Consider the following 71381-nt stretch of genomic DNA (forward strand, 5'->3'; position numbering starts at 1 on the left):
CACCATTTGGGGTGTTGCAGTACAATATCAAAAACGTGAAAAAAAGAAATAAACTGCTCTGAAAATATTTGTGTACCTCTATGAGTATGTGTGTAAGTGTTCACGTGTTTAGACAAAAACGTGGGTTTGTAGGTAGTTGTCAGCATTTGTGCTTGTGTGAGTGCACGTGTGCGTCTTGATTGTGCTTAAATGTGCGTGCTTGCTTGTGTACAACACCATAGATATTTCTCTAAGAGTAAACCATTTTGTCAAGGTGGGTGTGACCTCTTCTGGCCTTTTCATGGCTCTGCTTTTTCAGTACTGGGTACAGGTTGGCTGTGGAGAAGGAGGGCTCTGAAAAGGGCCCTAAACAGCTTTAGTGTTTTCTCTAGACAACCTCGGCCACAAGCTGTTGCATTAGAACGAAACCTGCAATAAGCAGTGGCAGAACAGTCTGCCTTTGGGCCGCCTTCCATTCAAGCAGCAGCTGCGAGATCTGGATCTCCACGAGCTGGACGCGCTCTGGGGCGACTGTCTCCTGAAGCCTAAAGCTACATCACCGGCCAGGTGGGCTGACGAGGTTCTTTAGAGGGATTTGGATAGTGTGTTTCTAGATTTGATTCTCAGCAGGTGTCCCAGTGGTGTTTTTAGAGGTGGGGCTAGATTGTGGCTTTGTAAAGGTTTCCAGTGCTTCTCAGGTCACACCTATTAGACAGTGTAATCAGTAAGGTTGCAAAAGACCTACTGTGGGCTTACCAGTGCAATTGGGTGATGGGGGTGTACATCCCTTACATTGCTTACCATTGGTGGGTTTTATTGTCGTTCTCACTTGTTGGCTTCTTATTCAGCAGCGTTCTTTGTACCAACTTGTTCATCTCGTTTGTCTGTCAAATGCAATGCTGTAGGTGATCTGGCCGACATTGCTCCTTGATACAAGTGTGACTATAGGAGATGTCCTCCTTGCTTCTAACCATGGTGTAAGCACCTGCCCACTGTAGGGCTGTTATTTCTCTCATTAAAGGTGTGACTTTTAAATGATATGGGATTCTTTCGCTGTGTAGCCCTGATGAATGCCTGTGACCATGTCTACACTAGAAAATGGATACAAACTTGTTGGCAAGAGTGGATGAGAAGGTCATAGCACCTACAACATTCCATTGTAGGTTGAGCATAGCAGCACAAAGCACTGCTTTTCCAATGTGTTGGTATGTATCTGGGCTTTTAACCACGCCCGCCCATCACTATCACTCGGTCTTGGACTTGCCTTTCAAAAATCCTGTTTTCGTTGGTAACTGCTTTACGTTTGTCCCTCCTTAGGGCTGTTTTGTTACCGCCTTGGCCATCAACCCTGTTACATGGCTAATTGCACTTTTGCTGATAACTTTGACTGTGAGTGAACTTCTTTTTCTTTTTGTCTCTCTCTTTGTGCTCACGGCAGCACTTTGAATCAGCTCACTTATATCAACTGTTTTAATTTTTATTTTCAGTTTGTGGGGCAAGAAAACTCCAGTTAGAAATTAACAACGCCAATAGCTCTACCTTGAGCAAATGTGAAACCCATTGCATTGCAAATGCTTGTATTATTAGTTTTTAATCCTACCTAGGGTACCCGTAAAAAAAAACGTTTTCCCTAAGATATTTTGAAATCAGGACCCCTCTTCTGTCCAGCAAACATAGTTTATTAAGAACTCCCTCACACCGTGAGGTTAAGTCACCCTGGTGGTAGCATCCTACCCTGGTAGGGTGAGGAAGCCTATGATGAAGCATGTCATACTACGTGGGTGAGGCCTCCTCATCCAGAAAATCTGCGTCTGGGATTGAAGCCTAGGGCTATACATTACAGAATAGACTTTGTTTCTGTTTTTTTGCTCTGTACCCTTTAGATGTAGATGTGTTGAGGATGCATGGTGCGCCTTTTTTCTCCCTATCTCTGGCTGTGATAGGACATCTCATTTGTCACTCTCCTGGAGCATAGCCTCTTTTTCCATCTCTCCAACTGACCATCTTCTGTCCTTCCACTTCCACATTGTCTCCCTCGTGTAGCAACTCTGTGTGCCACCCCGCACTGCACTCTATGCCTCCTCAGGCACCATGCTGCTTTCTCAGTTGTGTGCTTGTTCCCTGCCCCCATGCTGCTTCCAGCCCCCTCATCCCCATTGCTTTCCCACACCTGCTACTTAATTGCCCCTGAATTGCTCACTGTCTGTTTTTTAAAAACTTTTTAGGAGGGGTGGTGAGGAGGATCCTTCTCAGATTAGTAATTAAAAAAAATGTTGCCCACGTCACTTTTCATGTCTAATGATGCATGGGCCCGCACATCATCAAGCTTGACTTAGTGTCATCTCAGTGTATTTTTTATTTTGCCCATGTTGCAAGTATCACCAAAATATCATAAAGACAAGACCTATTGGGTTTGCTAATGCTTTACAGGGGTCCAGAACCAGTCTTTGAAGAGATAGCTGTGGAGGAGTAGAAAGGAGTTTAACTTGGACAGTACTATAATAAGGCATTTCTGAGCAACTGCCTAGAGCACCAGAATGACTTAAATCAATGTTTCTGAGGCAGTCATGCTTCCTCTTACATCGCTACCAAAGCATGGAATGACTTGTCCCTACATATAAGAGCCCCTCCTATCCTTCTTAAATTCTGCAAACAGCTGAAGACCTGCATTTCAAGTAGTCCCACTAGGCCCTAGGAGTGGCTAGACTCACATCTGCTCTATGTCTAGAATACCCTCCCGGTAATGCTGCGCTCTACAAATCTGTATAACAGAACATATTTCTGACTGTTCTGCAATCAGAACTTTCGTTTCAGAGTCTAGGGAAGAACTGTGCTCAGCTTTCCATCTGTTGGTGGAAGATTGTGCCTATCTGAGAGAGTCCTCAGCACAGTTTGGAAAAGCGCCCCCCCCCCCCAACATGGTGGGAGCGCGGACCCTTAGGGGTCGCGGACGCCGTGGGCTGGACCCTCCGCACTAGTTGTGCGTGGGCTGGCCAGCTGCTTCCGCCTGCATGCCTCGCGAGGTATGTAGGCAGAAGTAGCGCCTCGGGGAGGTACGTTGGGCCGACGTTGTGGCCATTCCGGTTGGGGCCGCCGCGCGACAGTGGGGGGCTTATAAGCGCCCCTCCCCAGAAGGCTCGACCTTCTTCTTCTCGGCTCAGCGGCCTGAACGGGCATAGTCATTTGTTGACCCACCCACCCTCTCCCTAGTATTAGGCGGAAGAAGAGGTACTAAAGTAACCTGAAGCAACAAAGGGGTCCCCAAGGGTGGGGCCCCGGTATAACAACAGATAGGATCCTGAAGTCCTGGACCAACCTGCAGATGTACACACCAGATTGGGGTAGGGAGCCCAGATCACTGGGGTGGTCACGGGGCTCATGCCCTGGGCCGCCCCGTTACACCCCTTGGCTGATTGGTGTTTGGAGAGGGGGCGGAACCCTGAGCATGTGGGCAAGGAACAGAGGAAGCAGGGGTACCGCCCCCCCCCTAGGGATACAGGTGACGTTCAGTCCCTGTGTGGTCCAAAGGAGGTTGAGGACAGGAAGGGATCCTGTCAAAAATGATTATGGTTACAGATGTAAATGGTACGAATTCATTTGATGTTAATTTTGGATTTGCAGTGAAAAGTTTATTAGAGTGATTTGCATAAAAATGATTAATGTTTTGATTTTAATGAAAGTAAATAAAATAAATACTTCTTCCAACGAAATGATTGTCGGGCTGTGTATGACAAGTGTTGGGGCAAGGGCCTGCTGGCGGCTTCCGAGTCCTATGTTGTACAGCAGGGACTACAGGCTGAACAGAAAGCCTACTTTGAGTGCCACAGAGATGCTGCACGGGGTAGACCGATAACGGTGCATAAAGCTTGGAAGGTATTGACATGGGAGACAGCTACAGGAAGTAGTACAGGTGACTGTGATGACAGTAACTCTTCATAGATTGAGGCAGGAATTCTACAAGGTGTGGGGCTCTAGAACACATGAGCTTTCTGAAGAGTAGGTCAGCAGGTGCATGAGAAGTAGTTTATCAAGCTCAGCTGGGAATGCTGCAGGTGCATGGAGTGGCAGTAAAGCTGCTTAGGGGGATTTGCAAGAGCTTGGCGCTCTCTTTGGCATTACTTCACAAACTTTTTAGGACTGCAGCCCACTTTTTAGAACAATAAACGTTTGAGACCCTCCCCCCCCTTAGCTTTAATGGACATAAGGCTGTATAATGTAACTAAATTATTATGAGGTAGTGCACTGCCATTTACAGACAGCACATCCTCTCTTGAACTGGCTACTAAATTTGCACAGACACACAGTTTTACTGTTAAAACTATGTTGCACAGAAATGATAATGTGTGGAAATCAGGTTTCAGTGATTATCATTTGCGCATCAGCAAGTGTCATGATTTGTTTTGATCCTATTAAAATCTTTGTTTCCTTTGCACCTCAGAATTAAAAAAATGTGCTTCATTTTTGCTTCCCTAGCTTCTGAATGTGTAGTTGATTTGGTGTTTACATTTTGTTGTGAGTTACAAAAAAATGAATACCTACAGCTGTTTGTTCCACCCTCCCTATACCTCAGCAAGATGGTCACATAATTCACTATGAGATGACTTTGTAAACATATGATCTTTGGCTTTGAAGCCCAGCAAATATGAAAAGATAAATACACAATTAAAAAAGCATCTTTATTTATCACTTGGACTTTCACAACCCCCCAAAAATCAGCTTGCAACTCAGTTTTGGAAATACTGGTCTACGGTATTAGATTGTTGAACTTTTTAACCTCACTTTAGCCGGCGTTCTTGTGGTTGCATTGACTTGCCTACTCTTGAATCCTTTCCGTCAGCCAGCACTCAGAGACTTCCAGGTCATGGTTGTTGTGCTTGGCAGAAGGGCATGCAGACATGTAATGACATTTGAGTTCTCTTGACCAAAGTTTTCTGATTGAATCCTTTTACGCCACTGATCATCATAACAGATGCCAATAGGTGTGGATGAGTGGGCTATATTGGGAACCTACTCTAATTGGGGGCAATAGTTTTCACAAGAGATGCACCATTCCTCTGACTGGAGGGAACTATCAACTATTTCTTTGATGCGATGGAAATTCTTCCTTCCAGCAGGGAATATGCTGTTTTTAGGTCGAGCCTGGACTGCGCGCATGCACTGTCTGCAAGGAATGCTGTATTCAGTCTATGGACTTTAACCACGCTCACTATTGCCATTCGTTCTTTGTTGTGCTCATCTTAAATGCTTCTTTTTACATTGGTGCATTTTTCTCAATGTTCCTCCTTTCTGTGCTTAGTTCCCTCCCAGGCGATTTCACTAAGAGAACATGTTGGCCATCACACTACGTTCACGCTTCCTCCTGTTACATCGTGTGATGGCTCCTCCTCCCGTCTGAGCATTGCAGCCTTAGTGTTCTTTTGGTTGTCCATAGTAGTGTGTTCACACCATACTAGTGAAAACATTGCGTTTAGAAAGACACCAAAGGTTTCAGGTTTTGTTTGTTCTTGTGCCCCTGCTTGAGTGCTGTTAGCTGCTTCTCTGGTCCCAGTGGTAATTACTCATTCTAAGTCCTCTAGACAGTGCTGAAACAGCTTCTTTTGTCCCAGTGGTAATTCCGCATTCTTAGTCCCCTAGGAAGTGCTGCTAGCTGCTTCTCTGGTCCTGTTGGTAATTCATCATTCTAAGTCTACTAAACAATGCTGCAAGCTGCATCTCTGGTCCCGTCAGTAATCCCTCATTCTAAGTCCTCAAGGCAGTGCTGCTAGCTGCTTCTCTGGTCCCAGTGGCAATTCCTCATTCTTAGTCCTCTAGGCACTGTTGCAGCTGCTTCTCTGGTCCCAATGATAATTCCTCATTCTAAGTCCTTTAGACAGAGCTGCAGCTGCTTCGGTGGTCCCAGTGGTAATTCCTCATTCTTAGTCCTCTAGAAAAGTGTTGCTAGCTGCTTTTCTGGTCCCAGTGATAATTCCTCATTCCAAGTCCTTTAGACAGAGCTGCAGCTGCTTCTCTGGTCTCAGTGGCAATTCTTCATTCTTAGTCCTCTAGAAAAGTGTTGCTAGCTGCTTCTCTTGTCCAGTCAATAACTCATCCATTCTAAATCCTCTAGGCAGCGCTGCGGCTGTCTCTCTGTTCCCAGTGGTAACTCCAAATTCTTAGCCCCCTAGACAGTGCTGCAGCTGCTTCTCTGGTCCCGTTAGTAACTCCACCATTCTAAGTCCTCTAATCAGTGCTGCACCTGCGTCTCTGGTCGCAGTGGAAAATCCTCATTCTTAGTTCCCTAGACAGTGCTGCAGCTGCTGCTCTGTTCCGGTAGGTAACTCCTTCATTCTAGGTCCTCTAGGCAGTGCTGCAGCTATGTCTCTTTCCCAGTAGAAATTCCCCATTCTTAGTCCTCTAGACAGTACTGCATCTCAATCTCTATTCATACATCCACTACACTCCAAACCAAAACACATAGGTAAAAAAAACACGCTCATTTACAAAATGCCAATATCTCTAACTCTCACAAATGCAAGACCTATTGCATTGCAAATTCTTGTTGTAAGTAATGATGGTCAGCTGAAGTCTGGAGCAATGGAGGAGGCCTTCGTGCTGGCATCTTTGCATTCAGCATTTGACTATGCAACAGGAATTTAACCTCCCCTCCTTATTTTCAGCCTAAATTCATAACATGAAAAAAGGGGGGGGGGGGCTTGGACAGTAGAGCAGAGTATTTCCACTCAATAATTTTTGTGTGGGGCAGCATTCTTTATGAAATGTTGGGGGTTCAAAACGTTTCAGTTATACTTGTTAGTAGGTGAACATTAAGACTTGAGCAGCGACAAATACACTGCGAGAATGAACTGCATTAAATTTCACTTATGATGCATTGCCGGGGTACAACTGGCATGAACTTGTGAATAGTTGTTACCTTTCCCTTCACATACTGTTAAACTAGCTCCTTGCCCTTGGGCATATTCATCCTCCCCGGCTTTTAATTCTAATGTTTCTTGCTGAATGCAACAACTGAATACATTAGAATCTTCTTGTGCTCCCTTATTAAACTGAAGCTTGAAACATTCAGTAGATAAGGACTTGTTATAAATGCAGAACTGCTGTAAGGATATAAGCACATCGATGACTCAAGTGGTAAGGTTGGGATGTCCAAACCTACGATGAAAGTCCTTTTCTAACTCGTCATGTATGTACCAAAGTTTCAAAGATGCACTTTTCTCCTTAAAGCTGCATCCAGTCTAGTTTTCCAGTGGGAGGATATGTCACACACTGCTGAGTAGTGCCATACACTATGCATAACCTTTGATCTATGTAGCTATACTACAACATGCACCAATAAAAGGTGTTGTATTATAGTGATATAATGTAAGATATTAACTTTTCTCTAATAGGATAACAGGTTTGTTATTTACGGCTCTTACTGAGAGTCAGAAGCCTTAATATCCGACTCTAAATTTGGGGTTTTCACTGCTAAGTTCTACAAAATGCGTTTGGCTCGCACTTCCCTGGCCTCCACCTTACAATCACCCCCACCACCCTCGCATGGGTCTCCAGCGGCCCAAGCAAAGCAATGGAATTACAGTCAACAGGGTCACTCACATGCCTTCTCATCTCAGGTCTCCACAGAAACGGAGGGGCCATAAATGATATAAAATTACAGATGTGAAATTCTGAATAATGAGTTGTATTTAGCCTCAGCATACTGGCTGACATACCGGACAAGGAAAACTAAGATAGAGTTGGCAAACTTATGTCACTAAGAACCTTTCAGCGAAATACATCCTAGATATCCACAGGTGGCCATCCATACCATATATGTTTTTTGCATAATACGAAAAACAGTCATGCAAAGGAAGAATATGGCTTTCACTGTGCCCCATTGATTTCCTAAGGCTTGCTTGAGTAATGCAATAAGTGTAATCGTGCAACTTGTGTTCCACACTAGCTTAATGTATAGTAAAATCATTTAAAATAAAAGCCCTGTGATTGATGACTGAGGGGGCACACCAACAATCCCTACCGAGTCTGTGGCAGGGCTGATAATCAAGTTTAGCAGCCACTACTTGGACTCTGTACAGTCTGTTCATCAAATACTACGCAGCTCCCAGTAGCAGGAATTACAGTAACCCGGTCTGCTGAGTATAAGACTACAAACATTGAACGTTCTGACATGGGCAGGTAGACGAGGAAGCACTTTCCTGAGACCCCGTAAAAGTGCAAAGCCGGGGCCAGCCACTTGTGAAACATGGTTCTCCAGGGATAACTTGTTGTCAAAAATGACCCCAAGATTGCAGACGACACCAGAAGGCTAATTTCCTCTTCTGTAGGGAGAGGCCAAAAGTTAGGGGGAAGATACGTTTACATTTTTGTGGCTGAGCAGCACAAGAATTCAGTTTTGTCCCTGTTAATCTTTAGGGAGTTCAGTTTCATCCAGTTAACAATGTCTACCATACATTTCTGAAAGGCCACTACTTCATCATGTTGGCCACCCTTGATAGACAGGATCGCCCTTTATCAGAGAGCTCAGTGGTCTCATATAAACATTGAATAACACAGGACTGAGCCCCGAGGAACTCCCTGCCCCACGTTTTCAAACTCTGAGCAATGAGGGTAGTGCTACTGCCTGACATCTGTCAGTCAAATAGGATTCCAGCCACTTCAGCACTGAGCGCTTCACTCCAATTGAGGCAACTCTGGTTAGAAGGATATTATGACTAACCATGTCAAAGGCAGCCGACAAGTCAAGCATGACTAATACGGTAGGCTGACCATTATCGACCCTCATCTGTTTCTCCTCAATGGCAAAAAGTAAAGCTGATTCTGTGCCATGCCCTGGCCTAAACCTAAATTGTTCATCTTCCAGGAGACAGTAATTCTCCAGGTATTGGGCCAGCTTTCTACTCACATATCGCTCCATTACCTTCACTGGAAATTAACAAAGAGATATCAGCCTATAGTTACTCAATACCGTAGAGTCAGCTGCAGGCTTTTTTAATAGAGGGGTAACAAATGCCTTTTCCACACACATGGTACACCACCACTCTCCAGTGGTTGGTTACAGAGCAGTAGTGCGTGAGGAATAAGTTACGCTTTCATCTGTTTCCACACCCACTGGGCTGGGGATCAAGCGGTTAGCCCGATGAGACTGATCCCAGGAACAAGTGGAAACATTCTTCACTGATAGGTTCAAAGATGCTCCAACAACTAGCCTGAGGGTCTATCATGTCTTTCCCAGGCTCCCAATTGATGCTCTCTCACCAGAGGAGTACGGGGTAGACTGTTCGGGAGATGACATCTTACTGATCTGCTTTACAAAAAGATTGTCACATAGCTCTTGTGATGGAGAGATTTCCTGTTTGTTACAAGATGGGTTTGATAAGTCTCTTAAGCTGTCAGATACCCTCTTAGGATCATTTGCAGCAGTAAGAATGGAATTGGCGTAATACTTAGCTTTGGCTTTAGCAACCTTGATTTTGTAGCCCGCAGAGCATGGCTTTTAGACATTTTTTTAAATCAGTTTAATTGTAGTGACCTCACCATTTCCGCTCGTTTCTTACAGGCTAATTTTGCCACTTTCAAAGAATCACTGTACCAAGGAGCACACGGTTTCTGACGAGATTTAAGCTTGGTCAGTGGGATTTCTTTATCAAGAGTGCCTGCGATATCCTGCTCGTAGGCGGTGTAATTCGATTCCACAGAGATCGTAGGGTCAAAAAGGTTACTAAAATTTAACAGTGGTGCTGAGGTGGGTCTCTTCAATTTGGACCATGCCCTTCCTATCCTAATAGCCATTAAAGCTGTTGTTGGGGGACAAAAACCCTTCACCAGAATAAGAAAGGGAATTAGATCATGGTCTGTCCAGTGGAGGGGTATTTTTTTCCCCACACAAACTAGTCCCTCAGAGGCAAAGATGAGGTCCAGAGTATGACTCGCCTGATGGGTGGTGCAATGCACAAGCTGTTTAAGACCCAGATCTGCACAAGCTCCTTGCAACTCCTTGAAAGAGGGTGAAACACCATTCCCTGCCTATAGGTTGAAATCCTCCAGGATACAGACATTGGAGTGGGACAACACCATATTGGAAAGGACTTCAGTCAGCAAGTGATGCAGAGAGATTGAAGCTCCTGGTGGTCTGTAGCAGAGGACACCTCAGCAGGCACTTCCTTTCATGGTTTGTAGTGAAAAACCCAGTACCTCAGCACCCTCAGGTTCATCAAGTGGCAGCATAGTAAAATTCCAATTGTCCTTATAGATAATACCTACTCCACCTCCCTATTTATTAGTCCGCGGTTTATGAAAGGCTTTAAAACCAGATGGGCATGCCAGACCAAGGTCTGTCAGACTATGGGATGGTCCAGGTCTGTGATAAACAAGACATTCCAGTTGCCATATTACAGCATTAGCTTTATTTCCATGGAGTGCTTAACCAGTGTCCTAGCATTAAGTCTATCGTCTCACAGGTACTATGCTAGGTGCAGAAGAGGAGGGGCCCTGCAGTCCCCTCACCGAAGTGAGTAGAGGAGGGAACAAAACAGATTGTGTGCGGCCTCGCTTACCAATTTCTGGCAGTTGGTCCCTTGTGTAACTGATCCTGGAGGTCCAGCTCATGTCAATGGGCAGAAGTCCCTCAGCCTCTAAGGTGCTACTGGGAGCATGGCTAGTTCTGAATGTGGACAGCCGCAGATGGACTTACCTTCTGCCGGTCTCATCAGCAGTCTACTTAAAGATCCTGTCCGTTTAAGAACTAGACTGGCAATTAAAAAAGGCGGCCAGCACCTGCTCGTTGTATCAGGTGAGTCGGGAAGAGTGCAGCAATCTGGTTAGTTTATTTAAGAAGTCGTCAAAGTCTTAAAATAACTTTAAAAATAGTTTTAAAAAAATAGCTGACCCATTTTTCAGCACCCAGAACTGTGCAAGCTCAATCGCAGCACATCAATAAAGAGCACTGCGCGGTTGCGCCAGAATTCTTAACTATCCTGTTGGTCTAAGAGCAACTAGACCGGCAACTGAAATTGGTGGCTGGAACCTACTCGTTCTAACAGGCGAAACGAAGAGAATGCAGCTATCAGGTAAGCTTATTTAAGAAGTCAAAGTCTTAAAATACCTTTAAAAATAGTAAGACAAATAGCTGACCCGTTTTCCAGCCCCCAGCACTGTGCAAGCTAAACTGCAGCACGTCATTAAAGAGCGCATAGAGAAACATGTGCCAAAAACTCTCCTACTCAAAAGACAGGACACTAACTTTGGATATAAATGGCAAAATCTGTATTCTTGCACACCCTCTAACCCAAGGCTGTAGTTGAGATTGTAAATGAACCTATAAGTTCAGCTTCTGGCACCTATTAATTGGCATCATCTCCTTTTAAGCACAACTTTTCTCCATCGACATCAGTCACAAACTCAACTCCAAATAATGAAACTTTATCATCAGGACCGTCAACATCCCTACTTCTCATAGAAAAGCATCTACATCACATTACAGAAAAACACATTTCAAGGCACCTTCCTGTAGTGGTAACTGGGCTTTTCCTTCTGAGGCATTTATTTCCCATAAGAGAAAGCTCCTTTTCACACTTTGAAACCAAAAGAACCCTTACTCTAATGGTATCTATTCTGTTCCCACTCAAGAATCAGTTTTCCCAAAGAGAAAATTGGATGTTAGGTTACGTATTATACTTGCCCTCAAATCATTTTCCAAGCAGCTCCTTTCCTTGTGTTCTGCACTTTTTTGCTTTTGTGAATTGCCTCTGTCAGTTTCAGTAACCAATTCGGTGCAGCTGTCACATTTTATCAAATAAAGCTACGTAGAAACACAACCATTTGTTCCCCAGGTACACAGCCAGAAGCACGAGTTAATTAAAGCCTTGATTATGTTATAAATCGGTAGGCAACAAAAAACTCAAAATGCTGCACTTCAACTAATCTTTGTCCACAATACTGGCAAACAGCAGTACCATATCTAAGAAGACTTCGCTGGCAGGCAAACTTGAATCATTTGCAAAGCTCTGCTTCACCAGCTAGAAGGAACAGCACCAACCTTAAACAATAGTCCACTACCCCAGTGCACGTAATAGAGTACCTCTCTAAGACCATTTCTGATCATAACCTATTGTTGGTGGGGTTGAGCTGGGAGAGACGTAGGCCCTGCATCCCAAGGTGGAGATTGAGGCCGCAATCATTGGAAGACCCGATCTTAAGGGATACAATGGGGACTACCATTGAAAATTATTTTGATGATAGTATTGATTCAGCGTCATCTCATAAGTGGAGTGGGACGCATTCAAGGGTGTGATTTTGTCCGCTGACAGCCCTCAAACGGCGAAGGCCGGACCATCCAGAATTGCAGACTGAGCTACTCAACACCAAAGAGAAGGTGGCTGAGAGGGTAGAGCGCCTCAGATGGTTTGAATATAAAAATTCAAGAGAGAGAAACCCACTGGATCACTGTTGGCATGGCTGGCGAATTAGCAAAACGGGGTTCAGTGATTGTGGAACTGGATACTGACCAGAGGTATAACATGTATTGATAGGAAGATATTAATAAAAAAATTCTATAAATACTACTCTGACCTTTACAGGAATACTGTTGAGTGCACAGCGAGGGACACAGACATTCCTGGCGCCCGTGACGCTCCCTACCATCTCACCTCATGAAGCAGAGGACTTGGGAAAAGATAAAACATAGATTTGGGTATCTATAAAGAATATGGCCCCAAAACAAAACGCTGAGCACGGATGGTTTCCCAGGGAGTTTTTTTCTGTTTACATGGAGGACTTGGCTTCTAAGCTGGTTGACCGTCAAGGTGGCTAAAGATGCGGGATCGTTACCACCATCAACACAGGAGGCCCTAATTGTGCCTGTACTAAAGCCAGGGAAGCCAGCTAATAAAGGGAAAGCTTACCATCCACTATTGATGCTCAACATAGATTACAAAATACTTAGCAGGGATTCGGCCACTTGACTCCTTCACCACATGCCTACTCTTATCTGCTGGGACCAGACAGGGAGCATACCAGGTCGCAATACCAAACTTAATATTTAGGGGCTACCTACACAACTGGAGGCGAATACTCATGATAAGGAGCAGGCAGCAGTCTTTGTAGTGGATACTGAAAACGCTTTTGATAGCCTGGAATGGGCCCTTGGTTTGCAAATCTAGAGTAAGGGGTGCATGTAGAGGTATAGTTATGGGAACCCAGATGCATTATATTGTGTTGTACTGCAGATGACTGCTTGCGTTTTCTTCAGGATGTGAAGGGAACAATGGCAGGGGGGGAAACGAAATCTCATGGGGCCCTTAGGTTCCGTCTCAGGCTTACGGGGAACTGGCAGAAATCTTGCTTGTTTTCTGCGATGGCCTCGAGGGCTGTGCCAGAGAGTCTGAGGGGGTTTCAGTGGGAACCTCAATGTCTTCCCTACCTGGGAGTCCAGATCTATCATGACCTGGCGGACTTACTGGATGGGAACATGGGGAAGGCCTTGATGGAGCTTCTTTCTAGCATGGAGTTCTGCAAAACGCTCTCCCTTTCGGTAGCGGGACAAGGGGCCCTGTTGAAAATGGTGGCTCCTCTCCAACTGCTATATCTTTTTGTAGTGCTGCCGGTGTGGATCCCACAGTTACAGGATTTTGTGACAGTGACCACACTCCAGAGACTGGTGGCAGAGGGCAGATTAGCTATTCCCGATTTTGTAACCTATTACTTGGTGGGGCCAGCTCCAGTGGCTAGCACAATGGGTAGCAGGTAGTTTATTACCTGGAAGGGAGGTGGGTCCTTTTGTCCCGGACATGCACAGACTAGCTAAAATACTCCTTCAACGTCACAGTGGTGAGGATACTAGAGAGTTTAAAGTGTTGAGTTGTTTCTGGCTCAGAAGCCTGCAGAAGACCAGCGTGAAGATGCCATACTCTTCTGACATTCCAATGAGATTTCTGGCAGAGCTTCTGCCTGGAGGAGATTGGTGGGGTGACGAAGTTAGGAGCCCTTTACAAGGCAGAGACTCTCCTACCGTTTAAGGAGTTCTGGTTGAGGTATGATCTACCCCATACTCACTTCCTCCTTCATGAAGCAGTTATGATGGCCATCCGAAGACACTGGGGGCAGGGGCTGGCTGAACCACCCCAGGTCAAAGACTGACAATACCTGGCTAGCTCTTCGGGAGCCTTCAAAGTGGTTACCTGCTTGTACAGGAGACTATGGGGGACACGCTATCGCCCCTATATGCCCTCAAGACCCACTGGGAAGATGACTTGGGGAACCCTATTCCAGTTGAGGATAGAAAACACATCGTGGAGTGCATACCCAAGGTGTCCAGAAATGCCCGATTTAAACTAATTAATTTCTATGTATTGCACAGAGCGTATCTTACCCCTGAGAGACTCAACCAATTTTTTTGCGATGGAGTGCCAAGTGCCCAAGGTTTAGGGAGTTAGAAGCAGAGTTTATCCACATGTTTTAGAGTTGTTTGTATCTGATTATTGGGAGGCATCACAGGGACATTCGCTGAGGTCACTGAGCGGGATGTAGCATGTGTTCCTAGGCATTGTCTGTTAAGCTGGTTCCTACACACTGCTAAAACAAAAATAACAAGCAAGATCCAGGATCTGGCCTTTATCATAGCAAAGAGGGAAATTACTAGAAATTGGAAGGACCCAAGTGTACCCTAGTTGGCGGTATGGAAGAGGGAGTTGTTACAGTGGGTGAGCTATGAGACCGGGGTAAAACTTCAAGAAGCCAAAAGTGGATAAGGCTCCCTAGATGGGGCACGCATTGTGGAGCCTGGACCCGCCACACCCCTGAAGTAGATATGCTTAGCCCCTAGATGCAGTAACACAAAGTGCACCAGAAATCCAGTGCAAGAGTCGCCACTAAGGGGAAAGAAGAGGTGGAAATCCACAACAGATGGGGCAGGTAGACAAGACCACCTGGGACCACTCCCCCATGTTGCTGCATATCTTTCTTATGAGGTTCGGACCGATCAAGGTACACGAGTGGGAGGGAGGAATTGAACAGGAAAGTATGTTACAATGTTGTTATGTTATGGTAATGATGGAGAATGAAGTGAGTGCCTTGATATGGGTCGGTTGACGTACCGACAATCTCAGATATATTCGAGCCGTTCTTGCACATTTTAATGTGCTATTATCCGTTTTGGAGTACTATGATGGCAATGTTTTTCACTGCACGAAGATCGGGGGCAAGGCTGCAATTGCTGAGGTTTAAGCTGAAACGCCAAAAAAATGTTTAAAATAAAACAGTAGTCCACTGCCCCAGCTGGGTTTGCACTTTACAAATGTCCACATATGTACATGCCATTCTACTTACCTTATTAAAAAACCTCACAATTAAACCAGTGAGACCTTCAGACCCTGCTGTAATGCAGAGAAGAGTGTAGGGAGAGCACATAAACAAGCAAAAAACAGAGTTGTGTACACTGAGGACACGTTCCATGTTCCCACTGAAGTGGATTGAAATACAAGTTTAAAAGACAGAGCAAAAGGCCACAGGGTTATAATTACGGAGGTTATAATCAAGGACCTAAATGTCAAAGCACAGGTATGATAGACCTGGGCTATCTTACAGGGATGTGAACCTGGGACATGCAGAATGCTAGAAGATTAAATCAGGTATTTTAACCGATATCTGTATTTTCCCTTTGGGAGAACTTGACTGTCTTAGCTATGGTGTTGCCATGCTCTTCCTGTCTGGCAAGTCATCTGTGTTGCCTGCCAAGTAACTGGCTGGTAGGGCAACTGCAGTGTGGACAAGCACTGGCAAAGCACATAGGTGTGTTTTCTTTTGGCAGAGGTGTTTGGTGATGGTTGGTCGAATGTGTGTGTTGCCTCCAGCTGGGAGTAGGGCCCCTTATACGTTAGCTGTACCCTCAAATAACAGTGTTAAAAAAGGAGTCAGAAGATGAACTATGCATCAAGTGGTGAACTTAAGTCATACACAGCAAAATACTGCATAGTAGATAATGTTGACAAAGGCCCATTGACAACATTTCGCTGCCTCTTTTAGAAAACCAATGTGTGAATAAAATGGATGCAAGTTCAACACGTTATTATGTAAAACAAATAAACATGCAAGGCTGCGGGCCACCTTCCTAAGAGCGCCAGACCTAAGCAGTGTTAAGGCAGGTTTTTTGGCATCAGATTAAATGATTGGGTGCCACAGCACCGTACTCAATATCTGAACCGAAGGATGATTTCTGCAACGATTTAGGCCAGTGGTTCCCAACCTTTTGACTTCTGTGGACCCCCATTTTATCAATACTGGAGCCCGGGGACCCCCACTGAATCATTATTGGAACACGGGGACCCCCGAGGAGTCATTACTGATAGCTGGGACCTAATATTATTAAATGTTTTAAGCAGCCGCAGACACCCTGAGGAGGCTTCGCGGACCCCCAGGGGGTCCCCGGCCCACAGGTTGGGAACCACTGATTTAGGCCATAACTTGCATAAATGTTCGCATCCCATGTGTCTTTCCCTCTGTCTCCATGGTAAGCTCATTCTCAAGCCGAGTTATAGTGTGGTGAACCGAGACGGATGGGCTAGTCTGCATTAAAAGTCCTCTGACTACTCAAAATTGCTCGAGAAAGTGAGAACACAATGTTACCTATTTAGGTTTTTTTATTTATATAAACCACGTTATTCTCCTCTGTGCAGCACTTTTACGGCTGCTTAAAAATGCAAAAAACGAACATACAAAACTTTGGACTACAACGGCCGAAAATTATTATTACAATTTTTCCCTTCAACATTTTGCTGCTTATGAAAGATAACTATCAGCAGTCGCATGTGTGGACACCACACAACACATTTTTCTCCGTCTAATAGCACACTACAAAACTCTTGAACAGTCTTGCTCATTTTTGAAAGGTTTTGATCAGGGATGACTTGTTCTTCTGCAGAAGGCTCACATCGAACAGAGCATCACCTGTGCGGAATCGGGTGACGAAGAGGTGGCGGCAGGGCAAGAGACTGGAGGTATGGAAAAGACAACTGCAACTGGTCAGCTTATGGTCCAGCAAGTACTTAGAAGTGCCATCTCCAAGAGTGTACCCCTCCTCTGTCCCTTGGATGCTGTAGGATCCCTGGCAGACTACGCCAAGCTCCCTTTCGATGAGTCTAGCTGGTTCAGGGTTACAAACAGATCGGTAGCAAGCGGCCACCTCCTCCCCATTTAAGTTCTCCAAGTCCACCATTGGTGCCTGCATTGCCACCAGGTCCAGGATGCACTGGCCCAGTGTGGGCGAGGGGCTCAAGCCCGAGACCAGCTTCTGTTGGTGTTCTCTGATGAGTGTGTTGGTGCCTTGCTGTGTCTCGGGCCCCCAGCATGGAACCCACATTTTGCGGCACGGGTGCCAGTATTCCTGGAAGTACCTCATCAACTCCCGAGAGAAGGAGACCTGCATCTTTTCCATTGTTTGAGCGTATGCCTCCGGGGAGCTAGAAGAAGCCAAGTCACAGAGGAGAGGCCAGGACTTTTCATCCTGAGCAGATCCAATCTCCTGTATCTTATTCAACAAGGCCCCGAGGACTTCCAAGCGACAGAGATGAACACGGGCACCAGGCAGAAACTCGTGCACCACCCCAGGCTCTGTGACCCTCACACCAACAGACACACACTTCACCGTAGACTTCACCTCTGGTATGCTCTGGATTAATGACAAAAGGGTGAAACGAAGGAGGTCAGGTGTCCCTTTTCGTGCCAAACAGAAGGCGCACTCCCTGCCCCTGTTGTTCGAGTCCACACAGAGGAGTGTGAAGAGAGCAAACTCCTCATTGAAGCCCATCATTCGATCAAATATGAGTGTTTCTGGGAAACGCTGGCAGAGGGACCTCATCAACGAGGTCTGGATGAAGACTGTTTGAATCGTAGCATTATTCTTAACAAAGATGACTTTAACTTTCGAAGCAGGATCACCAGCAAAAAGCCCATCCAGTGCCTTAAGTGTATCCTGTAGATCACGATCACGGGCTTTGCATGATGCGAGGAGACGTCGAATGTCATGGTCCCCCAGGAACTGCTTTGCGCCCTTCTTGGTAGAGCGCCCAGGCCGAGAGTTTCGTCGCACAACTCGAGCATTGCGGCGGACAGCCTGGGAAGCATGGCGCACAGCTAGGGAGGGATTACGAATGGTCAGAGAGGGTTTGCGTAGTGCCTTGGAAGACTGGCGCATAAGACCCTGAGTGGAAAGACGTACGGCCTGTGTGGTACGGCGCATGACCCGGGAGTGATGGTGGACTGCTTGGCCAGAGGGCTCATCTATGGCCTGAGAGGGCTGTTGCACGGACTTGGGGGAGTGATATATAGGATTGGGAGAATTTTGCATAGACTGGCTGGAAAGATGCACAGGCTGGGGTGAGTGGTGCACAGGCTGAGGTGAAAGGTGCACAGGCATAGGAGAATCTTGCAGAGGCTGAGAAAGATAATACATGGCCTGGAGCTCTGCTTTGGAAGGACGTCCAGGTTTGCCAGGCTTACGAATAGCCACAGATAGCTTGCTCAAGGATAGGGAATTGTGAGCTAGCAGTTGACCCTTCTTAAACTGGCGTTTGAACTTATTAGGGCACAGTACATGGTTGTGAACGAACTTGCAGTCCACAATGACCAGACGATCTTTTCTCTGGTTCAATCGGACGGCAATGCTGCTCGGGCAGATCTTCTTTTCTGTACTGCTGAGAGAAGGAAACAAAATGGTATTAACATCTTAAAACTGAGTGCCCATGTGGAGATTCATATCAGCCTGCCACCCCTTCCTTCGCCTTAGGCACAAGCAACGCTAGCAAACAAAATAGAATTGCACCTGTCAGCCTCTTTGGTGTTATGTGAAGCATTAAGGTAATATTTCCCCTCTTTGTTCAACTAATCGTGATAGCATTCCTGACTTCTACACGAACGTAATGTCGTCCTGCAGACTGCCTTTTCTTTAATACTATTGTAAAGTTTGAAGAAGTTACTTTAACACTATTTCTGTAGTATAATGCTAGTTACCAATTCAAATGTTTTGCTTTATTGTGACATCTAGTCTGCATGCAGAACTATTAATAATTCTTGAAAAACCGGAGGCTTTGACAGACGCTAGATCTGTGATTAGAGCCCCAATGAAGTAAAAAGACAATTCTTTTTAATTTGACTCCGCTCCTGTGCAAGAGCTATTGGCTTTGCAAATCAGTTTTAGCCATGTTGTACACTAGCGTGGCTGCTGTTCAGCATGGCTAAAGGTTAGAAGAGTAGAGTGTTGTAGAATGGAGTAGCAAAGAGTGCCGTTTTGGAGTGGCATAATGTGGCGTTGTGCATAATGGCATATAATGGAGTGGCACAGAGTGAACTGGTGTAGACTACATTGGCATAGTGTTGCAGAATATAGTGGCACCGAGTGCAGTGGCATTTAATTTAGCGGCTACCAATGCAGCATCATATCATGCAGTGGCGTAGATTAGAGTGGTGCATATTACAGTAGAGTGCAGTAGTACAGCGTGGAGTACAGTGGCATAGAGTGCAGAGGCGTAGAGTAGCATAGAAGGCTGCAGAGTGAAATGGCATAGAGCTGAGTGATGAAGAGGGCAGTAGCGCAGAGTAGGGTCGAGTGGCATAGAGTACAGTCGCATATAGTGCAGATCATAGTCAAATGGCAAAGACTGCAATAGCATAGAGTTGAGTAGAAGAGTTGTGTAGAGTATAGTGCTGTACAGTGCAGTGAAATAAAATGCAGTGGTGTAGAGTGCAGTGTTGCAGAGTAGAGTATCAAAGAGCAGGGGAAAAGAATACAGTAGAGTGGTGTAGAAAGCAGTGGCACAGAGTGCAGTGACAGTGCAGTTGTGGAGAGTGCAGTGGTTAAGAACAGAGTGGAAGAGTGCAGTGGTACAGAGTGGAGTAGAGTGCAGTTGAGTAGAGTGAAGTGGCAGAGTGGAATGGTGCAGGGCAGACTGCAGTTGCATAGAGTGTAATGGCGCAGAGTAAAGTGGTGTAGACTACAGTGGTGCAGAGTAGATTAGAGTTGCATACAGTGGATTGATGTAGGGGAATAGAGTTGAGTTTTACAGAGTAAAGAGCATTGGCATAAAATGGATTGTCATAGAGTGAAGTGTTGCAGAGTGTCGTAGAGTAGAGCGGTAGAGTGAAGTTGTGCAGAGTAGATTGGTGTGGTCTAGACTTGAGTGGTGTAAAGTGGTGAAAACTGCAGTGGTGTAGAGTGGCGAAGAGTGCATTAGCATAGAGTAAACTGGTACAGGGTTGAGTAGAGTGGCGTAGCATGAAGTGGCAGAGTGGAGTGGTGTAGATTGTAATGGTATTGAGTGTGTCGATTACAGTGGTGTGGAGTGGCATAGACTGGAGAATTCATGGTTGTGGTTGCATACTGCCTTTACAGGCAACACAGTTTCAATTGAGATGACCATTACATTTGAACAGACATACAGTTTTACTAATAAACAGTGCACAGACAAAAATGTTTGGAAATTGCATCACCTAGTATAATGATTTGTTTTGATCATAATAATGAAAATGTCACTTACCCAGTGTACATCTGTTCGTGGCATCAGTCGCTGTCGATTCGCATGTTTTGCATAGCTCGCCATCTGGTGTTGGGTCGGAGTGTTACAAGTTGTTTTTCTTCGAAGAAGTCTTTCGAGTCACGGGACCGAGTGACTCCTCCTTTTGTCTCCATTGCGCATGGGCGTCGACTCCATCTTCGATTGTTTTTCCCCGCAGAGGGTGAGGTAGGAGTTGTATTGTAGTAATAGTGGCCATGCAATGGAGTGACTAAGTATGTACCTATTTAAGGTTAAAATAATATATATACAAATAGTTGAAGGTACCTTCCGAACTGCTACAGGCTCCCGGGGAGGCGGGTGGGCACGTGCGAATCTACAGCGACTGATGCCACAAACAGATGTACACTGGGTAAGTGACATTTTCAGTTCGATGGCATCTGTCGCTGTAGATACGCATGTTTTGCATAGACTAGTAAGCAGTTATCTCCCCAAAGCGGTGGCTCAGCCTGTAGGAGTGGGAGTAGTCTGAAACAATGTTCTTAATACGGCTTGACCTACTGTGGCTTGTTGTGCGGATAACACGTCTACACAGTAGTGCTTGGTGAATGTGTGAGGCGTAGACCATGTGGCTGCCTTACATATTTCTTGCATTGGGATGTTTCCTAGAAAGGCCATGGTAGCACCTTTCTTTCTGGTTGAGTGTGCCCTTGGTGTAATGGGCAGTTGTCGTTTAGCTTTAAGGTAGCAGATTTGGATGCATTTAACTATCCATCTGGCTATACCTTGTTTTGATATTGGGTTTCCTGCATGAGGTTTTTGGAATGCAATAAATAGCTGTTTAGTTTTCCTGATGCTTTTTGTTCTGTCAATGTAATACATTAATGCTCTTTTGACATCTAAAGTATGTAGTGCCCTCTCAGCTACGGAATCTGGCTGTGGGAAGAACACTGGAAGTTCCACTGTTTGATTTAGATGGAACGGTGAAATAACTTTTGGTAGAAATTTAGGATTAGTCCTTAGGACAACCTTATTTTTGTGTAGTTGTATAAAAGGTTCTTGTATTGTAAACGCCTGAATCTCGCTTACTCTTCTTAGAGAGGTAATGGCGATGAGAAATGCAACCTTCCATGTTAGGAACTGTATTTCGCAGGAGTGCATGGGTTCAAAAGGTGGACCCATAAGTCTAGTTAAGACAACATTTAGGTTCCATGAAGGAACAGGTGGTGTTCTTGGTGGAATAATTCTTTTAAGGCCCTCCATGAATGCTTTAATGACTGGTATCCTATATAGGGAAGTTGAATAGGTAGGCTGCAGGTATGCAGATATTGCTGCAAGGTGTATTTTAATGGAAGAGAAAGCTAGGTTAGATTTTTGTAAGTGAAGCAAGTAACCCACTACATGTTTTGGGGTTGCGTGTAATGGTTGGATTTGATTAATATGGCAGTAGCAAACAAACCTCTTCCATTTACTGGCATAGCAGTGCCTGGTGGATGGCCTTCTGGCTTGCTTTATGACTTCCATACATTCTTGGGTAAGTTGTAAGTGTCCAAATTCTAGGATTTCAGGAGCCAGATTGCTAGATTCAGCGATGCTGGATCTGGGTGTCTGATCTTTTGGTTGTGTTGTGTTAACAGATCCGGCCTGTTGGGCAGTTTGATGTGGGGTACTACTGATAGGTCTAGCAGCGTTGTGTACCAGGGTTGCCTTGCCCAAGTTGGTGCTACTAATATGAGTTTGAGTTTGTTTTGACTGAGTTTGTTTACCAGATAAGGAAGGAGAGGGAGAGGAGGAAAAGCGTAGGCAAATATCCCTGACCAGTTCATCCATAGGGCATTGCTGTGGGACTGCCTGTGTGGCTATCTGGATGCGAAGTTTTGGCATTTTGCGTTCTCTTTTGTCGCAAACAAGTCTATTTGAGGTGTTCCCCAGAGCGTGAAGTAAGTGTTCAGAATTTGGGGGTGAATTTCCCATTCGTGGACCTGTTGGTGATCTCGAGAGAGATTGTCTGCGAGTTGATTCTGAATCCCTGGGATAAATTGTGCTATTAGGCTAATTTTGTTGTGAATTGCCCAACGCCATATCTTTTGTGCCAGCAGGCTCAATTGCGTTGAGTGCGTTCCCCCTGGTTTGTTTAGATAATACATTGTTGTCATGTTGTCTGTTTTGACGAGAATGTATTTGTGAACTATTATTGGTTGAAAAGCCTTTAGTGCTTGAAAAACTGCTAGCAGTTCTAGGTGATTTATATGCAGTTTTGTTTGATGTACGTTCCATTGTCCTTGTATGCTGTGTTGATCGAGGTGTGCTCCCCACCCTGTCATGGAAGCATCTGTTGTTATTACGTATTGTGGCACTGGGTCTTGGAAAGGCCGCCCTTTGTTTAAATTTATATTGTTCCACCATAGAAGCGAGAGGTAAGTTTGGCGGTCTATTAACACCAGATCTATAAGGTGACCCTGTGCTTGTGACCACTGTGATGCTAGGCACTGTTGTAAGGGCCTCATGTGCAGTCTTGCGTTTGGGACAATGGCTATGCATGAAGACATCATGCCTAGGAGTTGTAATATCATCTTTGCTTGTATTCTTTGTGTTGGATACATGCGTTGTATGATGTTGTTGAAATTTTGAATTCTTTGTGAACTTGGAGTGGCTACTCCTATTGTTGTGTTTATTATGGCTCCTAGGTATTGTTGTACCTTGCATGGCAGAATGTTGGATTTTGCGAAGTTGACTGTGAACCCTAGTTTGTAGAGGGTTTGTATGATTTGATTTGTGTGGTGTGAGCACGTTATTAACGAATAGGTCTTGATTAGCCAGTCGTCTAGATACGGGAATACATGTATTTGCTGCCTTCTGATGTGTGCAGCGACTACTGCTAGACATTTGGTAAAGACTCTTGGTGCGGTTGTTAAACCGAAAGGCAGTACCTTGAATTGGTAGTGTATTCCTTTGAATACAAACCTTAGTTATTTCCTGTGCGATGGATGTATTGGTATATGGAAATACGCGTCTTTGAGGTCTAATGTTGTCATGTAGTCGTGTAGTTTCAGCAATGGTAACACTTCTTGTGGTGTGACCATGTGAAAGTGGTCTGATTTGATGTATGTGTTTAGTATTCTTAGGTCTAGGATTGGTCTTAGCGTTTTGTCCTTCTTTGGTATTAAGAAGTACAGTGAATAAACTCCTGTGTTTATTTGTGTGTTTGGTACTAACTCGATTGCATTCTTTTGCAATAGTGCTTGAACTTCTATCTCCAGGAGCTCGGAATGATGTTTTGATAAATTTTGTGCTCTCGGTGGTATGTTTGGAGGGAATTGTAGAAATTCTATGCAATAACCATTTTGGATAATTGCTAGAACCCAAGTGTCTGTAGTGATTTCCTCCCATGCTTTGTAATAATGACCTATTCTTCCCCCCACTGGTGTTGTGTGGAGGGGGTGAGTGACATGTGAGTCACTGCTTAGTTGTAGGGGTTTTGGGGCTTTGAAATTTTCCCCTATTCCTAGGGAATTGCCCTCCTCTATATTGGCCCCGAAAGCCTCCCCTGTACTGTCCCTGGTAACTGGATGTTGTTGCCTGTGAGGTACTGGCTTGTGTGGCCGGACCCCGAAACCCCCCTCTAAAGGGTGTTTTGCGGAAGGTGCTGTAATTTCCTCTGCTCTGCGGGGAGTAGAGTGCGCCCATGGCTTTAGCAGTGTCCGTGTCTTTTTTAAGTTTCTCAATCGCCGTGTCCACTTCTGGACCGAACAGTACTTTTTCGTTGAATGGCATATTGAGAACTGCCTGCTGAATCTCTGGTTTAAACCCAGACGTTCGTAGCCATGCATGCCTTCTGATGGTCACAGATGTATTTATTGTTCTTGCAGCTGTGTCTGCTGCATCCATGGAGGAGCGTATCTGGTTGTTTGAAATGTTCTGTCCTTCCTCAACCACTTGCTTTGCCCTCTTTTGTAGGTCTTTGGGTAGATGTTCAATGAGATGTTGCATCTCATCCCAATGGGCTCTGTCATAGCGCGCAAGTAGTGCCTGAGAGTTAGCGATGCGCCACTGGTTTGCAGCTTGTGCTGCGACTCTCTTTCCAGCTGCATCGAACTTGCGGCTTTCCTTATCTGGGGGTGGTGCATCCCCAGATGTGTGGGAGTTGGCCCTTTTCCTAGCTGCTCCTACAACGACAGAATCTGGTGGCAGCTGTGTAGTGATGAAAATAGGGTCTGTAGGAGGCGCTTTATACTTTTCTTCCACCCTTGGTGTGATTGCCCTACTTTTGACCGGCTCCTTAAAGATGTCTTTTGCGTGCCGAAGCATACCAGGGAGCATAGGCAGGCTTTGGTAGGAGCTGTGGGTGGCGGAGAGGGTGTTGAATAGAAAGTCATCCTCGACTTGTTCTGAGTGGAGGCTTACATTGTGGAATTGTGCTGCTCTAGCCACCACCTGAGAATATGCAGTACTGTCTTCTGGTGGTGATGGCTTTGTAGGGTATGCCTCCGGACTGTTATCTGACACAGGGGCGTCGTATAAGTCCCATGCGTCCTGATCCTGGTCACCTTGGCTCATGGTGGTGTGAGCCGGGGAATGTGATGGAGTTTGTGCTGGTGAGACGTGAATTATAGGTGGAGGAGAGGGTGGCGGAGTAACCTTTTTCACCATTTTTGTTTGTGGTGTTTGGTCAGTTTGAAATTCCAGTCTTCTCTTTCTCCTAATAGGGGGAAGGGTGCTTATCTTTCCTGTCCCCTGCTGTATAAAAATACGTTTCTGCGTATGGTCTACATCAGTGGATTGCAGGTCTTCCTCAAACCTATGCTTTCGCATTTGGGAGGTCATTGATTGCTCTTCTGTATAAGAGCCTGAAACTGGGTCGGTTGCAGGTTGTTTTGGCACCGAAACCCTGTCTGCATCTTTTTTCGGCTCCGAGGTGACTTTTTTCTTTTTCGGAGTCGAAACATCTCGGCGTCGATCTTCGTCGGTGCCGCTGTCTCGGCGTCGAGCCGTGTCTACACCGCTATCTCGGTGTCGATGTATGTCTCCAGCACTTTCTCGGTCCCGAGAAGGCTGCGTGCCGGTGTCTCGACCGGAGTCGGACGGTCTCGGCACTGTTTGGGCCTTTTTCGGTGCCGACGGTCGGTCACCGAATTTATGGGTGGAGCCATGGCCTGGTGGCAGTGGCGTCCCCTGGGCCTTGACAATCTTCTTATGAGTGGTTTTCGACGTCTTACTCACGGTTCGTGGATCGTCGAATTCCTCGGAGTCCGATTCGTGTATCGAAAAGGTTTCTTCCTCTTCTTGTATCTCGAACTCTCGGTGGGCTGTCGGCGTGGACGCCATTTGAAGTCTTCTGGCTCGACGGTCTCGTAGTGTTTTTCGGGACCGGAACGCACGACAGGCCTCGCAAGTGTCTTCACTGTGCTCAGGTGACAGGCACAGGTTACAGACCAAGTGTTGGTCTGTATAGGGGTATTTGTTGTGGCATTTGGGACAGAAACGGAACGGGGTCCGTTCCATCGGTGTTCTTCTACACGCGGTCGGGCCGAGCAGGCCCCGACGGGGGATCGAAAACTACCCCGAAGGGCTCCGGAGCTCTTCGATCTTCGATGCGGTATTGATTCTAACTCGGAGCGACAGGAACACGTCCGAACCCGATGGCGGAAAAAAAACAATCGAAGATGGAGTCGACGCCCATGCGCAATGGAGACAAAAGGAGGAGTCACTCGGTCCCGTGACTCGAAAGACTTCTTCGAAGAAAAACAACTTGTAACACTCCGACCCAACACCAGATGGCAAGCTATGCAAAACATGCGTATCTACAGCGACAGATGCCATCGAACAGTATTTGTTTCCAGCACACTGCAGAAATAACAAAAATGTGCTTCATTTGTGTTTCTATTTCTGATATATTCTGAACTACTTACGAGTTCATTTAAATATTGTGTGCTAGAAAACAAAATGTCTATCCTACCTCCACTATCCAGCAAGATTTTCACATAAATCTTCTCACTTTGAAGTGTGAGAAAGTAAAGTAAACAAGTGCCCTTGGATGACAGCGCCTGACATTTGACCTTGGTCTTTGAATGCACAGCAATTGTTACGAGATAAGAACAAGATTTACAGGCCTGTTTACAGACTTGGAAGGATACTGCAAATAACGAGTTGCAAGGGAAGGACCAAGCTCAAGCTGGACAGCCTACAACAAATAAAGCCAGAAAATGGAAAGCAAGAAAGGAAAATGTTACTTACACAGTAATCATCTGTTTGTGGCATGTAGTGCTGTAGATTCACATGCTCTGCATACTTCTGCCATCTAGTGTTTGGTCCTGAAGGTTAAAAGTTATTTTTGTTCGAAAAGTCTTTTGAGTCATGAGGTGTGGTGACTCCTCCTCTTGCTGGTAATGTGCATGGGCATCTACTCCATTGTTAAGATTGTTTTCCTGCAGGCGAGTGAGACTGGAGTGCAGAGTAAGAGAAAAGACAGATGTCAATGCAAACAAATTAAGAATAACCTTGAAGAGAAGACTGCAGCGGCCAAAGGTGTCCGGGGAAGAAGGCGAGCGCATGTAAATATACAGCACTACATGCCGCAAACAGATGCTTACTGGGTGACTAACATTTTTTGTTTAAAGGCATGTGTGGCTGTAGATTCACATGCTCTGAATAGATTGTAAAGAAGTGCCCCCTAAAAGCGGTGGCTAACCTGTGGGTTTTGTAGTAGTCTGAAAAAGTGTATGCAGCACTGCCTGGCCTACATTAGGTTGCTGGCATGCTAAGACATCCACACAATAATGCTTAGTGAAGGTGTGTGGTGTGAGCCATGTAGCTGCCTTACATATGTCAGCTTTGGGAATATTTCCTAAAAATGCAATGGTTGCTCCATTTTTATGAGTGGAGTGCACTCTAGGAGGAATAGGTAATGGTCTTTCGGCTTTAGCATAGCAGGTCTGGATACATTTTACAATCCACCTGGCTGTGCCGGATTTAGATATAGGGTTGCCTTTGTGTGGTGGTAAAAAAAGCAACAAAAAGCCATTTGGTCTTTCTAAAGGTTTTAGTTTTATGAATAGAGAACATAAGCACCCTCTTAACATTTAGAGTATAGAGAGTTCTTTCAGCAACAGAATCTGGTTGTGGAAAGATGACTGGCAATTCAATAGACTGATTAAGGTGGAATTGAGATACACCTTTGGTAGGAGTTCAGGGTTGGAGCAAACAACTTCTTTATCCTTGTGTATTTGGAAAACAAAAAGGGGATCTTGCAAGGTTAAAACCTGGAGCTCTCTAACACACTTAAGTGAAGTGATAGCAACTAAAAACACCACCTTCCACGACAAAAACTGAAGGGGGCATGAATATAAAGTACTCCCATAAGTCTTGTGAGTACAATATTAAGATTCCAAAAGGTACTAAAGGTTTCCTTGAAGGAATCACTTTCTTGAGTGTTTCCATGAAAGCTTTGATGACTGGAATTTTTAAAAGGGAAAGATGATGTATTTTCTGAAGGTACGCAGCTATAGCTGCCAGATGTAATCTTATGGAAGTGTACGCCAAGTTTGCTTTTTGCAAATGAAGAAGGTAGGAAAGAATACCCTGCACTGAGACTGAAATGTTTCCATTTTGCTGCATAACATGCTGTAGAGCATTGCCTTTGGACTGAGGGTGCGGGAAACTGAAGGCGACATTTTGGGCATTTTTTGGTTTTCTTTTGTTGCAAATAGGCCTATGTCTCGGAACCCTTACTTTGGAAAGTAGGTAGAGTTCCCACTCATGGACTTGTCACATTTTGCAGAGGTCAGCAAAACTGTAGTGTGCCCCAGGGAGATGTTCCACAAGTAGATGGATGTTGTGGCGAATGGCCCAAAGCTAGATCGCCTGCGATAGGTGAGACACCTGTAGAGGATGTGTTCCCTATTCTTTCTGCACATAATACATGGTTGTCACATTGTCTGTGCGGATCAGTACAAGTTTGTTGGTCAGGTTAGGTGTGAACGCTTTCAGCGCTAGTTGAACAGCAAGAAATTCTAGGTGATTTGTGTGCATACTGCAGTGTTTGGGATCCCAGAGACCGTGGACTATGAGATCCTGAAGATGAGCACCCCATCCTCTCTGTGAAGCATCCACTGTCAGAATGATATGAGGAACAAGGTCTAGAAAAGGCTGCCCCTTTAACAGGTTGTTTTGTTCCACCACTGTAGAAAGCCGTGAGTGCGGCTGTCTACCAACACTACATCCTCCAGACAACCCTGTGACTAAGACCATTGACGTGCTAGGCATTCCTGCAACGGACGCAGGACAAGCAAGTCAGTTAGATATGGGAAAATGTGAATATTTTGCCTGCGCAGGTGAGCTGCTACCACTGCAAGACATTTTGTGAAAACCTGTGATGCAGTAGTTACCCCGAATGGAAGTACTTTGAACTGGTGGTGTTTGGCTGCTATCACAAATCTGAGGTATTAGCAATGTTCTGGATGTATAGGGATGTGAAAGTAGGCGGTCTTTCAAGTCTAGTGCGGAGAGGAAGTCGCCTTGTTGAAGGATTGGGATCTCATTCTGAAGTGTTACCATTTGAAAATGCTCTGACAGGATGTAATAATTTAAAGGCCTGAGATCTGGAATAGGCCTTAACGACCCGTTTTTTAATGGGATCAAAAAGTACAGGGAGTATACTTCTGTCCCTTGATGGTGTGTAGGAACTGGTTCTATGGCTCCTTTGTTTAGGAGAGCCTGAACTTCCTGTGTGAGCAGAGTGAGATGGAAGCTTGTGAGTGCGAGGGGGAATGTTCAGAGGTGTGGAAATAAGCTCCAGACATTAATCAGGTTGTGTAATATCCAACACCCGTTGATCTGATGTTATATTTTGCCTCTATAAAAGAATATCTGCCCTTGGCCTTTGTGATAGGAGGACGAAGGTCTGTGGCTGTGGTTTTGGAGGCCAGTTTATATGATGGCCAGAGAAAGGACCTACGTGCAGCAGGGGTTTGTAAGGCACCCATTGACATAGCCACCTCAGTGTCCTCCTTAATTCTTTTTTGTAACTTTTTTTAGTGCTTGCTCGACCAGTGGGCTAAAGAGGTGCTTTTGTCAAATGGGATATTTAGTATGGTCTGGTGTACCTCAAACATAAAGCCAGATATGCGTAGCCACACTTGCTGGTGCAAAAGGATGCTGCTGTTTATTCCTCTGGCAGTTGTGTCATTAGAAACTAGAGCACAGCGGATGGAATTATTAGAGATAAGCTATCCCTCCACTTACTATCTCTTGGCCTCTCTTACTGTGCTCCTCTTTATCACGTGTGGTGTAATGATGCGTGCCCTAGTAGGATCTTTAAAGGTATCCTACGAGTGCCTCATAATTCCGCATTCAGCATTGGGAGGTACTGTGTTGCTCTGTGAGAGGAGGAGAGGGTTTCAAAGAGGAAATCATCCTCAATGGGCTCCTTATCTATGAGCAGATAAATGGTAAGTGGCCACCCTACCAATAGGCTCCTGAAAGGAGGTGGTATCATCTGGGGGAGGTTGTCTGGCAGGGTAGACGTCTGGTTCGGTGTCAGTGTGGGGATCCACAACATAGTTTGACCAAGGGTCTGTGTATTGTGAGAAAGGGTGAGTGTCATTCCCTTATCACCTGAAAAAGATTGGGGCATCCCTGAGGGGTAATGTCAAGAGGGCCACCCTGTGAATGAGGAGGGGAGGGTGGTGGATGTGGCGTAAGTAGAAGTAGATAGAGGAGGGTATACAGCAGCAGAGTCTTTATCCATCCTCTTACTTCTGACAGGAGACACAGGCACATCAATAGCCTCTCCGGAAAGCTGTCTTGTTGATGAAGTAGTAATAACAGCTTTTACAAAGACGCAGCCAGTCTGTGGCTGCATTTGAAGTTGTGTCTGTTTGGTATCAAGATGCTGCTTCATCTAATGGAGGATGGGCTCAATGGAGGTGCTCAGCTCCAAAGATGGTGTAATCTTCATTTTTTTTTCACCACTGAGGCGCTCCTATGTTTTAAAGCCGAAATGGTCAGTGCCAAGGCAGGTTGTACTGGTCTTTTTGGCGCCGGGGTGGTCGGTGCCGACTGGGAGCCTGAAGCGGTCAGTGCTGAAGCAGGAGTTGGTTGACCTGGTGCCGAGATGGTATGTTTAAGCTTTGGTGTAGAGCTCGATGGCAGGGTGTCTGAATGAGTCTTTGGGTGCTGACCATGGCCTGATGGCAGTGGTGGCCCAGTAGCTTAGTGCTTCGACCCGAGGTGCTGGTTTTTGGGCAGGACAGGGGGGGGCCTCTACTCACTGTACATTGCACTGGTGGGAGATCTTGCATCTCAAGGACTGTGCCCACATCTGACTCAGAATCCTTGAACGAAAAGGCCTCCTCCTTAGCCGCTAAGGTCTCTTGTATTTCTGGTTCCGACTCCAACTCAACATCTTGTTCTCCAAAGATGTCTGGTGTTCCTTCGATCTCTTGTCGCTGCATCTCACGCCGGCGTGCCATTTCATCCCGTTAAGTTTTCTTGGATCAAAAAGACTGACAATCCTTGCAGTTCTCTTGCCTGTGGTCCAGGGACACAGCGTCGCCATCAGTCGGAGTAAAAACCCATACCAGCTATTTATTTACGTTTTGCTGTTCTGGAGGATCTGAGAGCAGTCAGGTGAATAAAAATGTGTAAAATCGTCTCCATTATTGTTACCATAGTAATTTTCTTTCCGTTTATTGTGATCATCATTTAGTAATAATTTAGACAGCTCTGTTCTTGTTTTTGCTGTAGACGTATTTCAAAAGGGAAAACATACAGGATTTTACTGATTTTCTAAAGATTTTACTAGCCTTAATGTAAAAAGGTTATTTGTGTTCAAGATATGTTTGGCAGGGGTAATCCAGAGATACATTGGCTAGTGATTTCCTTTACTCTGGGTATGTTTTCAAAACAATATGATATATGGTATACTAGAATATTTGGTATGTACATTTGCAATGACTTTTTAGTAGAAATGGGAGAGTTTTCACTCGAGGGAATACTCTACAGCGAGTAGGAGCAGCAGGGGGCCTGTGACGGCATCACAGAACGTTATGCTGGAGGCACGTGGAGAACGGCTGAAGGCAAAGAAGGATCTGATTCCTCTGGGTCATGAATAGCATTGAAAGATGAGGTAAGTACACCTGAGAAGACTTTACTTCAAAAACTACCGTATCTAGGGCACGAGATGAAAGGAATTTCTAGAAACTGCCCTGGAGGTGTGAAATGATGTTGGATCTGGGAAAACAACCCAAAATCAATGCAGTGAACCCTGCTGGATACCGTCCCTGTGGAGGATTAATCCTTGGTGCACCACCAGGTAGAGGCTTAAGGCAGGGTTAGTAGGATACGTTCTGCACTAGTATGAGCTAGTCAGAGTGCTGCTTGCTGTCTCAGTGTAGATTTGATGTCCAAGTGCAGAATCCCTACATCTTTCAGAACTAGGAGAACAACCCCAAATCAAAGAAGTGAGCCCGGCAAAGTAATGCCCCTGAGGAAGATTAACTTTTGGTGCACCATCGGGAGTAGAAACAGATAGAGCTAGGAGGAGAGTTCATTAAGGCAGCCTGAAACAACTTGCCCCTCCGCTCCCCCTCAACACACTGCCCTTCAGCCCATTGCCACATGGCTTCATTATGACCCTCCTAGGGAGTAGCTCTATTCTGGCCCATATTAGAGCCCATGATCCATTTCCTCTAACCCCACATGCCCCGGAATCCCTTTAAAGATAAGATAAGAGGGATTTTCCCCTTTTCTCTACAAAAACATAAAGTAGTAGAGTAAACCTCGCCTGGTCTCTCTGACCCAGAAGACTATCAACAAAGTTAGCATATTGCTGAAGTGGGCTGACACACTCAGAGTGAAATTCGCCAAGGGCTTAAGTGTGCTGTGTACGAAGCTGGCCTGGTGTGAGCATCTATGGTGTTATCACCTTATACCAGTTCCGCTATCCCCTATTAGTGAAGTGTAGACAGTGTCTAGGAAGCATGGGCTCTCTAGAGGTAGCTGTGGATGAGCAGTCACGACTTATCTAGGAGACATATAAAGCTTGTGCAATATCACTTTAGCCACACTGCACTTACACACATGAAAGAACTACACAGTGTTACAAAAATAAAGGTACTTTATTATGGTAACACAAATACTAAAATACTGTATAGGCAATACCCCAACTGGAGGTAAACAAACACACTACTATATACACTTTAGCAATCATGAAATAGCTTAGAATGCAATAGGCATTGGTAAAGGCAATAGCAAATAGTGAGGGTCCTATGGGAGGGCCAAATCACATACTAAAAAAAGCAGATTGTGAAAGGCAGTCCCCCACCCAAGGAAGTGAAATCAGTAGAGGGGAGCTTGAGGAACTAGGAACCCCAAGAGGTAAGTACCAGGGTGTCCCCCAGAAAACAGGGGAGAGGAGAAAGGACCTGGTTTCCCTCAAAACCAACAGTAGTACTTTGGAACAGGACTGTGCAAGACCCAGACAAGACTGGAAGAAACCGATGGTGGATCCTGACAGAAGAGGACCTGCAAAGGAAAAGGACCAAGTCCAGTTTGAGTTGGAGTGTCGAGCTGTGGCAGGAGCCACTACCCACCCTTCTGTGGATGCAGGACCGGGTTGACAGTGGATGAAGGAAGTCAGCAGTGCAGCACAGGAGCAGAAGAGGAGTTCCAGATGTGACGCAAGTGATGCCACACGTCAGCGGTCATGATGCAGTCAGTCAGTGGTGCTGGAAGACCACCAACAAGTCCTGACAAATGCAAGAGTCAGTGAAGGTTTTGCAAGGTTGAAGAGGACCAGCAAGGTCCAGGGGACTCAGCCCGAGGATCGGAGACCAAGGTGACCCTCAGCAGCTGGGAGAGTCACAAGAAGAGGAGGCAGTCCCCCACAGGCGACCCAGGGGCAGCAGACAAAGGAGTCGCAGTGAGGCCCAACGCAGCACACCTGAAGAGGAGTCACTCCCTTTCCATTGTCCAGTTTCACCCCAGAGCAGGGACCGGGACAAACCAGTTTATGCAAGGAGGGCACTAAAATGTGCCCTTTAAGGCATACCGGTGGCTTGGGAAGGCTACCTCTCCCAAGCCATGTAACACCTATTTCCAAGGGAGAGGGTGTTACTTCCCGCTCCCACAGGGAATCCTTTGTCTGCCTTCCTCTGTCTGAGCTGGTGAAGCAGCAGGAGGGCAGAAACCTGTCTGAGGTGTGGCAGCAGCGCAGGCTGCCCGCAAAACCCCAGAGGACTAGTAGGAGCCCCCAGAGTGCATGGAAGAATACACCTAATACTGGCAACAGTATTGGGGTAGGACTCCGACATGTTTGATACCAAACATGCCCAGGTACGGAGTTACCATTATGTAGCTGGACACAGGTGGTGACCAGTGTACAGTACACGGGTAAAATGGCTTCCCCGCACTTACGAAGTCCAGTGAAATGGAGCTTGAGTTCATAGGGGCACCTCTGCTCATGCACGGATGCCCTCATAGACAGGTACTGGCACCCTGCCCTCTGGACTAAGAGGGCCTACCATAGGGGTGACTTACAGTTACCTTGTGCAGTGACCTGTAGTGAAAAGGTGCAATGGCAGGCCTGCAGACACATTTTTAATGGGCTCTTATGAGTGGCACAATACATGTTGCAGCCCACGGGGAACCCCTGGTGCCCCAATACCTTGGGTACCTAAGTACCATATACTAGGGACTTGTATGGGGGAACCAGTATACCAATTGTGGGGTGTGCTATGTCCTAAGCAACCAAATTTAGAGGGAGAGAGCACAGTCACTGGGGACCTGGTTAGCAGGATCCCAGTGAACACAGCCAAAGACCCTGACAGCAGGCAAAAAGTGGGGGTAACCATGCCAAAAAGAGGGTACTTTCCTACAGGCTGACCCATTGCCCCATGCTGTATACTGTATAGGGTGGAAGAAAAACATGCAAGACAAAATCCCATGGATGAAAAGGGCTAGCTGAAAATGCTTAGAAGTAAGCATATGCACAACTTTAGTAAAAAAAACAAAAGATCTTGGCTAATTCCAGACCCAAAAAGACACAGAAGGAATGCTTAACAAAATCTCAGCCACTAGCAATCGTTCGGGCCTCATCCCAGTCCATCGTCACTTTGGTTTCCCGCAACACCCCAGGCCTTTGAGGGTAAAACACATGGATTCCACCCCCTCCAAAAAAAGATTTTGGAACAGCAAACCCACTTGATGAGATGTAGGGAGTCAGTGAGCTAATGACACTTTTCAGTAATGTAAGGGTTGGCTGGTGAAATGCTGGGTCATCGAGGGATTTTTAGGACCACAGTTCTTGGGGTTCTTTGGTGTTCATCAAAATCAAACAGTCTGATCCATCAGCAGGCACATGAGTATATTGAAGGTGACAGATATACCCACTAGGGAAGAGGTTTCTGGATTAGACTGTACTGCTGGAACAAACTGGTTCAAGATATACACTAGAAAAGAGAGGAAGAGTTTCTCTTTAAGCCAGACACCTGACCAGTCAGGTATTTTGAATGATGGCTATATACAAGGAAGACACTCAAGATGATGATTATAAAGGAGGACCAGGCATAAGGACTGGGGAAATTACCATTTACATATATGATGGTACATCTATTTCTAGTTTTTGTGAAGCAACACTAACCAACCTCTGGTAGCTCTGGGGTATAAATACAACTGGATTCATCTAAAGAACAGTGGGTAGCAGGATAGTACTCTGCAAACATCTGGTGCTGTAGACCCAGTAGTCAGTCAAGTTAGAATCAGGCATGCTGAGGATGCTTGCCTTCAGATAAGTCCCAAAAGATGACAAAGCCCAAAAAGAACCGAGACATGAAAAGGGCCAGAAAAGCATGATGGCCTCAGGCATCCAAAAAGTCAAGATGTCAAGGGCCAAATGAAGAGGAACGCCTTGAAGACTGCCTTACCCAGATGCCAGAAAGAATAGGCAAGTCTTCAAGGATTTTCCCCTTAAGTGTTATGATGTAACCGTAGGAAATTCAACAATAAGGAGCCCTGCACAAAAAGAGTTTGGCCTCCAAACCTTTCGCATCTGTTCAGGCTAGTAGTTAAGGCATTTGTTGGCAGACCTAAGGCATTCCAGTTGGACACTAGTGGACAAACTAGTCTAAGAGGTAATTCAGTGATTAACCACAGATCACCTATAAAATTAAGCTAACAGATTTGCAAGTTGCTCTTTGCTACAATAGGAATCAATAGACGGATTTCAGGGTTGTGTGATAAAGTAGCACAACTGGTTTAAGCTCCTAGAATGCATTTACAGGCCTTCAACAGCTACTAAGATGTACTATGGCTTGTAAAAGACACTGTGGATACATACTCCGTCTCATAACTGTAAGGAAGCTAAAGATGGTTAATATTTGGCAGACTTGACAGGAATACAAAGCTATCCTTACAAACAAGGATGAGGATACCCAGTAGTGCATCACAGGTGGTAAGGCCACAAACACACACAAACACCTGAACATATCAGGGTCATCTATAAAGCCACATTTGTAAAAATTCAATTCATCTGAATCACCATTAAATTCAAGCTTTCAATGCCAGGATTAAATGTCCTTTTGAAGCTCGCAGTCTGATGCAGGCTAGTCCTACCTTTCTCTGGTCGCACAAGACCAAAAGAGCAAAGTGGTCTCTAGTATTTATCTTCATAGTGATTTTTGTCCTGTGTTTTAAGATGACTGTCCCCTCTGCTTCTTCAACTTGTCCTTACAGTTATGCATGACCCCCCACATTAGTTTCAATAAAATCTAGAGAAGCTGGTCACAAAATTGCTCTCTGCCCTCCAGGAGAAGAAGAATGTGCTATATAAATGGGTTTTAGAGTAGAAACAGCTTCAGAAACGGTCATGAAGGTTACCAAGTTTGACACTATAGATCACACCCATCTGCTAACAATGTGCTCAGATTTGAGTGTCCAAGGTACTCTGGCATTGTTGATGTCTTTTCTTAAAATCAGCTCTTGCCGTTTTGGTCTAAAAAGTGTCCCCGTGCAGTGTAGTGTGCCTCCGGGATCATTACTGTGCCTGATATTATCCACCATGTGTGTCCAGCATCTTTCCATTCAGATTAGAGTATTTGGTTGCAACATGTTCTGTACTGATGATAAGCAGGAGGTGATCCTTTTGGCTGAAAATTGTTCCAGCTCTATGATAAAACTGAGATTCTTTGTGGGCTATCCAGTGGTGGGTGGACCATAGCTTTCTTAAGCTCAATGATAAGGCACAGTTTCTTCTCTTGGAAAGTAATACAATGTGCTGGAGTAGCAGTGTTCAGAGTCTTTATTGGTGAGACTAGTAAGGGTTTTCTAGGGTTCCATGAAAAACAGCATTAAGGAGTAGTCTAGAGGTTTATTTTACCCAGTTCAGGGGTGGGTAGCATTAAGGGATAGTGCGTGTTTTTTAGGGGTACTACTAAGCAGCAGTAAGCGTTTTTTAGGACTCTGGGAAAGGCAGCATTACGGGGTAGTAGTAAGGGTTTTGAAAATGTGGCATTAACGAGTAGTTTGGGTATAGGGATGGGAAGTATTAAGGGATACTAAGGGAGGGGAGAGTGGCCAAGATGGCAGCCGCATCGAACACACTTTAGTGAGCATCGTGGCAGGCGCAAACAAAATTCCTCCTTTTATCCTCCCCACCCAGCCACTTTTTGCTGCTCACAACCACTTCGCTTGCCTCCTCTATCAAGGGCTGCCAACTGTGAGGCTGACGAGCGACCGTCGCCATAGCCCGATGAGGAGGAGTCCCACAACCAAGATCGGAGGCCTAGGACAGGGCCTTCTATGCCGATGTCGACCCGGTGTGGGTCACTGCTATTCTCCTTGCTGGCAGTGACCCACACCACGGTCGACATTGCCGGGGTGCATTTCAGCCGTCAGGCACCCCCAGTGTGGCTCATCGGCCCGATCCTGCCAACACAAGGTGTGAGGGCACCGATGCACTACTTCGGCAACCCTTGAATGGTCACCGACTACCACGGGGCACGTGAACAACGCCACTTGGTTGGAGCGGCACTGCGGCGCCCAGACCTCTGGGGAGCTGGTGACCGCAGGAGGGAGGAGAGACTGCGCTACTCGCTGGTACGACTGAAAGAAGGCACTGGGGTGAGTCCTTACCGTTGGTGCCTACTACCTCGGGCCCGTATCTCCTGATGCCCTGAGCCTACCTTGCGTGTCCCCGTCTGACCATGGCCGGTTAGGAGCTGTGTGACCACTGGAACCCAGTATTTAGGGATCACTTAGAAGCCTCCATCGCGTGACATTGGGGGCACAAGCAATAGAGAACGGCCTGCTACTGCCCCTCCGAATGATAGAACTGCATATTGAGCTGCTCTACTCCTGGACACGGCTTGCCCCCCGACATCTATCTCCCCTGATTCTTACCAGCTGGAGTAGTAGCTCTGCACTTCGAACCTACAGACTGATTACTCCTGGTTGTGGGTTTGCATGTTGCACTGCGATTTAGCCCACATGCTGCCTGGACTGCAAAACAACAGCGAAAGTGCCTACTGCGACCTTGTCGACTTGGCCCACCCACCAATGCCTGGCTTGCTGCGCCTAGTACCAGGTAACATCCCCGAGACGTGCATACCTCACTCCCCGCTCTGGAATACATGAGTTCTGTTGCAAGGGCCAGTGGCTTTGACTGTACCTGGTGACAATCAGGAGATAGACACTGGAGAGTTAACAGAGCAACTATCTGCTCTCCTGCCACACACCTGCAAACGTGTGCCACAGAGCTTCTGTACTACCTCTGGGGTCTTTACTGAAAGGACTTAATGATGGTGAAACCAAAGACCACCAAACCTCTACCCGAAGTAACACCAAGCTGAGGTTCTCCTCTACTTCCTCGGACCGGACCCTGGACACACTTCGCCATCTTGAGGCTACCCATAGCACCAATCTCAACCATAACGACCACGACTTGCAGTTCAGCACGAAGGACCGTGGCAGTACGAAAACTCTGTGATCAAAGAGTAGCCTGACTTCATGATGGAGGTGCAGCTACTATGCGGCTCTTACACAAAGGTCAAACAATGCCTCTGCGAGCTGAACTTTCAGTATGTGCTTCTCTTTCCAGCGAAGCTCTGAGTGATTGACAGAGAGACGACCCACATTTTTCCCCTCCCCTGAAGACGTGTGGACCTGGCTGCATGCCAATGGACCGACACAGGGCCCACTGGAAGACTCAAGTGCCAGGGAGTGGTTGGTTCCCAGACCTCGACAACGCAAGCAGGGGCCCACCAGAACAAAACCATCCTGGGATCAGGTGTTAGTGAAGTAGGGGCGAGCAGTGACCGAGGCCCCGCAGTACAGCACTAACTCTTTGCTCTTCTACGTACTGAGTACCCGGAGTTTGACTCAGACATCTCAGTCATCCAAAGCTAGCATCTACGAATGCCCGAAAATTACCCCACGGTCTGCAGATGAATTATAATACAGATGCCTGCTGGTGTGGCTGGGCATTTCTAAGTTGAGCTTTCAAGTTTGGGAGGGCTGGATGCTGGATTCTCTGTATCGGGCATAAGCCATGAGGACAGTGAACACTGGTATTTCCACGCTCCACAGAGAGAGACTCCAAAGTGGACATGTTTTGCCCATAGTATATGGTTTCTTTGATTATGGTTTTTGTTAAGGGGCCTTTGGCTGGGGACTTGAATGTCAACCTGACCTGTGGGAATACGATGGCAGTGTTATGTTTGTTGTTTTAAGTTTGTGTATGTGAAGGCTTTGTACACATACTGTTGAGTGCGCATTGGTGGAAGTGAGGGACACGTTACTTACCTGCGAGCAATCGTAAATATGTGCTCACCTTGAGCACATGGCCCATTACCTGGCACACACACTATTGTTACATGGTGTGAGAACACGTACTGACAATCTTACCCCACCGTTTATTGTGGTAACATGGAATGTGCGCAGCATGGCAACCCCTGCTAAACATAATAAATCTATGCATACCTTAAGCGCTCTTGTGTACATATCGCCATGCTGCAAGAAACGCATTTCAAGGCCACAGAACTCCAAAGTGTGTGTGCGAAATGGCGAGGACAGGTCCATGGCACATTCTCATCAGCGTTCGCACATGCTGATATGGATCGCTCCAGGGGTCCCATATGTAGTAGATCGTCACAGCGTGCATGCAGAGGGGCAGACATGTGGTGCAGAGCGACACTTAAATGGGGCCCAGCGAACACCTGTAGAGATCTACGCACAACATTTCAATCAAATATATTTTTTTTATGTCCTTTTCTGTGATCCAGCAGCGCTGGACCTCTGTGGTGGGGACTTTAACTGTGTCCAAGATGGGGTTTGGGACTTCTGTTTTCCCCCTTTGTGTGGTACAGCGGGTGTCAGGACAATGCAGTACTTCCGGACTTGGCTGACACAAAAGCACCTATACGATGTGTGGTGACTGGGGCACCTGACAGACACTGAATATTCATTCTATTCCCTGGTTCATGACCTCCATACAAGGCTCAATTTGATACTTTGCATTGAACAGCTGGGTCCATTGGTTACCAGATCAGAGTACCTGTCCCATACGTTCTTGGACCATTACCTAATGCAAATAGTCCTGCTATGGAGCAGACTGCGCCTGCAAACTCCTACCTGGCAGCTTCAGACAGAAGCATCATTAGACCCCCCCCTTTCAGTGAAGACTTTGACCTTAATAAGGGACTCCCCTCCCTTTCAGGGCAACAGAATGGGACGCACACTAAGTAGTGGTATGGGGGCATTGCATAGCTAACACCCTGGGGGGGTGAGGAGGGGTCCAACGAGTATTGCAAGACAAATTACTAACGGTAAAGAGAGAACTGTGCCCCTTAGAGAGAGCAGTGGCTGTCTAAGAGACAGGGGTTGAGTGTCTCAGACTCCGATGTGGACAGTATAGAGAAGCAGAAATGCGATTGGGTTGGCATGACTACAAACACTGACTGACCATGTTACATGCAGGGGGCAACTGATTGGGCAGACTACTAGCATGGTTGGTTAAGCAAGACCAGCAACGAACCCCACTTGGAGCCATCAGACGAGATGATGGCTCACTGTCCCCCTCGGAGGCTGATATTAATGATGCATTCCAAGATTACTACCGCACTCTGTACGGGGCTTGATATCCCTTCCCCCGAACTGCTACATGGGTTCATGAATATACTCCCATTACCTCGCCTGTCCCCACTACAGAGGGCCCATCCGAAAGAACGCATTTGATTGGACAAGGTCAAAGCGGCAGTAGCCCAGATCGCCAGAAATAGAACTACTGGAATGGGAGGGCTACCAGCCAAATACTATGCCACATTTTCTGCTCTACTAACCCAGAAGTGTTTATAGAAGCCAGATCGTGTGGTCAACTCCCAGACTCGCAATGAAATGCGTTGATAGTGGTCCTCCCCAAACCGGGATGAGATCCACTGGATGTACGGTCATACCGTACACTATCCTTTCTCAACCATGAGTACAAACACTTGGGAAAGGTATTTGTCAACAGACTGCTCCCCTTGATTGGCACACTGGTCCATGACAATGAATCTGGATTCATAACGGGACGTAGAACGTTCCTCAATATACGGTGGCTCTTACAGATCATCCACAATCCCCCCCGCGCCCCCAGGGTTGCGGTGTCTGACTAGACCTCGCTTCAGAGGACTCCTGCCACAATGAGCATATGATTTACGTCAGAAAAACTCTTGTGACTGCCTGCAGACAGAGGGGCACTCAAAAGGCATCCATATAAAATCCATCTCTCTGTAACTTAAAGCAGTAATGTGTGAAAAGCTTTGGGTAGGGAACTGGATCCCTGGAAAGTAGCGCTGAAGCGCAGGAACCAAAATGTGAGTAAAAAAAAAAAAAAAGGGACACTTCTCTTATTATAAGAACATTCCTCAACCACTGCAGAGATCAACACACTCAGATGAATAGGAGGAGCACCAAGGAACTGCCTCTCATCCCATAACCAGCAACAACAAAAACAAAGAGGGAGTCCGTTTCAGTAGTATAAAATGTAAGATTCACAGTCCCTAAAACGAATGGACTGCAGCCTGGGAAGCAGGGTCTCACACTCCAGACTATAAAGCTTAAAGGTCACTTGGGACACAGGAAGCCAAGCCGCTCCTGGTGAACCTGGAATTTGGTAGAGCATAGATTTCTTCCCTAAATTTCAATACTTTCTTCGTCGGCAAAGCAAACCTGGCTGTCTCAGTGCTGTTGGTGACAGGAAGGAAGTGGATTCGATCACCCGCCCCTAGAAAACTTTGCAAAAATGGTGACAAAACTACAATTTCTCTAAAATGTATTTAGGAAGCCACAAGTATAAAAGGTACATTGAAAATATGGGCATGCAATTTCACATTTCCCCAAACATTTACAGCAATATAGTTTAATTTTCAGTTCTACACTCCAATTCCTTTCATTTTTAGGTTGAGCATAGCAGCGCGCAAGCACTGCTTTTCCAACATGTTGGTATGTATCTGGGCTCTTAACTACGCCCACTGCACACCCTTCACTATTACTCATTCGTGAGCTTGCTCTTCAAAAATCCTTTGTCTTCATTGGTAAATGCTTTACGTTTATCCCTCCTTGGGGTGGGGGGAGTTTGTTACCGCCTTGGCCATCGACCCGGTTTCATGGATAATTGCACTTTTGCCGATAACTTTGACTGCACGCAAGCTTCTTTTTCCTTTTGCGTCTCTCCTTGGCACTCACGCTCATGGCGGCGGAGGCCTTTGAATCGGCTCACTTACGTGAACTGTTTTACTTTTTATTTTCAGTTTGTGTGGCAAGAAAACTGTCACTTTGGTAGGACAAGATGAAAACAAAGTTGCACAGATGTTTACGAAAAACCACTGTGCATGTTACAAAACACTAGCCCGTTACATGCATCATGTACTACTGCCTTACATGCCAGCGCAATGCCTCTAAAGCAACGGTACTCAAAGTACGGCCCGCCACCGGCCCCACGGACCTAGCTTGGTGGCCCGCGAGACGCACACCAAACGCCACATCATAATGGCAGCAGTATGTAAACATAGAGGAGGGCCGCGGGAGCATGCTCCCGCGGCCCTCCTCTATGTTTACATACGGCGGCCATTGTTTATGGCGTTGCCCTGACGATCCTGGAAGCCAAAGCCCCATAAAAGTCAGCGCTTGCAGCTAACTTTTATGGGGCTTTGGTCGTCTGCTTCCTGTCACCGGCTCCACGTCTGCTGCCCGCCTGCCTGCCTGCTGTTCCACATTTGTGGCATCTTTACAGTGCTTTGAGTCAGGTAAGGCTCTTTGGTTATTTATTTATTTGTTTTTAATGTAGTGTGTGTTACTGGGGTAGGTGTGAGAGCAGATTGCGCTGTGTGCGTGCGCTGTGTGTGTGTGTTACTGGGGTAGGGGTGAGAGCAGATGGCGCTGTGTGTGTGCGCGCGGTGTGTTTTACTGGGGTAGGGGTGAGAGCAGATGGCGCTGTGTGCAGATGGCGCTGTGTGTGTTACTGGGGTAGGGGTGGGAGCAGATGGCGCTGTGTGCAGATGGCGCAGTGTGTGTTACTGGGGTAGGGGTGAGAGCAGATGGCGCTGTGTGCAGATGGCGCAGTGTGTGTTATTGGGGTAGGGGTGAGAGCAGATGGCGCTGTGTGCAGATGGCGCAGTGTGTGTTACTGGGGTAGGGGTGGGAGCAGATGGCACTGTGTGCAGATGGCGCAGTGTGTGTTACTGGGGTAGGGGTGAGAGCAGATGGCGCTGTGTGTGTTACTTGGGTAGGGGTGGGAGCAGATGGCGCTGTGTGCAGATGGCGCAGTGTGTGTTACTGGGGTAGGGGTGAGAGCAGATGGTGCTGTGTGTGTTACTGGGGTAGGGGTGAGAGCAGATGGCGCTGTGTGTGCGCGCTGTGTGTGTTACTGGGGTAGGGGTGAGAGCAGATGGCGCTGTATGTGTGCGCGCTGTGTGTGTTACTGGGGTAGAGGTGAGAGCAGATGGCGCTGTATGTGTGCGCGTTGTGTGTGTTACTGGGGTAGGGGCATTGTTTTGAAAAAGGGGGTGGGGTGGTTGTTCCCCCTCTAAGCCCCGCCCCCGCGGTCACTTCAGTGCGGCCCTCGGCCGCAAACCATACTGCAATTTTGGCCCCCGAGAAAAAGTTTGTGAGTACCCATGCTCTAAAGTATGCTCAGTTTCTGCTTGGCTTTTGCCGCCACTCTGTGGTTCTGCTAAACTTCACACTGACATAGGGACTGATAAACTTTTTGTTGGGGCTCTGGCTAAAAGAAGCACTAGTGCGATGTCAGTGCTTTGTTTTAAACGGGAAATAATTACCAACACTAACACGCTCTGTAATGGGCCATCACTAACATGTTTTGCCATTTATATCCAAGCAGGGAGTGTGTGTCAAAAGGTAAGGGACTCCAAATACTTTTCAAAAACCCTACCTCACCCCCACTTCTAAGAACCACACTGTCGATACTTTTACAACTCTGTAGGGCCTGCAGCACCAGAATAGTATGTTTGGCAATTGTGTATTTTATTGCATTTTTAAAAAAGGCAACATAACTGCAATGTTTAAATAAATCTAGACATACTTAAACATTGTCAACTTAATAAAATGATAGTGAAAAATTCTGCGGGTGGGCTGAAGATTTTCTTTCCACGGGTGGGGGTGGAGTCGCTCGGCATTAAAAGTATGAAGACCACTGTCCTTCAGGCTACAGCTACTCTTGAGAATGAATGACCAGAATCAGTTCTCTTTCTTTATTCTCTACTAGCGCCCAAGACGTTTACTGCCCCTCTTCCCCACACACTCAATAGATATCCCATTTTAATCTTTTGGTGTCTGCACCGTCCCCTCCAATGAAAACGCATACTCTGCATAGAACTGGTTAAAGTTAGGACTTTCAGCGAGCATACGTTTTGATTGATTCGACCTGACTTCCTTGTAGCAATACCCTGGACTGAACAAAACTGGTCGGGCAATAAATATCCCTAGAATGTGCCTGTACTTTGAAATAAGCTCTTCATCTCCATTACGGGCAGGGTTCAGTTCACAACACCCTTTATTATCGCCTTCCCCTCTAAGCCCGCCACTGTCTTGGAAAAAGAAGGAGCTGCAAACCGTGACAAGATGAAGCCCCATCCTGCTAGGGGGTGATTCAAGTGGTTGTGCCTTCCCTAAAACCACAAAATATTTGCAGTCCTGCATTATCTGAGCTAAGGAGGCAATACAGTGTCTATAACCCAGGGCACAGAAGGCAGCTTTTTAAGGCAAGGTAGAGCAGAGGTCTTTGAGCTAGACCTACAAGTGGTACATTACTGGCAAAGAACCGAAAATGCCTTTTTTTTCCTCTGGATAAGGAATGCTTCGGGGGACACAAAAAGATACCTGGTTCTAATGCTATGCAACTCCCTCATCCAAACATATGTGCAAAACCCAGCACTGCATGAGCTTTACACAATGTAACTATATAAGGTAGAAAGGACATTCCTAAATAAAAAGAACAAACATCACTAACCTGTAACGATCTGTTTCCAGTATTGTGTATCCAGATCCTGCGGACACTCCCGCAATATAGCGTTTGGCTTAGACGTTAAAAGTTATTTTTCTTTAAAGAGGTTTTGAGGTGCCTTTTGATTCCTCTGCTGAACCCCACAATGCACCAGGGCTGATTCACGTCAGTCTGTCAGGACACAGGCTTCACCTCAAGTTGTGTTTTTCCCCTATTGGTAGGTATTTGCGTGTACATGCGAAGTGGTACAGAGTCTGACTTGGAGAAGAAATATGCATGGTTAGCATAAAATATGTAACCAGCGCTCCAATCAATGAGGTAGGTAGGGCACATATCAATTTACAGCTTTAAAGGCTACAAACCAATTGTTACATGTAAGTAATGTTTTCTGTTAGCAGCATGGGCTGCTGCAAATCACACGCTGTTCACAGACTGAAAATCAAGTCCCTAAAGCTGTGTGATGGAAGTAAAAATGCAGACTTGTGGAGCAGTGTTTTTACGGGCAAGCGCAAAGAGCTCAGTCCATTCAGTAATCTCTCTTTGGGCTTCAAACCACACCCATGTCACGTCAGTCACTTACATTGGTTCGTGGGCTTGCCTTTTAAAATCCGCTTGCTTTCATTTGTGAAAGGCAAGCATACGTCATACCTTTTCCGGTGTTTAGCCCACCTACGCAGCACTGGTAAACTACTAGAAACATACGAGGCTCGATATTTTGATCCTGGGGTCCAGACTACTTTATCTGTTTATTTTCCACGCTGCGTTTTTTTTCTTCCTTTACACCGCTAACAGCTCTAACTCGAGCAAATGCCAGACCTGTTGCATTGAAAATGCTTTCTAGTTTAGCTACCCAACTTATGCCGCCTCTTAGGATCGAATATCCACACAGTAATGCTTAGCTAATGTGTGAGCAGATGACCAGGTAGCAGTTTAATGTTTCTGCCAGTGGGATGTTACCCTGGACAATGTGAGTGGAATGTGCTTTTGGTACAGAATGTGGCACGTGTTTGGCAGAACACATCTGGATGCTATTCACTACTGACTTGATTTTCAGGTGTTTCCTGCCAACCACATGTGCTGTCACGGCGATGGGTATTGTTTACAATAAAGTGCTTGGAGTCCACCCACTGCTTACCATTCGTTGTCACTCTTCTTTCTTTCCTCCTAATCGGCCAACACGTGTCGGGTGTCATTGTTTTTTCTTGAGCATACGCCAAGCCCAGATCAGTTCCTCTTGATTAGGGTCAGTCCCCTGTTTGCGCTGTGATTGAGGTACTATTTCTTCTTCTTCCCTGTGTTGCTTCTTCCCCTTCAGACGGTCCCCTTTTCGTGTTGCTTCTTCCCCCTCGCACCCGACCTCCCATTCCATGTTGCTGCCCTCATCTCCCTATACCTCACCCATTGTCCCGGTTTGTTCTTCCCTCCAACCTTTCCCCCACTTTGCTTGTCCGTCACACATGAAAAAAAAGCCAGCACTAAGCCAAGCCATATCACTTTTTTCTAATTTTATGTTTAGCCATGCTGCACAGCCAGGCTGCTGTACAACACGACTTAAATACACTGCAGAAGTCAATAGCTTATTGAAATGGGTTTGCAGAGGTTACGACAGCAACCAACAGCTGCTTGGCCTTCCCAATGGACTGAGCATGATCCGCAGAGCACATCATGGCCCTTCTAGCATCTAGGGTATGTAGCACTCTTTCCCCGACCGACTGTGGTAGAAGAAAGAATGAAGTTACATCAGTGGGATGGTTGACAAGAAATATCAAGACTGCTTTTGGTTAGAAATTAGGCTGCACCCTGAGGTAAACTCGATCTTTGCACACCCGTATAAAAAGTTTCTTCCACTGATAAAACGTGGAGTTTACCGACTCTCTTAGGAGAGACCATAGTGACTAGGAAAGCCATCTTCCATGAGAGAATCTGCAGGTGACACAAAAGAAATGGAGCCACATAACACTAGAAGAGTGAACATTCATGGCCCATTACTTGGCTGGTGGCAATCTCAGAAGGGGGTGGTGGGAGTTTTGTTTTGTAGGTATGCAGCTACTGCCCCCAATGCACTAATCTGTAAGGCATCATTTTTTGAAGGTGTACAACTGGGTATAATATTTTGTACCTTGCCCTTAAGGTCTATATGTTGCGATTAGTACAGCTGTGTACAAATCTTTTCCATTTAGCTGTGTAACACTATTCAGAAGGTTTTTCATCTTCTTAATTGATGATTAATTGCTCGACACTGGATTGTCTGTGCAAGCCTGGACAACTGCATTGACTGCATGACCCCATGTTTCTATACCTAGTACATGGGAGTGATATTGTCTGTTCGACCACCTTGTTGTGAATACTCATCTGAAAAGCTTTGTAAGGCAAACTCTGCTACCATGAGTTCAACCAGATGTGCAGATGACATTGTAGGAAGTACTTGCCCTGGGTTGTGGGGGTAACCTATATCAACCCCCAACCTACGAAGGAGATGTCTGAATTTTGCTATCTGCAGTTGTAGATCGAGAAAGGGGCTATCCAGTAACAAGTTGTTGTTGCTGCACCACTGCCATCTATGCTGAACACGGGGCTACACCAACACAAGTTCTTCCAGTCGCTAGTGAACACAAATGGAAAAACACTCCTGAAGAGGTGCATGTGCAACCTTGCGGTAGTGAAATTCTTGATACCATCATTTCCATCAGTCGCACTATCATTCTCACTGCCAGAGGGCATGATGACGGGAAAAGGGGAAGGAGCCTTTGAAATGCAAAGACTCGTTCTTGGCGCTGAGGTAAGCTTCATCCTTTTCTGCACGGTGCGTCACTCCCAAGGAAGCCTGGATTTGTTCAGGACACAGGTGTGACATCCTTTGACTGATTGTGAAGAGGTAGAATGTTTGTAGAGTGTGGTTGAGGATTGCACTTGACTGGTCCCCTTTACGAGCATGACATGAATGTAGCTGTGCCTGGGGCGCCAGCCTGACGTGTGGTGATACTCAGTGCTGTAGTAACCGTGAATGGCAATACTCTGAATGGGTGGCGAGCCCCACTTACCACAAATCCAAGCTACTGGCGGGGAGTCTGGTGTATAGAGATGTGCAAGTGGGCATCCTGGAGACCGAGGGCTGCTTTATGGTTTCCCACCTTGAGGAAGGGAATGACACCCTGCATCATAGTTGTTCTGAAATGAATGGGCGTAATGTAGCTGTCGAGTGCTGTGAGGTTGAGGATCAGCCATAATACTCAGTCCCTCTTGGTAATTAGGAAATACAGTGAAGAGACTTGTAGATCTCTGGCGTGCTGGAAAAAAATGTATTTTTCTCTTTTGAGAAGGCGCACATCTTAAACAACAACTGGCAGTAATCTTTGCTGATGGTATGATGGCGGAGTATGGGATCGGGTGGGGTGGGTACCCACTTACCTGCTGGTATATGCTCACATTGGGGGTGGTATAGCCCCAGTCTTCCCAGTCAGGCATTGGGTCTGCAGGGGTAAGAAAGTGCCCGTTGGTAAATAGCCTTGTCTTGGGCACCTCTATGATATCGTCCTTCTCTGTCTCGCTGCTGCTGCCCTTCCAAAAAAATATATATATATATCCGGCTACTGTTGTTGTGCAGACACCGTGGACAGTGGTTTGTATCCTGCTCAGATTTGCAGACACCGTTCTTGGCTGAGGTTGCCAGACACTCATTGCTTTAACAGTTTCTGAGTCATTTTTAACTTCTTCAAGCATCTCGTTCTCTTGTGGTGATGGGCTTAGGGTGGAAGGCTGATACTCTGAGCCAAGCAGGTCATACGATGATGCTGGTATGTACTTGCCTAAAGGCGGCATCTGCTGCATTAAGGCACCACTGGATGTTAGCACTGAAGAATATTTTTGCCTCCTTCGCAATCTACTTGCTCTTTCCTCTGTGTGTTGCTTAAGTGGTTGTGCCGTCTCTTACCAGTGATGTCTGTCATACCCAGCCAGGAGGGCCATGAAGTTAGCATTGCACTACGGAGTTTCTGCGCCCATTGCGACCAGCTTTCCTGTAGAATCCATACTCACTCTACTGATTAGGAGGGGAAAGGTTTCTGTGCCCTGCATATGGGCTCTTTTCCATGCTGTGTGTAGGGTGTGAGAGCCAGATGGTACATGCCCAAGGATAAACAAATGATTTTGTGGTGCAATCTTAAAATATTTTCTCCACCCTTGGCGTTGCAGGATCGTTGTAACTGCCAGCGGAGCACTTCAATATAGACTTCAGCAAGGACAGAAACCGTGTGGTATATTACGTGCACCACCTCTCGGTCACTGCGTGGCATTCAGAGGTGTCCTCTGGCAAAGAAGTCCTAGCAGAACAGAGCTCCACAGGCAAGTTGCCTTGCAGCTTTGCTCTGCAGTCAAGCCGAATGTCTTCCTGCTGGTCGCTGGTTCTTGGCCCCGATACATGGGCAGTGGGTCAGTTGGGAGGTCTTGGTCACAGCCTGGCACAAAGAGTGCAATGGGAATACCTGTGGTGATGAGGAGAATGTTGTCTGGCCTTTTCTTAGGAATTGGGGTGGATGGGGAGGGGTGGAGTTCTCTAATCTCCGGAGGAACAGCCTCTTTGAAAGTGAACTTGCATTTAGTGTCAGGATGTAGTGAAGGGGCAGAGTGAAAATGTGACCCGCATTTGGGTCATGGTAAATTGCCCTCTGCCCACTATCAGGCAGCTCTCTTTCTTGAGCTGAGGATATTGTGTAGTCGATGTCTTCGCTCGACTTTGTTCATGGCGCCGAAAGCTGAACGCTTTTCTATCTGCTTCGAAGGCAGCTTTTAGCATTGAGCGGTGTAGTCCACCGTGGAAGAAGCAGTCTCTATGGTCTTTTTCACGAGAGGCTCTTTGATCAGGCCACGGAGCTCTTGGGATATTTGTTGCGATGAAGCAGAGTCGGGTTTTGAGATCAATACCCTGGAGGAAAATTCTTGGTGTTCAGCCGAGGCCTCTGTGTGAGGCCTGAAATACGAGGTGTGGTACTAGTCCTGGGTGCAGGTTTTGTGGAGCGGACTGGAGACTCTTGGTCTCTGGAGTCACGCGAGGACACATAGGTGGACCTCCACTCCTGAGCATCCAGGCTACCGAGGACCCCTGCTTTTCATTGTCAAGAGTCCGCTCCTTCAGCTTCTTCTGCAGATGGGGTCTCCAGAGTGGCTTGGTGCTGCACTGAGAAACAGTGCGCTCACCTTCTCTTCCATCGGTGCCTAGTGGTCTTCTCTGAAAAGGTTTTACATTCTGGGCAAGTGCTTTCGTTGTGGTCACTTGTGACAAAGAGGTTACAGACCCGCTGCCAGTATGACCACAAGACTTCACAACTGAATGAGGGGTACAATATAGAAGTACCGTACGCCGTCCATCTCCCTCCCCCACTGCAAGGCATTTTCATGCAACCTTCCCCGGGGTCAGTCGGAAGGCCTCAATGCATCTTCCATGTCTTGCAATATCTTTGCTCTGATCCTCTGACGTCAAAATTTTATTTTGTGGCGCAGCAATAACAGGAGTGAAGAGATGCCCAAACCAATGGCAAAAAAACAACCTGAGGTGGAGTCTGTGTAGTAGTACATTGTGGGCCTATGGGGAGGTAGGACAAGCCACCTCGAAACTAAAACGTAGCCTTTATAAAAAAAATAAAAAAAACACAACTAGCAACGTTCGACCAATAATATACAGGGCAGTGTGAATAGCATGTTATACAGCAGCACAAAATAATTGTTGGGGAATAACATTTTGCTTATGATCTGCTAAATGTGTCTATTTTCTTTCTCTAGGAACCCATATATTTTTAAAGCACGAACATTCATTTGATAGCAACGTGTGATAAAGGATAAAATAGGTACATCATAAGTGATAACAGAAAATGCTGCACAGAGTGCTTTCCTTTTCACATAATCTGAATAGCCCCGCTCATTACTCAGTTATCCTTTGTCACATAATTCCACCAGCCCATAATAGCACCCATCTATTAATATATGCATAAGACTGCCAGAGTTTAGTAGTTAAGAACCCGACATCTTTGTAAGTGTCAGCACCTCAAGTTGGCCTTACCCAGGATCCAGTTTCCTGGACCGTCTCCTTCCCTTGCAGGCAAGCCGGAGGTAGCTGTATTTGAGAGCCGCGACCGCCTCGGGGCTCATCAGATCTGCCGCCCATTCGCACCGGCTCAGTGGTATGAATTCCCGGATGATGAAGATGGTCGCCTTCTGCTCACACCAGGATTCGAGGTAAGAGCAGAACGCCTCCCAAGAAGGGAACTCCCTGCCACGGAGCTCCCGCTCCTCGAGTGAGGCTGACCCCGGCGGCAGTGAGAGGTCCAAGGGCAAGGCGGCCGCTGGGGGCTCCTCCTTCTCCTCCATTGCAGGGCTCAGCGGATTCAAGGTGTCCATGGAAAGGTGGGGGCAGGGTTAGGAGGCAGGAATGATGTCAAGGGGTGAGCAGAGGAGTTATAAGGATCAAGTCTAGAAAGTGAAGGGAATTTATTCCCACCCAAACCCCAAAAGGCACTGAAAAGCCCCCTCCGAGTCTATAACATGAGGAGGGCGCCAAATTCCGAAGAAAGGCTACTAAACTAACATTGTTTTTTAAGGTTTATTAATATCAGAGGGCAAATACTCGTTTGCATATTAGCCTATGCAGGCTCATAGCTGGTCCTACACAGACCCACTACAGTCCGCCTCCCTTGCCAGTGGGAAGCCCATGAGGATATTCTAAAAATATCCAGGGAAAAGGGGAGGAACAAGAACTGCAGAGACAACCATCCCAAGAGCCGAGGCAAGAGCTTAGAGGAAGCTGTGTTGCAAGGAACGAAAAGGGGAACCAGAAACACTCTTGCCCAAAGGAAGTACTGAACAGAGGCGACCAAACTGTAAGACAAAAAAAAAAAAAAAAAAAAAAAAACAGAAGAGAAAAACATTAAGATTTTTTTCTTGTCTGAGCAGTGTAAGCAATGGGGCTACATATCCTTACGATACTTGCCAGGCCGAACCCCACTTATTTCAATCAACAAGGAGTAATATTAACAACTAACAAATCTCAACACATGCTGCTCATTCCGCACATAGGCGCCCCAATCCCACCGCACCCAACTAGGAAAGTAGAGGTATCCTGATGGAGCTCCCTGCAACGAAGAGGCAATGGCGGGAATACACCCCAACACCTGAACCTCCAGCACTACAAAGATATCTTCTAAACTGGACGAAAGACACATCCACATGGCCATGCCACTATAGCCTTGACAGGGTCTAGAGCTCACATTCGCTAGAACTCCCATTACAATTGTGCATTGGCCAGGCTGAGGTCGTAGAAGGGTGAGGCAAGTGCCATGTCAAGCTGAAGGATTTATCAGTGTGAAGGTATTCCTCTGTGAGGGTGGCCAATGTGATGGTAGTAAACTGGCAGTAAACCCAGGGGCCGAAATTCACTTACACTTAGTTATAAACAGTTCTGTAGAGAGTCATCTCGGTCCCATGAGGGTGCTGCAAAGGAAAATAAAAAGTCAGCACTGAGAAAATGCTTGTGGGAGGAGTAAGAATTAAACACACTGCTCAGAAAGTGATAGGGTCGTTAACATATTTCACAACAAACTAAATATTTATTTCACATTCACTCCCTGACATTAGCAGCATCGTTACAGATTCCGGTCTCCTTCCCATTGAGGATATACTATGCATTCTCAAATCTATCTACTACTAATCAGATATCTCAGGTATTTGGCAGCACTTGTGTCTGATGCAAGCATTTACGAGCCCAAAGGTGTCTGCATACAGGACCACAGTGCACGGATGCACACATTAGCAAAATCATACAAGCCAGCCTCAAAGATGTTTTAAGGCAAAAAAAACAAGTGATGGACGGAATGCTGAACAATGTCAAACATTCACCTCCCGTATAGAGATCTTGCTACCCATGCCATTCCAGTTTGGACCTAGCCATATGCAAATCAGTCTTGACCCTGTTCCCCATGGGAACAGTTCAGCCCGAACTGCCAAGCCAGGTCCTCCCTGGACTGGAAACAAGCATCCTAGGACCGGTTTCAGGGTATCACCCTTCATCAGCCAGGCTAGCTTGATTCCAGTGGCATGGGGAGAACGGGACCCACGTCTGGGCATACCCTTCCCACTTGGGGCAGCAAATGCTAAAAGAACAAGTGATGAACGGAATGCTGAACAATGTCAAACATTCACCTCCAGTACAAAGATCTGGGCCTAAATCCATTGTTTTTTTGCTACCCATGTCCATATGCAAATCAGTCTTGACCCGGTTTCCCATGGGAACAGTCCAGCCCGAAATGCCAAGCCAGGTCCTCCCTGGACTGGAAACAAGCATCCTAGGACCGTCCATCATTTGTGTTTCTTTGCTTTTGCTGTCAAAGATGTTTTAAGGCATGCAGAAAGTGGCAGTTGCATAGGGCCCCCCCACCTTCCAAAGGGCCCCTTGGCAAAGTGACTCTTCTCTTTATGTTACTCCTGTCTATTACATTTCTCTTGCTCTCTGCTTACATCAGCCTCTGTCTCTCTATGTAATGTTATCTTAAGGAATTTTAGGGTCCCAGGCAAGACATATTCTAACTGTTTTGTGAACCTAGAAAAGAGAAAAACTGGTAGTAGTGGTAGCAACATGGGCAGCTCCTCCGTTAGGGCAGAGTAGCAGCAGCAGCTGCAAAACCTTTACCAGAAAATGATAATAAACCATGTTTATTATCATTTTCTGGTAAAGGGGCGGGTCCACAGGGGTGATGAGCAGTGAGGCGGAGTGCACAGCACTCCTCATCATTGCGCATGTATGTTTGGCCAGCCGTCTCGGGCCGGCCAAACCCACATGCGTAGTAGGCTCACTCCAGCCCTGCACTGTGTTGCCAGGCTGGAGAGAGCATGCTCTGATCAGCATCAGGATTGTCCGTAGGGCAGGCTGGGAGCCTGTGCCTGCGATGGAGGAGAGGAGCGTCACAGCGGCGAGTGCAGGTAAGTGTTTTTTTTATTATTAAATTGTTTTTCCCCGCCACCCCACCAGCGCCGCCCCTTCATGCCCCGGTACAAGGTATCAAGGATATTTTTGTGATACTATTAAAGAGTAATATAAACGTATTATTGTTTGTCATTATACAAACTTGAATTAGCAGGAAATTGTTATAAAATTCAAATGTGTTCCCCACAGGTCTTAAAATGGCACTGGACAGGTTTGCAGAGGCACTCCCTTTCCTGCTGATGGTAACAGCATCATTCATGCTGGATGAAGTGCTGAAAGTGTAAGCCATATCACTGATACTTGGCGTGGGAACGAGGAAGTTATGGATATCAGAGTGGAATTTCATGTTATCGTCGTCCCATTTAACCGCTTCTGTGCCTTGGAAGAGGTGACCTCGTCCAAGGCACAGGGGAACTTGGGGGAGCGCTAGCGCGCCCCCCGTGCACCCCCCCTCACCCCCAAGGCGGGGATGGAAGGGGAAGACCTTCCACTTCCAACCCCGACCCCCCACCCCCCCTGTGACGTCAGCGAGCGAGTGAGCGCTGATTAGTCACAGGGGCCTCCCCCATCGCGCTGGAAGCTCAGAAATGCTAAGCATTTCTCTTTCAATCACGTGGGGGAGGCCCGGAGGGGCTTCAAAGGGAAGGAAATGTATTTCCTTCCCTTTGAAGTCTCTCCCAGGGTTTCAAAAGCCGGATTGCTTGCAATCCGGCTTTTGAAACCCCACTAGACACCAGGGTTTTTTTTTTTTTTGTGAAATTTACATATGGGAGCGACCCCTTGGGCAAGGGTCGCTCCCAGGGGGGGCATTTTTTCGGGAAGGCCTTTTCTGCCCCCCCCTGGGGGCAGAAACCTCTAGGCACCAGGGATCATTTTATTTTTTTTAATGATTTTTTTTTTTTTTTTTTATGTGGGGAGCGACCCTTTAGGCAAGGGTCGCTCCCCGTGGGGGAAAATTATATTTAGGCCATTTCTGCCCCCCTTGGGGGCAGAATGGCCTATTTTGATGAGGCCAATCTGCCCCCAAGGGGGGCAGAAACCACTAGACACCAGGGAGTTTTTTCTTTGCGTGAATTTCAAGCAAGGGGAGCGACCCCTTAGGCAAGGGTCGCTCCCTGGGGGGGGGGGGAAATTTATTTTAGGCCATTTCTGCCCCCCCCCCCCCCCCCCCGGGGGCAGAAACCTCTAGGCGCCAGGGCAAATCTTTTTTGTGTGTGTTTTTTTTTTTGTTTTTTTTTTTAGAGATGGGATTAACCCATCAGACAAGGGTCGCTCCCCTGGGGGGCAAATTGTATTTAGACCATTTCTGCCCCCCTGGGGGCAGAAACCACTAGGCACCGGGGATTTGTTTTTTGGCACCAATGTCACGCAGGGGGAGCGACCCCGTAGGCAAGGGTCGCTCCCGGGCAGGGGGGGGGTCAAATTTATTTTAGGGCATTTCTGCCCCACCCCTGGGGCCGGCTGAGCTAGAGGCCAAACTCCACATGTATGCACTTTGCAAAAAACACCTCTGTTTTCTGTGAAAAAATATGTTGTGTCCACGTTGTGTTTTGGGCCATTTCCTTTCGTGGGCGCTAGGCCTACCCACAGAAGTGAGGTACCATTTTTATTGAGAGACTTAGGGGAACGCTGGGTGGAAGGAAATTTGTAGCTCCTCTCAGATTCCAAAACTTTCTGTCACCGAAATGAGAGGAAAAAGTGTTTTTTTGGCCAAATTTTGATGTTTGCAAAGGATTCTGGGTAACAACCTGGTCAGAGCCCCGCAAGTCACCCCATCTTGGATTCCCCTGGGTTTCTAGTTTTCAAAAATGCGCTGGTTTGCTAGGTTTCCCCAGGTGCCGGCTGAGCTACAGGCCAAAATCCACAGGTAGGCACTGTTTTCTATGAAAAAATGTGATGTGTCCACGTTGTGTTTTGGGCCATATCCTTTCGTGGGCGCTAGTCCTACCCACACAAGTGAGGTATCATTTTTATCGGGAGACTTGGGGGAACGCTGGGTGGAAGGAAATTTGTGGCTCCTCTCAGATTCCAGAACTTTCTGCCACAGAAATTTGAGGAACATGTGTTTTTTTAGCCAAATTTTGAGGTTTGCAAAGGATTCTGGGTAACAGAACCTGGTCCGAGCCCCACAAGTCACCCCATCTTGGATTCCCCTAGGTCTCTAGTTTTCAGAAATGCACAGGTTTGGTAGGCTTCCCTAGGTGCCGGCTGAGCTAGAGGCCAAAATCTACAGGTAGGCACTTTGCAAAAAACATCTCTGTTTTCTTTCAAAAAAATGGGATGTGTCCACGTTGCGTTTTGGGGCGTTTCCTGTCGCGGGCGCTAGGCCTACCCACACAAGTGAGGTATCATTTTTATCGGGAGACTTGGGGGAACATAGATTAGCAAAACAAGTGTTATTGCCCCTTGTCTTTCTCCACATTTTTTCCTTCCAAATATAGGAGAGTGTGTAAAAAAGACATCTATTTGAGAAATGCCCTGTAATTTACATGCTAGTATGGTCACCCCGGAATTCAGAGATGTGCAAATAACCACTGCTCCTTAACACCTTATCTTGTGCCCTTTTTGGAAATACAAAGGTTTTCTTGATAGCAATTTTTTACTCTTTATATTTCAGCAAATGAATTGCTGTATACCCGGTATAGAATGAAAACGCACTACAGGGTGCAGCTCATTTATTGGCTCTGGGTTCCTGATGAACCTACAAGCCCTATATATCCCCGCAACCAGAGGAGTCCAGCAGACGTAACGGTATATTGCTTTCGATAATCTGACATTGCAGGGAAAAGTTACAGAGTAAAACGTAGAGAAAAATTGATGTTTTTTTCACCTCAATATTTTTCTTTTTCAGTTGTTATTTTCTGTAGGAAACCCTTGTAGGATCTACACAAATGACCCCTTGCTGAATTCAGAATTTTGTCTACTTTTCAGAAATGTTTAGGTTTCTGGGATCCAGCATTGGTTTCATGCCCATTTCTGTCACTGACTGGAAGGAGGCTGAAAGCACAAAAAATTGCAAAAATGGGGTATGTCCCAGTAAAATGCCAAAATTGTGTTGAAAAATTGGGTTTTCTGATTCAAGTCTGCCTGTTCCTGAAAGCTGGGAAGCTGCTGAGTTTAGCACCGCAAACCCTTTGTTGATGCCATTTTCAGGGGAAAAACCACAAGCCTTCTTCGTCAGCCACTTTTTCCACTTTTATTTTGAAAAAAACGAAATTGTCACTGTATTTTGGCTAATTTCTTGGCCTCCTTCAGGGGAACCCACAAAGTCTGGGTACCTCTAGAATCCCTAGGATGTTGGAAAAAAAAGGACGCAAATTTGGCTTGGTTAGCTTATGTGGACAAAAAGTTATGAGGGCCTAAGCGCGAACTGCCCCAAATAGGCAAAAAAAGGCCTGGCACAGGAGGGGGAAAAGGCCTGGCACAGGAGGGGTTAAAGGACTCCTGTCTTAGTTCTATAGGTAAGAATCAGTCACTTGATATTTTTGTGTGTGGTCGATTATGTCCTTTGGAACAGGTTAGAGCAACGACCCTTTCAGTATTTTGGCAATAGCACTTCTTTGAGCCATACCGACTTTGTTAATGAACAGAATGTACCAGAGGTCTATTTTTTCACATACGAGTATCACCAAGTACATTGAGCGACATTTGGGCCCATGGCAGAACAGAACCCACCACACACGAATTTGTGCAGGCAATATACACCATGGGCCACGATATGCATTTAACAGGTTGGTTACATAGGGGGCTATGAGAACAGTTACAGACGTTATTAACCTCCTTACGGGCTAAATGGGAGAATGACCTGGGCCGAGTGTTCCGATAGGGACTGGACATTTATGCTCGACTATCCTAAGAGACTATTCCATAACTCCAGTTTTAAATGTATTCAGTATTACACAGAGCTTAACTCACACCCACAGACTCAATGTAGTGTATAGTGAAGTGTCAACGGCGTGCCCCCTTTATAATCCCGAGGTCGCTGATTTTAAGCGTATGTTGTGGACCTGATCTGCTTTGGCCTCCCAATGGGCTCAGATTCAGGCGATACTGATGGGCCGAACCAGGAGGGGGATTTGGCACACTTTAGACGCTTGTGTTCTGGTGTTGTTTCCAGGACACCAAGGAACTAAGGTGACGGCCAGATTCGCGGATATTATATTGTTGTACTACACAATACACTGTGATGGATTACAAGAGCAAGCATTCCAGCCCGTTAACAATACTGTTTATGTGTAATATCAGAATGAGCCAGTGTCTAGTTTGGGAAAGGGAGGGAGGGGGATTGAAACTGCACTCCACACCTAACAGAATTATTCCTACTTTCGAAGTGCTGCAATGTCCACCTTTACAGTAAATATTTTTATAACTAAATTGTATATCCAAAACAATTTTAACTCCGCACAACACTGCAGCCACTTGAATGGTATCATCCATCGCTCAACAGTGTGGAATATAAATAATTACGGATTGTGCATGACAAAAAAATGTGGGTTTAAAAAAATACTTTTTAGGCAGCGTGTTCGCTTTAGGTGTACCAATTCATTAATTCATGTCAGCCTGAAGAAAAGGGGAGCTAGCAACTTATATTTGGAAGGCTATTTTGTCCCAAATAACTCATTCATAATTTCACACTGCTACCCATCTCTCGCTCATGGTGGAGCCCTGCTTTGTTCTCTCAAAGCGTCGAGATGCTGATGATAAACCAATTTCGGCAAAACAGACAGCTCTTTCTGTGACAATCGAGGCAAAGCTTGAATACACCGTAGCAGCAGCGGGTGCTGCGAGAGGAAGGATGTAACTTCAGCACTGACATACAACTTCGGGAGGCAATGAAGGGTGTTACTTTATTCTCTTGTGAAAGAGGAGAGGCGCGCTGGGCGCAGAACCGCGTCTGTGACACGGCTTAACACCGCACTCAGAACTTCAAGGAAGATGCGAGGAATGTGCATCTTTCTAACTGTACTGGACATACTGTACAAATACCCTTCGGAAGACTATGCCCCATTAATAACAATACAGTAAGCAAAGGTGGTACCCTGTCCCCTCTACACAAAGCAGCTTAATGATACCCGCACCCAACCTATGAACTTATTCCAACCTGCAATCACCTTATATCTAATAACTACAATTCATAGAGTTCAGGCGTTCGCTGCACGAACTGGATAGACACCGAGAGTACCGGTGGCACAGGACTCGGGTGTTAATCCTGTTCATCTACCGTGCATCCTGCACGCCCACACCCTTGGCGTCTCAGCACACATCCCCGTGCACCTCTGCAAGCTAACACCCTCGTGTATGCACTTTCCTACACACGCCCACACCCCTGCGCACGAAAACCCCAAACATAAAACCCTGCAACTGCACACAAATACAGAGATCTGCACGCTCCTGCAAGCCCTTCTGCTCCCCTTCCTCGCTTTCCACACTCAGACCTCACGCCGTGCGGCACTCACATGCTTTCCACTTCTTGCATTAGGAGTTGTACTCACCCCAGTCCTTGAAGGCACAGAGGCTTCCTCCACTGCACTCCTCACACACCCAGCTCCCGCTCTTGCTTTCACCACACTCCCCGCTCCACATGCTGAACCTCACGTAGCCCCTCTGCTCCCACAAAGCACCGCTCCATCTGTGGGGGAGGGACGGCAGCAACAATACCATCCCACAAGGCTCCGCTCCACCACTGAGCGTTAACCCGTTCACTGCCTGCTGAGGAGCCTTGAGCCCTGGGTGAGCAGCCACCGGCCTCCGATCAATAAATACCTCGTACTCTGACCAACCCCCCATTCCGCCTCCCGAGGTCGCTTGTCTTTCATGTCTGCTTCAGAGCCGCACAGCACGCCGGAGAGATGCCCCCGCCTTCCTCTTACTCCCCTTTCACCTCTTTGAGGCTTTGACCCCGCCCTACCAGGCTATAGCTCCGTGCGTCCGACACCTCCCCTTTCCAATGCCACTTTACTCTCGGTCTCATACCAGGGGCGCAACTAGACCCTTAGTAGTTTGGGGGAGGGGTGGAGTGCGGTGGTAGTACTTGAAGCCACAGGGAGATAGTACTTCAAGCTACAGTGGTTGGGACTACCATGTCAGCCAATGTGCTTGAATACACCCTCAGAGCAAGTAGGAGCGCACACATTGCCAATATGTCTGGGTTTAATGTGCAGATGCATGCAAATAGCATTTGTGCTTGTCTGTATTTTCATGCTTAAGCACATTATAACCAAATCTATTGGTTTTGCCTGTAATTTCCACTTGGATATTAAGCACTGCTGGATCTTCCAGAGTATTCACTACACCTGTGAGCATTGGATGTCTGCAAGATGGATGGTGCCAAGCAAGTCTTGTGCTTGTCTGACACACAGTAAAGAATAAATCAATCAATCAGAGTATTTGTAAAGTGTACTACTCACCCGTGAGGGTCTCAAGGCGCTGGGGTGGGGGATTGAAGCTGCTACTGCTCGAACAGCCATGTCTTGAGATGTCTCCTGAAGGTAAGTAGGTCCTGTGTCTGACGCAGGTGGGTGTTCCACGTCTTGGCGACGAGGTGGGAGAACAATCTGCCACCGGTGGTTGTTCTGTGTATGCGTGGGATGGTGGCGAGGGCAAGGTTGGGAGTGCGAAGCTGTCGGGTCGGGGTGTAGAAGGAGAGCCATCTGTTGAGGTATTCTGGTCCGCTGTTGTGCAGAGCCTTGTGAGCATGGGTGAGGAGTTTGAACGTGATTCTCTTGTTGACCAGGAGCCAGTGTAGGTCTGGTAGGTGGGCTGTGATGTGGCAGTTGCGAGGGATGTCCAGGATGAGGCATGCGGAGGCGTTCTGTATGCTTTGCAGTCTTTTCTGGAGCTTGGCCGTGTTTCCTGCATAGAGGGCATTGCCGTAGTCCAATTTGCTTCTTACAAGGGCTTGAGTGACCGTCCTCCTGGTTTCAGTGGGATCTATTTGTAGATCTTCCGAACCATGCAGAGGGTGTTGAAGCAGGTGGAGGAGATGATGTTGACTTGCTGGGTCATTGATAGTGACGACTCCAGGATGAATCCCAGGTTGCATGCGTAGTTGGTGGGTGTCGGTGCGGTTCCCAGAGTAGCAGGCCACCAGGATTCATCCCATGGGGAGGGGGTGGAGCTGAAGATGAGGACCTCAGTCTTGTCGGAATTCAGTTTCAGGCAGCTGTTCTTCATCCATTCGTGGAGGTTGGTCTTGGCGATGGGGGGGTCCTTGGTGAGGGAGAGGATCAGCTGGGTGTCACCAGCGTATGAGACAATGTTGAGGTTGTGAGATCGGCGATGTTAGCAAGGGGAGCCATGTAGACGTTAAAGAGGGTCCGGCTGAGGGACAATCCCTGGGGTACGCCGCAGATGATTTTGGCGGCTTCAGAGCGGAATGGAGGGAGGCGGATTCTCTGAGTTCTGCTGATGAGGAAGGAGGTGATCCAGTCCAGGGCTCTGTCGTGGATTCCTGCATCATTGAGGCGTGTGCGTAGGGTGTGGTGGCAGACAGTATCGAACGTGGCTGAGAGGTCCAAGAGGATGAGGCCGCGGCTTCGCCATTGTCAAGTATGGCCCTGATATCGTCGGTGGTGGCGATGAGGGCGGTTTCGGTGCTGTGGTTGCTGCGGAGTCCGGATTGGGATGGGTTCAGAGTGTTGTTCTCCTTGTGGAAACAGGTCAGTTGTTTGTTAACAATTTTCTCTATGACTTGTCGGGAAGGGGAGGATGAAGATGGGCTGGAAGTTCTTGAGGTCCTTTGGGTCGGTCTTGGGTTTCTTGAGGAGGGCGTTGATCTCGGCTAGTTTCCAGCTCTCCGGAAAGGTGGCAGTCTCGAAGAAACTGTTGATGATCTTCCGGAATTGAGGTGCGATGACAGAGCTTGCTTTATTGAAGATGTGGTGAGGGCAGGGGTCGGATGGTGAGCCGGAGTGGATGGTGTTTATGATTTCGATGGTGTTGTTGTCATTGATGTGGGTCCAGGAGAGCAGGAGGCTCGTGGGTGGTGAGTCTGTGGTGTTGGTGGTTGACGGGGGGTCTGAGTAATGAAGCTGTCATGGATGTCTGTGATCTTGCAGTAGAAGAAAGTGGCTAGGGAGTCGCAGAGGTCTTATGATAGCGGGATGTCATTGACGTTGGAGCTGGGGTTGGAGAGCTCCTTCACGATGTTGAAGAGCTCCTTGTAGCTGTGTGCGTTGTTGTCGATGCGTTCTTTGAAGGCGGTTCTCGTGGTGGTTCGGATGAGTTGGTGGTGTCTGCGGATGATGTTCTTGTAGGCTGTGTGGTTGTCCGGTGTCTGATCTTGGCGCCACTTCTTTTCGAGTCTTCGGCATGTTTGCTTGGATTCATGGAGGTCGGCAGTGAACCAGAAGGCCTTTCTGTCAGTGCGCCTGTTTGATTCGGGCAAGAGTGTTGGCACAGTCGTCGATCCATTGCCTGATGTTGTGGGCTGCTGTGTCCGTGTCAGTGGTGTCAATAGGTGCGTTCCGGGGGAGGGTAGTGATCAGTTGGCCTTCAGTGACCTTGTTCCATCTGCGGTGGGGAATCCGTTGTGGGTGATGGTGTGTTGTAGATTTCTCGAAGGAGAAGTGGATGCAGCGGTAGTAGGTCCAGTGGAGTTCGGTGGTGTGGCTGAAGGAGATGTGTTTGCTGGCGGAGGAAATGGGATCGAGCGTGTGTCCTGCGGAGTGGGTGGGTGTTGTGACAAGCTGCTTGAGGCCGAGGTTAGCGAGGTTGTCGAGCAGGGTGGTAGAGTTGTTGTTGTTGGTGTTCCCGAGGTGGAAGTTCAAGTCCCAGAGGAGTATGTAGTCTGTGGATGTGAGAATGTGTGTGCTGATAACGTCAGTGATGGAGCAGCTGAACTGCTGTTGGGGGGTCTGTAAACGAGGGTCCCTCTGAGGGTGGTGTTTGGGTCAGTGTGGATCTGGAAGTGCAGGTGTTCGGCGGTGCTGAGGGTGTCTTCGGTGCTGGTCATTATTCTGAGGGTATTCTTGTGGATGATGGCGATGCCTCCTCCTGGTCTGTAGGTGCGGTCCCTGTGGGTGATCTTGTAGCCATCCGGGATGGCTATGGAGATATCGGGCGCTGAGGAGTGATTCATCCAGGTCTCGGTCAGGAGGCAACGTCTGGGGAGGCCGAGTCGAGTAGATTCCAAAGTTCGTCAGCGTGTTTGTGGACAGAGCGGGTGTTGAGTAGGATGAAGCTCAGATGGTTGCATCCTGCCTTGGTGGGTGGGTTATTGGTGTGGAGGCTGGTGAAGGTGCAGTTCCGGAAGGAGAAGGGTCCACGGGTGAGCTGCAAGGTGGCTTCATGGCAGGTGGAAGAGCCTTCCAGTGGTGAGTGGGTGGAGGGTGGTGGCATCGTAGCGGAGTCGGGTGTAGCAGGGGTATGGGGGTGAGATTCAGGAGTTCCGGCGCTGGGCGCAGACGGGTGCAGACAGGCTTGCCAGCAGCAGGAGTACAGCGCAAGAGTGAGAGAGCGGAGTGGAGGGAAAAGCGAAGAAAGAGTGTAAAGCAAAAGTCAAAAGGAGCACTGTGGAGAGCGAATGGCAAAAGGAGCAAAAAGGGGGCAGAGAAGAGGAGGAGAGAGGCAGAGGGCAGCCTAGTAGAAGAGGCAGAGCTCTCCCACTAGACACCAGGGATGAGGCGCAGGCAGAAGCCTGTGGGTGGAGGAGGGCCTCGAACTCCTGACAGGGGTCAGGAGTTCAGGTGAACGAGGGCTCTACTTACAGGTGGGGCTACAGGAGACAGAGCAGTTCAGTGACCAGGTCAGTGGTATTGCTTGTCCTACCGCGCTGTGGCCGTCATTAAGTAGGGGGAGGGGAGGAGAGGACCACTGGGAGGTGGGAGCAGGGACGAAAACGGCACAAAAAAAGGGGACGGGCCGTGTGGGCAGCAGCGGCTGGTGCGCAGCGTGAGAGTGTGACAGAGTGGAGTGGAGGGAAAAGCAAAGAAATAGTGTAAAGTAAAAGTCAAAAGGAGTACCGTGGAGAGCGAATGGCAAGAGGGGCACAAAGGGGGCAGACACGGAAGAGAGAGCACACAGAGAGCAAAGCAGAGAAAAGGAGGAGGGAGGCAGAGGGCAGCCTAGTAGGAAGGCTGAGCTCTCCCACTCGACAACAAGAAATGAGTCGCAGGCAGAAGCCTGCGAGTGGAGGAGGGCCTCAAACTCTTGACAGGGGTCAGGAGCTCAGAGGAACGATGGCTGTACTTACAGGTGGGGCTACGGGAGGCAAAGCAGTTTACTGACCAGGTCAGTGGTATTGCTCGTCCTACCACACAGCGGCTGCCATTAAGTAGGGAGGGGGAAGGAGAGGACAGCTGGAAAGGGGGGGCGAAAACGGCATGAAAAAGGGGGCAGTGCTGCGGGGGCAGCAGCGGTCGGAGTGCAGCACGAGAGAGAGCGGAGTGGAGGGAAAAGCGAAGAAAGAGTGTAAAGCAAAAGTCAAAAGGAGCACTGTGGAGTTCGAACTGCAAAAGGTGCACAAAGGGGGCAGACACAGAAGAGAGAGCACACAGAGAGCAAAGCAGAGACAAGGAGGAGAGAGGCAGAGGGCAGCCTAGTAGGAAATAAGAGCTCTCCCAATAGACACAAGGGATGAGGCGCAGGCAGAATCCTGTGGGTGGAGGAGGGCATCGACCACCTGACAGGTGTCAAGAGTTTAGAGGAATGAAGGATGTACTTACAGGTGGGGATACGGGAGGCAGAGCAGTTCACTGACAAGGTCAGTGGTATTGCTCGTCCTACTGCGCAGCGGCTGCCATTAAGTAGGGAGGGGGGGGAGGAGAGGACAGCTGGGAGGCAGAAGCAGGGACTAAACAGTGCGAAAAAAGGGGGCGGGGCAGCAGCAGCGGTAGTGCAGTGCAAGAGTGAGAGAGAGAGAGCGGAGTGGAGGGAAAAGCGAAGAAAGATTGTAAAGCAAAAGTCAAAAGGAGCACTGTGGAGAGTGAACAGCAAAAGAGGCACAAAGGGGGCAGACACGGAAGAGAGAGCACACAGAGAAGCAGAGAAAAGGAGGAGCGAGGCAGAGGACAGCCTAGTAGGAAAGCTGAGCTCTCCCACTAGACACCAGGGATGAAGTGCAGGCAGAACCCTGCGGGTGGAGGAGGGCCTCGGGGGTCAGGACTTCAGAGGAACTAGAGCTGTACTTACAGGTGGGGCTATGGGAGGCAGAGCAGTTCACTGACCAGGTCAATGGTATTGCTCATCCTACTGCGCAGCAAGCGCCATTAAGTAGGGAGGGGGGAGGAGAGGACAGCTGGGAGGTAGGAGGGGGTGAAAACAGCACAAAAAAAGGGTGGGGGCCACAGTTGCAGCAGCGGCGGGAGTGCAGTACGAGAGTGAGAGAGAGCGGAGTGGAGGGAAAAGCGAAGAAAGAGTGTAAAGCAAAAGTCAAAAGGAGCACTGTGGAGTTCGAACTGCAAAAGGTGCACAAAGGTGGCAGACACAGAAGAGAGAGCACACAGAGAGCAAAGCAGAGAAAAGGAGGAGAGAGGCAGTCGGCAGCCTAGTAGGAAATAAGAGCTCTCCCAATAGACAAGGGATGAGGCACAGGCAGAATCCTGCAGGTGGTGAAGGGAATCAAACTCCTGACAGGGGTCAAGAGTTCAGAGGAATGAAGGCTGTACTTACAGGTGGGGATACGGGAGGCAGAGCAGTTCACTGACCAGCTCAGTGGTATTGCTCGTCCTACCGCGCAGCGGCTGCCATTATGTAGGGAGGGGGGAGGAGAGGACAGCTGGGAGGCAGAAGCAGGGACTAAACGGTGCGAAAAAAAGGGGGCGGGGCAGCAGCGGCGGTAGTGCAGTGCAAGAGTGAGAGAGAGAGAGAGCGGAGTGGAGGGAAAAGCGAAGAAAGATTGTAAAGCAAAAGTCAAAAGGAGCACTGTGGAGAGTGAACAGCAAAAGAGGCACAAAGGGGGCAGACACGGAAGAGAGAGCACACAGAGAAGCATAGAAAAGGAGGAGAGAGGCAGAGGACAGCCTAGTAGGAAAGCTGAGCTCTCACACTAGACACCAGGGATGAGGCGCAGGCAGAAGCCTGCAAGTGGATGAGGGCCTCAAACTCCTGACAGGGGTCAGGAGTTCAGAGGAACGATGGCTGAATTTACAGGTGGGGCTACAGGAGGCAGAGCAGTTCACTGACAAGGTCAGTGATATTGCTCATCCTACCGTGCAGCGGCCGCCATTAAGTAGGGAGGGGGGAAACGAGAGGACAGCTGGGAGGGGGGGTTAAAACGGCACGAAAAAGGGGGCGGGGCAGCAGTGGTGGGAGTGCAGCGTGAGAGAGAGCGGAGTGGAGGGAAAAGCGAAGAGAGAGTGTAAAGCAAAAGTCAAAAGGAGCACTGTGGAGAGCGAACGGCAAAAGGGGTACAAAGGGGGCAGACACGGAAGAGAGAGCCCACAGAGCGAAGCAGAAAAAAGGAGACGAGAGGCAGAGGGCAGCCTAATAGGAAATCAGAGCTCTCCTACTAGACATCAGGGATGAGGTGCAGGCAGAAGCCTGTGGGTGGAGGAGGGCCTCGAACTCCTGAAGGGGTCAGGAGTTCAGAGGAACGAGGTCTCTACTTACAGGTGGGGCTACAGGAGGCAGAGCAGTTCACTGACCTGGTCAGTGGCATAGCTCGCCCTACCGTGCAGCGGTCGCCGTTAAGTATGGAGGGGGAGGAGAGGACAGCTGGGATGCGGGGTCGAAAATGGCACGAAAAAAGTGGACAGGCCGCGGGGGCAGTAGCGGCAGGAGTGCAGCGTGAGAGAGAGAGAGAGAGCAGAGTGGAGGGTAAAACGAAGAAAGAGTGTAAAGCAAAAGTCAAAAGGAGCACTGTGGAGAGCGAACGGCAAAAGCGGCACAAAAGGGGCAGACACGGAAGGAGAGCACACAGAGAGTGAAGCAGAGAAAAGAAGGAGAGAAGCAGAGGGCAGTCTAGTAGGAAAGCAGAGCTCTCCCACCAGACACCAGGGATGAGGCGCAGGCAGAAGCCTTCGGGTGGAGGAGGGCCTCGTACTCCTGACAGGGGTCAGGAGTTCAGAGGAACAAGAGCTCTACTTACAGTTGGAGCTACGTGAGGCAGAGCAGTTCACTGACCAGGTCAGTGGTATTGCTCGTCCTACCGCGCAGCGGCTGCCATTATGTAGGGAGGGGGGGAGGAGAGGACAGCTGGGAGGCAGAAGCAGGGACTAAACGGTGCGAAAAAAGGGGGTGGGGCAGCAGCGGCGGTAGTGCAGTGCAAGAGTGAGAGAGAGAGAGCGGAGTGGAGGGAAAAGCGAAGAAAGAGTGTAAAGCAAAAGTCAAAAGGAGCACTGTGGAGAGTGAACAGCAAAAGAGGCACAAATGGGGCAGACACGGAAGAGAGAGCACACAGAGAAGCAGAGAAAAGGAGGAGAGAGGCAGAGGACAGCCTAGTAGGAAAGCTGAGCTCTCCCACTAGACACCAGGGATGAGGCGCAGGCAGAAGCCTGCAAGTGGATGAGGGCCTCAAACTCCTGACAGGGGTCAGGAGTTCAGAGGAACGATGGCTGAATTTACAGGTGGGGCTACAGGAGGCAGAGCAGTTCACTGACAAGGTCAGTGATATTGCTCATCCTACCGTGCAGCGGCCGCCATTAAGTAGGGAGGGGGGAAACGAGAGGACAGCTGGGAGGGGGGGGTTAAAACGGCATGAAAAAGGGGGCGGGGCAGCAGTGGTGGGAGTGCAGCGTGAGAGAGAGCCGAGTGGAGGGAAAAGCGAAGAAAGAGTGTAAAGCAAAAGTCAAAAGGAGCACTGTGGAGAGCGAACGGCAAAAGGGGTACAAAGGGGGCAGACACGGAAGAGAGAGCCCACAGAGAGCGAAGCAGAAAAAAGGAGACGAGAGGCAGAGGGCAGCCTAGTAGGAAATCAGAGCTCTCCCACTAGACATCAGGGATGAGGTGCAGGCAGAAGCCTGTGGGTGGAGGAGGGCCTCGAACTCCTGAAGGGGTCAGGAGTTCAGAGGAACGAGGTCTCTACTTACAGGTGGGGCTACAGGAGGCAGAGCAGTTCACTGACCTGGTCAGTGGCATAGCTCGCCCTACCGTGCAGCGGGCGCCGTTAAGTATGGAGGGGGAGGAGAGGACAGCTGGGAGGTGGGGTCGAAAATGGCACGAAAAAAGTGGACAGGCCGCGGGGGCAGTAGCGGCAGGAGTGCAGCGTGAGAGAGAGAGAGCAGAGTGGAGGGTAAAACGAAGAAAGAGTGTAAAGCAAAAGTCAAAAGGAGCACAGTGGAGAGCGAACGGCAAAAGTGGCACAAAAGGGGCAGACACGGAAGAAGAGCACACAGAGAGTGAAGCAGAGAAAAGAAGGAGAGAAGCAGAGGGCAGCCTAATAGGAAAGCAGAGCTCTCCCACCAGACACCAGGGATGAGGCGCAGGCAGAAGCCTTCGGGTGGAGGAGGGCCTCGTACTCCTGACAGGGGTCAGGAGTTCAGAGGAACAAGAGCTCTACTTACAGTTGGAGCTACGTGAGGCAGAGCAGTTCACTGACCAGGTCAGTGGTATTGCTCATCCAACCGCGCAGCGGGCGCCATTAAGTAAGGAGGGGGTGAGGAGAGGACAGCTGGGAGACGGGAGCGGGGGCAAAAAACGTTCAAAAAAAGGGGGTGGGGCCGGGGGAGCAGCAGCGGTGGGAGTGCAGCACGAGAGAGAGGAGGGGGCGTGGCGGCAGGGGAGAGAGAGAGAGGGGGAGAGTGAGAGAGAGACCGGATTGGAGTTGAAGGAAAAGCAAAGAAAGAGTGTAAAGCAAAAGTCAAAAAGAGCATTGTGGAGAGCGAACAGCAAAAGAGGCACAAAGGGGGCAGACACAGAAGAGAGAGCACACAGAGAGCGAAGCAGAGAAAAGGAGGAGAGAGTCAGAGGGCAGCCTAGTAGGAAAGAAGAGCTCTCCCACTAGACAGCAGGGATGAGGCGAAGGCAGAAGCCTGTAGGTAGAGGAGGGCCTCGAGCTCCTGACAGGGGTCAGGAGCTCAGAGGAACGAGGGCTCTACTTACAGGTGGGGCTACAGGAGGCAGAGCAGTTCACTGACCAGGTCAGCCCTGAAGCCTTATTGGAGAGGTGTCTTCTCTTACCAAAAGCATCTAAATATACATAATAAATACTTCAGTGGAACAAGAAGATGTGAATGGGGGATTTCCCAATAAACAGAAGAAAGTGCTTCCACAGACCTCAATAAGTAAACTTACATGAACACTAATAAAAGTGTGCCATGTGCTGGGATAAAGAAAATTATATGGGACTTCTATCTGAATGTCACAAAATGAGGGGGGATTGCAAAGAGTTCAAATGGTAGCGTGAGTGCGTCTGACCTTATTTGGTCTTTTGTAATTTATTTTTAAGGGGAAGCATTAGAGGTTTGATTGACCATTTGACCGTGCTTAGATAAATCTCACCATCCTCTTTAAATGTTCATTACCCAGTCAAATGACACTGACATATACAACAATCAATTCGTCAGGAATCTCGAGTCAGTAAACGTCACGCACCATGCCCCATGAATAACCACACCTTATCATAAAATGTTGAAAATGTATTTCCCTATATTAAGAATGCTAAAATCACATATACTAGTCTCAGTACCAAATGATATACATATATGAATAACACCAGCTGACCAAATCATCGGAAGAATCTCAATTCAACTAATGCATTTGCAATTAAGCATTCAAGAGTCACAGTACAAATCAATAGCAACAATAACTGAGCAATAGAAATGACATACATCTAGATTTAAAAACCAATCCTTGGTTAATAGCACTTGTCAACAATGGGCTTAATAACTATCCCTCCAATTAGAATAGCATGTTTGGGCTTCATGCAAAACCAATTTAGTTTAGAGTTAATTTGGAAAACATGTAACTATGGCTCTATCAAAATAGCGGTTGGTACCTCAAAAAGGAAAAAAAATGTAATCTGTAAAGCACATTGACAAATCATATACCTCTCCTCAAAAGATCAGCAAACTGTAATTCTCTTCATCAGTTAGACAGTGAAAGGGGATTGGCTAAGCCATGGTGGGCCCTAAACTAACTGAACCATTTAGGAAGCATTTACCAAGGGATCAGCATTCACCATTAGCAAACTAAGCAATGAAGATAAAGTTAGAAAAAAGACATCAGGAACTGTCCAGCTCCTCAAACAGATACCTCCTCAGCAGTGGCGGCCGACAGCTTTAGGAGGGAGGGGGGCGGGCAGGTAGCACACACACACTCATTCTTTCACACACACACACGCACATCCATTAACAACACTCATAGCATTCAAACATGCACGCACGCACCAAACATTCATTTTAAAAGATCACACACACACACACACTCATTGTTTCACGCACGCACATCCATTAACAACACTCATAACATTCAAACATGCACGCACCAAACATTCATTTTAAAAGATCACACACACACACTTTCCTTCAGCCTCGGAGATCCCAGGAGGGTTGGGACTGCTGCCTTCCCTCATTGGCTGACCTTAGGTACTTAGGGCCAATGAGGGAAGGCAGCAGTCCCAGCCTCGTCACAGAGTGGGATGGGGTCAGTGAGACTGCTGACCCCACCCCACTCTGTGACCAAGTGTCACTAATTGACACTCGCCCTGGGTGCTTCAGGGCTTAAACTTGAAGTGCCCAGCTCGAAGTCAATGGGTGACGCTTTCCTCATCACCCAGGGGAGGGCCTCGAGGCACCTTTGCTGAGCCGAGGCGTCACACCCGTAGGAGCTGTGACCTCCTCAGCCCAGCAAAGTTCAGCTCAAGCAGCCAGGAGTCTGCGCAAATCGAGCATGTCTGGTCATGGCTTCCTGACCTGAACATGAAAAGTGTCTGTCAGGCTGACCTTTATTAAGCCTGACAGACACTCTTCATGAGGGGCAAAAGGTGGGGGGGGGGTGGCCCCTCCGCCCTAAAGGACGGGCTGCGCCTGCTCCTCAGAGAGAATTAGAATACCAGGAATGAGCCCCTCTCCTTCGTGCAGTCAGGATAAATTAAAACTCCATAAAAGAATCTTCTCACGCCGTTATTGGTCAGAGTATCGTATGTTTACAGTAGGCCCAATGAAAACTAAAACCCAAATCTAAGATATAACTAAACAGTCTTTGACACGTTGATGATTGGCTCCTCTTCTCCTGTTCCTATCGTCAGGTAATTCTTTTGTTGCAATCCATACTCCAGTCAGCGCATCCATTGTCCGCTCCTGAGAAAGGTTCTGTCTCATGCATCAAATCTATATTGTTACGGTTTCTAGCATGATTCCACAGGCAGTTCTCATGAGAAAGTTAAAGACATTTACAAATCACTTGGTCAGCATGATGTGAACAATGAAATCATGAATTGTCTAGGCTTATAAAACATTTACGAACATTTATTAAACAATGCAGCTTGACATGAGGTTTTGCCGACTAGGCCCAACATCTAAGTTAGTCAATGGCTTATGTCATTAAGGCAAGTACATAACATTAATTA

At 47.5% G+C, this 71381-nt stretch overlaps 1 protein-coding gene across 3 annotated transcripts; it reads right to left on the bottom strand.

The window, feature by feature from the left end:
* Positions 1 to 16589: 16589 nt before the first annotated feature.
* LOC138246178 (uncharacterized protein ZSWIM9-like) lies at positions 16590 to 59810 on the bottom strand. Of its 3 annotated transcripts, none has more exons than XM_069200503.1 (4): positions 59699 to 59810; positions 52397 to 52446; positions 51020 to 51834; positions 16590 to 18659 (listed from the first exon to the last, which is right to left on the bottom strand). In XM_069200503.1, the coding sequence occupies exons 3-4, from the start codon at positions 51355 to 51357 to the stop codon at positions 16844 to 16846; spliced, it is 2154 nt and encodes a 717-aa protein (XP_069056604.1). In that variant the 5' UTR covers positions 51358 to 51834; positions 52397 to 52446; positions 59699 to 59810; the 3' UTR covers positions 16590 to 16843. The 3 variants fall into 3 exon arrangements, with proteins under 3 accessions (XP_069056604.1, XP_069056603.1, XP_069056602.1); XM_069200502.1 differs by lacking the exon at positions 59699 to 59810 and adding an exon at positions 59428 to 59549; XM_069200501.1 differs by lacking the exons at positions 52397 to 52446; positions 59699 to 59810 and having other exon boundaries at positions 16702 to 18656; positions 51020 to 51491.
* Between the last annotated feature and the right edge of the window lie 11571 nt (positions 59811 to 71381).

This window comes from Pleurodeles waltl, chromosome 7 (genome assembly GCF_031143425.1).
Source record: "Pleurodeles waltl isolate 20211129_DDA chromosome 7, aPleWal1.hap1.20221129, whole genome shotgun sequence".
NCBI lineage: Eukaryota > Metazoa > Chordata > Amphibia > Caudata > Salamandridae > Pleurodeles > Pleurodeles waltl.

Excerpts from the sequence above, each read along its gene's own strand:
- LOC138246178 (XM_069200503.1), bottom strand. The coding sequence starts at position 51,357 with ATGGACACCTTGAATCCGCTGAGCCCTGCAATGGAGGAGAAGGAGGAG. Across the intron at positions 18,660-51,019 it reads TCCAGGAAACTGGATCCTGG|CAGTACAGAAAAGAAGATCT; the intron begins GTAAGGCCAACT and ends TCCTTCTCTCAG.